This window comes from Phoenix dactylifera, chromosome 7, assembly GCF_051530095.1.
Source record: "Phoenix dactylifera cultivar Ajwa chromosome 7, Ajwa_hap1_PhDact_Kaust_v1.1, whole genome shotgun sequence".
NCBI lineage: Eukaryota > Viridiplantae > Streptophyta > Magnoliopsida > Arecales > Arecaceae > Phoenix > Phoenix dactylifera.
Window position 1 is genome coordinate 21,829,929 of NC_143196.1, and position 72,089 is coordinate 21,902,017.

The following is a 72,089-nucleotide window of genomic DNA, read 5'->3' on the forward strand; positions in this document are numbered from 1 at the left end:
ACCATGATGGCTAATATGATGAAACAACAACAAGATTTTATCAAGCAACAATAACAGACCAATACAGCCCAAGCCCAGACTAACCAATTCCATGCGCAAGCAATTGCAAAACTTGAGGTTAGTCTGAGCCAAATAGCTAACTCTCTAGGGGATAGGAAGAAAGGTGAACTACCTAGTCAACCAGTGCCTAACCCTAGTAGACAATAAAATCAAGGTCAGATAGGTCAGCATCAAATCAATTCTAATGGAAATCCGACCTATGAAGTCCAGACAATTACCACTTTAAGGTCTGGCAAGCAAGTGGACAATAAAGTCCAACTTTCTGAACACGAAAAGGAAAATAAAACTGAATCCGATAAGAACCCTATTCAGAAGAGGGGTCAAGAACAGGACAAACCGGAAAAAAGGGAAGAACCCATAAAAATATACAAACCCAAGGTTTCCTTTCCCAGTAGACTTCGGGACTCCAAGAAACAATCTAACTTTGATGAAATCATGGAAGTCTTTAAAACTGTTCAAATAAATATACCTTTTCTCGATGCCATAAGACAAATTCCCTCCTATACAAAATTCTTGAAAGACCTCACCACGGTCAAAAGAAAAACCAGTATTCCTAGGCAAGCTGTTATGGCTGCACAAGCCTCATCTCTCATTCAAATTGCCCCAAAATTCAAAGACCTTGGTTGCCCAACTATTGAAATAAAAATAGGAGAGACGATCATCCAGAGAGCTCTATTAGATTTAGGAGCCAGTGTAAACCTACTTCCCTACTATGTGTACCAAAAATTAGGATTGGGAGAATTAAAGCCTACAAATATTATCCTTTCCTTAGCAGATAGGACAGTGAAGTACCCCAAGGAGATTGTAGAGGATGTAATAGTGAAAGTAAATGAGTTTTACTATCCTGTGGACTTCGTTATCCTTGAGACTGAACCTGCAATACATCCAGACAGTCACACACCTATAATTTTAGATAGACCTTTCTTAGCCACAGCAAATGCTGTGATCAACTGTCGAAATGGGATGCTGAAGTTATCTTTTGGCAACATGAAAGTCGAGCTTAATGTCTTCAACATAAGTAAACAACCACCAGACGACAAAGAAATCAATGAAGTTGACATGATTGAAAGTCTGGTTCAGGAGACTTTCTTACAAACTTATAATAAGGACCCTTTAGAAGCTTACCTTGCCCATTCCGAGGAAGGGATCAAGCATGCGCCTCTTAGTTCTGTTCCCCTTATGAGCATAGATCGTCATCAGCCGACTGTTCTTCATCGGACTTTTCGAAAACCATTCTTAGATAATGGTTGAAAAAAAAAAGGAGATTTACATTTTGTCTGGCTGAAGACATAAAACTTAGCGCTCTTGGGAGGCAACCCAACATATAAATATCTCCTATAAAAAAAAAAACTACTAACATACAGGTTTGGGAGATTTTGCCCCAATTTTCAATTTACCTACCCATATCAGGTAACTTCTCCTCTGTCCTCTTACTGCTTTAATTTTTCTTTAACATTGAGGACAATGTTAGATTTAGGTTTGGGGGTATTTTTAAGCATTTGAAATTTTATAAAAATAAATAAAAAAAAAATTTAAATTTTTGGAAATTTAAAAAAAATTACAACACACAAGGTATATAAAATCTAAGAGCCCAATGACTAGTTGGAAGTAGTGCAAAGTGAGTTCTTTTTATTAAGTTCCTTTTAGTGAGTTGTAAGCTAATTAGTGCTTTGAATTTCACAACACATCTGGCCTGCATTTTCTAAGGTATAGGCTCGACATTGTGTTGAGAATATGGTAGCAACCTCGAATCCTAATAAACCATCTTTTTCTGATCCCAAAAAAAAAAAAAAAACTATTTGGTGGATTTAGTCAGGTACATCGAAAAGGGCTACCTATTGTCAAAGGTCAGCAGGCTTGTGATGAGGAACCCGAACATAGGTCCGTAGGGGAGTCTTGATGCCCGACACCTCATGCCAACTGGTGTGAGAATTGTCGACTAATTGCTCGCTACATGGAGGAATCATCACAGGAGTAAAAGTGCACAATATATACACTATCATTTCTCTTTAATGAAAAAAAAACAAAAAACAAAAAAAACAAAAAAAAATAATGAAAAAAAAATGTATATTGACCTTAAGAAAGACAATAGTGTGAAAGCCGTCGTTGTAAAAATTCGAGTAAACTGGAATATTACAGATAAAACCCATGAGGTATTAAAGTAAACATCCACAGCTCTCGAAATCCTGCAGAAAAGATGATTTTGAATCAGCAAATAGGTCTTGTCCGACCAATTCTTGGAAACTACTAATATTAGCGATATTTTGGAGATCCAAAATCTTAGCTTGTGCATGGTCCAAACTTCACTGAGCACTCAAGTATAAATAAGTCTTACAACTCCCTAACGGAAAACTTAATGACTTCAACTTAAATTGCATACTAACCTAGAATTTGGGCTACTTAGTAATTAAAACCTTGTGTGCTTTTGAAATTCTTATCAGTTATGTACTTGAAATTAGACTTTCATTTCATAAAACAAATTTTATTTTGGGATTGAAGTTTGTGGGTAACTTCACTGCAAACCCTCACGAGACAACACTCGTCCACTAGGGTAACCTAGGGGTTTAAAGGCTTGTTGCACGTGCTAAGTGCAATCGTAATGAGTATTTATCTTACTATTTTTAAATAATAAATTACACTTTTGCACTCTCATTTTATCATTTTCGCACTAAATTGCTAGAGACTAGCAATAAGCTAGTTGGGGGGTGTGATGAGAGCACAAAAGTGCGACCTACATGTCACCTAAATTAGTATTATTGCTAACCGATAATGATAAATTCACTGGATTAATATTATATATGGGTTTGGCACATATTTTAATAAATTAGAGATAAAATGCACATTAAGTACAAATTTGACTAAAGAAGGATCCCTTCCCAGATCCGACCCGGTTGAAGATCGGGTTCGGGTACGAGTCGGGTTCGGGTCCGAGTCGGGTTCGGGTACGAGTCGGGTTCGGGTCCGAGTCGGGTTCGGGTCCGAATCGAGTCCAATTTCTTTGTGTTTTTGGGAGAGAATTTTGGACAAATCTAATTTGACCATATCATAACTATGAGGTGCTGGCTGACCCATGACTTGAAAGACTTGCAATTGACCTCCAGTCAGAACAGATGACCTGTGACGAATTTCCCAAATTTCATATCACACTATTTTTTATCTATATGACTAATTGGACGGAACTTGGTGTCTCCCAGCTCCCCTCTCAGAAGGGAAGAGAAGGACCCGGACCTTCTTCCAAATCCAATTCCATTGCAGAAACTGGCACATGACCCATATTCAGTCAAGTGAGATCCCGCGTCTCCTGCCTTTCCGTGACCCCGGCGGTCCCTCATCCGTGCCAGCCACCGTGCCAGCAAATCACGCCGTCTGCAGCTCCTCCCTCCTTCCGTGTCCAAGATCCCGCGATGCATCAAGACGTGCGCCCATTCCGGATTCCCAGCTGATCCTTCCTTCCGCATCAGGCCGCCATCTTCAAGCATGCCACGATCAACATCCTTCCTCTTCAGCACCCCGTCGATCACGCTCCCAGCAGTCCCAGCAGCGCCCGAAGAAGGAAGTCCGCGTTTCTCATCCCGTAATCCAGCGATTCCTTGGCCAACCAGATGGGAATTTCGCATCTCCTCCCTTCCCGAATCAACCTCTCAGCCTTCCCATGATCCCGCTTCCGAGTTTCAGCACATGTCCAAGCCCCCAGCAGCCCTTCCGTGATTTCCTCCCATCGATCAAGGTCCCATTTCTTCCGCCCATTGATTCCTCTTCCGGCTTCCCGACGATCCCGCACCAAATCCCCCTCTTCCGGATTCGAGAGCCCCTGCATCCGTTACCCCTCCATCAAGGGATTCGTCGCTATAGATCAGGGGGTGGGCGACCTATTTAAGGAGAGGAAGAGGCCGACGGAGAAGTAGAGGAGGGCGAGGGCTCTCGGGGTGGTGGCCGGCGGATCCAAGGCTGGTGGCCGGCGGGTCCAAAGCTGGTGGCCGGCGGGTCCAAAGGAGAGGAGCTCGGTTGGGGATCAGTTCCAAAGAACAGAGGAGGGAGGAGAAGTCGAGCGAGAGGAAGAAGAAAGGATCGGCAGTAGTGCTCTATTTTCAGATATAAAAACAGAGCATTACATTTCTTTTGTTTTTTTTTTATTGTTTTAGTTGTTTTTCTTTTAAAGGTTATATTTTTAATTGGTGTTTAATTGTTCTGTTTTGGGTATCATGTTGTTCTTATTTATTTATTTTTATTTTGATTGAAGAGCAATGTTTTTAGTAAGAGTTTTATTTTGAGAGCATGTTGTCTTGGAGTTTTTAGTTTTAGTTTAATAGAGAGATCTATTTATGCTAAAGTTTTTAATTTCTATTATTTTTAATTTCCGTTCTCCAAATTCTGTAATCTTTCTTCTTTGTTATGCAATACAATTAAATCTTCCTTCATGCAATTTGTGTTCGCTTCAATCTTCTTATTTTATCCATTTTAATTTATGCCAAAACTCTTCTTTGATTAATTAAATAAATGCTTTTTGAATTTAAATACCTGTCTTTTAGTTAATTTCAATAAAAAAAACATTCTCCGGTAGACTAGAGAATCCATCAACATCCTCAAAATAATGTTTTTCTTCCATCATTCAAAAGTCGATTTTGAATCCGAGTGAATGTTCTAATTTTTATGCAACTCCAATCGCCTCCCTGTGGATCGACCTCTTACAACCGCTATTCTTCGAGTAGAACAGGTAAGAGTAGAAATTTAATTTAACTTTTGTCCATCGGTTCTAACAACGATCTGTCTAGCATATTTTTAGGTGGACAGGAATCGGACGAACACCAGTCACCTGAATTGGCACTTGTAGCTAAAGATACCCATATGGAGTCCAATCTTGAACATTCCTCTATAGTAGTTTCCCTTCTAGAGGAGTTTAATGATGTAGTCCCTGATGATCTTCCGGATGCACTTTTTCCGATGTGTGATATCCAACACGCAATTGATCTAGTTCTCGGAGTATTTCTGCCCAACCTTCCACATCATAGGCTCAACCCAAATGCATATGCTAGGATCTAGGATTTAATATTATCGACAGTTGAGTTTGCATATCATAGTTCGGTTAACAAGTCTATAGGTATGAGTCCATTCGAAGTAGTGCATGATTACAAACCTAGGCAACCCATAGACTTATTTTTCATGTCTCATCAGTATAGAGTCGTTGAGTCTGCACAATCAATTGCATCACATCCATATTCATTGCATCAAGAAATCAGCAATTGTAGTCTCTTAAATAACTTAAAATATAAATTCCTTGCTGATTTACACAGACGTTATAAAGAGTTAAGTGAAAAAGATTATGTCATGATAAGAATTAGGCTTGAATGATTTTCTTCTGATACGTTTAAGATGTTGCAAACTTGTAGTGCAGAACCATTCAAAATTTTAAAGAAAATCAGTTCGAATGTATATGTTGTGGATCTTCCTGATGACTATGGGATTAGTGCGACATTTAATATTGAAGATTTAGTCCCATACAAAAAGATAATATTCATGTCTTCTAACCCCTTTATTGATATACCTGCCCATGTTGGACACCCTGACCTATTATCTGTTGTTGAGCCACCACCTCCCAAATTTCATGCATGCAGAGAACAAATAGAATATATATTGGATGAGCAGGTTATTTCAACCGGGAACGGTGGTTACCAACGTTATCTTGTTCGGTGGAAAGGTCGACCAAAGTCTGATGTGACGTGGATTTTCAGAGCACAGTTGCAGCGCCTTGATTCCGATCTTTTGGAGCAGTCCGACAGCCGGTCAGACCTATACTCGACGGGATCGAGTTTTTCTCATCCAGAAGGAGTTGATGGGGACATCAGATCCCTTCATCCAGATGATCTTGAGCCCCCGAATTGAGTCAGACCCGTTTATTTGCATATTTATTTTATTTATTTTATTTCTTGGCTTGTTTGCATTTTAGGGCTTATTTGTGTTATTTGTGGGCTTATTAAGAGTTATTTTTGTATAAGGGGGTTTTATGTTAATTGTGTTTATTTGGCCCTATATATAGGGGACTATTTTCATGATTAGGATTTTAATGAATGAATGATTAAGAATTTCTTTTTTCACCCACATCTTATTCTTCTTCCTCCTCCTCCTCCTCCTCCCCTTCTCTTCTTCCTGCGTCCCTAGAACCTCTTCTTCCTTCTTCCTCTCTTGTTCTTCCTTCTTCTCCTCCTTTCCCGCAATAGTCCGGCATCACTTTGAAAGCCTCCCTCTCCTCCACACCCCCCCCCCTCCCCCCCCCCCTCTCTGCAGGCCCGGAAACTCTCCACCTCCCTTCCATCAAGGGGGAAGACCCGTAGGCAACTCCTGTTCCTGTTTTATATGGGGCCTTTGCTTCCTTTTGGTCAAGCTTAGAAAGCCTCCCTCTCCTCCGCACCCCTCCTCCCCTCTGCAGGCCAGGAAACAAGAACACGATGGAGAGTAGAGAGTACATACCTGAATCTTTAAGGCTTCTCGGATCTCCACCAGAAGTCGCCGTTGAATGCCTTTGGACTCCTTGACACTCGCTGGAAAGGAGGGCAGAGAGATGGGAGAGATCGGAGCAAAGATAGGAAGAGGTAATGACTCAAGATAAAAAATGGTTGAGGGGTATTTTGGTCTATAATTTTCAACTTAGGATCACCCCAATAGGGTGATCTTGGATTTCCGACCTCAAAGATGGGTATCCCATCACCGGGTTGGGGGTAATTTGAGGAGTAGAGGTGATTTAGGATCACGGCCACGTAGGATCACTGTGGTGCAACCAAACGCGGTGATCTCATCACCTCCACCCCCATCACCCTTGATCCTGGGCTGATCACCCCATACCAAACGCCCCCTTCAAGACTTTGTCATCAAAAATAAATATAAAACAAACATAACAAAAAAATGAATGGAAAGAAGAAAGTTCTATCCGCTTGGGTCATGCATGCAATCGCATTTGCTTGAGGGCTTTTACCAAGTTTTACTGCAGAAGAAAGCTGAGGTAAATCAAATTTAAGAAACCTTTCAGCTTCAAAAACATCAACCAGAAGAGAAGATGACCACTAGGGGGAAAGAGACTTCAAATCAGCAAAACTGAACTGCTATAATAATAAAAAAGAGTATATTTTCTCTTTCCTAATTGAGCTTCCCTGGACTATTACAAGGCAGCAACTCCTAAAATCACCTTGGCCCAGGAACTATGCCTAATTAAACAGTATAAGCGCTTGACCATGCTGTTAAATCATGCCACCTACATTGCCAAGGATGCTCGGAAATTCCCTGGTCACAACTTGAGGAATCAAACCTATGGCCTCCACTTTTGGAGACAAGAAATGAATCAATTTACCATTCATGAGCTTGGCTTCCAGATGCTACTGAATTTGAACTCTTTGATGCACTATGGGTACATCATTGAACTTGCAAAGCTCTATAAGGTCAGTCTTGCATTTGCATGGACCAGAAAATTCTTAGGTATATCGAGGCTATTAAGACTAACTGGGTTCCAGTTCTCGTCAAACAATACCTGATTTACTTGCGTAAATTTTGGGTCAAGTGTTTGTAATTGGAATCATGAGCTGGGTCCAAATCTAGATAAGGTTGGGACCACAATAGCTTGGATCTACGTTGGTATCCATTAAAACGTGCATCCTACTCCTAATAATGTAAAATATCTCCTTCATCCTGCCCCAGAAGGTGAAATGAGTTCCTACCTGAAGGTCTTTGAAACTGAAGACAAATTAAATATGACACATTGCTTCATGTGGATGAAGAAGTTCCAAAACAATTAGATGTAGATGCTCTATCAAATTAATAAATTCAAGCCTATTTCTTTCTCTACAACTTCTAGAAGTCTTCTCTCGTAATTCATGTACTCAAGCTTTTACACATAATGAAACGGAGCAAGAAGGTAACTCCTTTTTCTATTTTCCTTGTAATCTCATGACTTACATTTCTCCTCCGTTGCAGTAGAATTCTTACAGTGCGCTATGGCTGCCTGGATTGCACTCTGGAGCTCTTCCATCGTGCTCTCATCCGAAGAATTGAAGGGCATCGAGGTAGCTGAGAGGAGGCCGCTGTTCGTGGGAGATGTTCTCATGGAGTCTGGTGCAGAGAATTCACCTCTTCTTCTTCTCCATCCAACCTTCTCCTTTGGGTTTGGACGGCCTGAGAAGGAATAAGGTTTATGATGAAGGTCACGCTTGCTACTCTCCCTCTTGAAGAATGAAAAAGGTTTCACCATTCTCGCATACTTCTTCAGGAAACGGCTCATGTCGAATCCTTTCTTCTTCATCTTCTTGTTCTCTTCTTTTTCTCCTATATCACTCGCCTTCCTCCACTTTCCAAGACCGAAAAAGGAAGAGAAGGACTCGAATTTCGTTCTTTCCCTGGTCTCGCTGGTGTCGGGATTGTTGTGGTTATAGAGGTTGTGGTATTTTAGGCTTCCATCGCTGCGGAGGTTCTCAAGAGGAAGGCTAAGGTTTTCTATGCAGATGTCAGAAGCCCGGGGTGAGATGGGGGGGTGGGAGGGGAAATGGAAGGGAAGGAGGTGGTCATGGAAGAAGACGTCATCTGCCGGGGCCATGTCGACTGCGATGGATGGTGTGGCCTCGTTGCATTTGATGAGTTTTGGTGATGGCATGAAAGAAGGGTGGAGAGATATTGTGAAGGAGAATTCATGGGAAGGGGAAGAGGTGCAGGATGGAGGTAAAGGCAGTGGGATGATCCCGTTGTCATCATTTGATTCCAGATTGGCTTCTTTCTCTTCTCTTTGAGGCTTCTGCCCGTCCATGGCCCCAATATGTGCTACGTGAAGGAGGCTATGAAGGAACTTATAAGGTGTGCGGACCTGCAAACATATGTTTAGTCCCGCATTGATGATGCATTAGATAAATCTTGAATATTTATATAGAATCAAAAAATTTAAATAACACCTTCTAGCTAGATTTTTTGGATAAGATCCTAAATTACTATAAATGGTATTTGAGCAAATCCGGTCATGGCTGATGTGAACTAGCAGATACTGCAGAACTGGCCCATTTGGACTGATCACGAGCTTATCGTGATATTTATGATTGGATTTATGATATTCGTGAATAGATTTAGATTTTTTTTGTGGCGAGAATCTGAGAGCTTAAACGGAGAGAGTATATAAGGTTAGTCTTAGGTATTTATACAGAGTCAAGAAATCTAAATAATATCTTATGGCTAGTCTTTTGGATAAAATTTGAGTTGTTACGTATAAGGGCAGGTGGACTTATTTTTTCATCCAATTGTGAAGCATTTATAAGTCTAATGAGTTATTTGGGCAATGATAAGGAGACAAAGAAGCTTGTAGTCATGCAGATGCAAAGAGAGAACGGGGGGTGGGGAGATAAAAAAGCAAGGGGTTGAGTCAAGTCAAGAAAGTATTCTTAGAACTACCGGTCCAAGTAGCGGTCGAAATGTGGACCATAGTTTACCGCCCCTGGGTTGCTGATAGTCCAATGCTACTTTCTTTCTTCGCCTCTATTTTCTGGACAGTTGGAATGATATTCTCAGTGCGAAGAATGTCGAAACAGGCATGGTGATACTCTGACCGTGCTGGGCTTTGACTATTCAGTAGTTTTTTTTTAAGAGGATAGTATTCAATGATTATTGTTTTCATATTTGTGGGGTAGAGACACAAGTAGATAGTTTTCCTTAAGGTCCTGTTTAAATGCTAATAAAGTATTAATAATCTATTTGTTTATTAATTTTCTGTTTAAATACAAAGCAAATAGTAATAGATCACCACAATCTATGTACATGGCAGATCTTGATAGAATGCAAAAGAATAGCAACAAGGCTCTTTGTAACCAACCTCATTTGCGTATGGACTATGATTGAGAGTTGAGAAGGCAATAAAAAAGTCTGGCTCATATGCCAATTGCAGGAAATTGCTATAACTAAAATGATAGTGGATTTGAACTAGCATAGCATCATGCAATAGACTTAGCACATCTAAAATAGTCATCTAATTTGAACATGAGAATCTTTTCATTTGGTGTTCATTTAGCCCTCTAGTGCAATCAATAATCCTAGTCAATTCAGATGCATAACATGGATTAAAACAGCTTGTAATTGAAAAAAATAATGGGTCCCCCTTGAGTCATACATTATGCTGTGTTCAATTGACTATTCACATAAAAACATTATTAGATATGAACATGAAGATCTTTTAATCAATAGTCCTAGTCAATTCAGATGTATAACATTGATTAAGGTCCTGTTTGGGGGAGCTTTTGGAGGGCCAAAAAGCACTTTCTGGCCCTCCGAAAGTACTTTTAGGTAAAAAAATGTGTTTGATAAAATTTCCAAGAAGCTGTTTCAGCTTTTGTGGGAAGCTGAAAACAGCTTTTTGGCAGAAGCCCAATTTTGGAGCTTTCCGAAAACGCTGTTTTCAGCTTTGTCGGAAAGCTGTATTTTTGACCAAAATACCCCCATTTAAAAGTTTATTTTTCCTTCCAAAAATCTCAATCGCACCGCCTCTTTCTCTCTCACCATCCCCCCTCTCTCTCTCTCCCCCTCCATCTCCTTCTCCTCAATGCCGCCGGCCCTCCTCTTTTTTTTTTTTTTTTTGGGAGGCAGCCACCACGCTGGCCACCCGTGGCCGCGCCCCCCAGCCCCCACCCCCCCGCCGCTGCGACCCACCACACAGCAAAAAAAAACTAAAAAAGGAAGGGGAGGAAGGGGCCGCCATGGCCGCTGCGTCCCCGGCCGGCCCGCCGTCTCGGCCCCCTCCCGAGGCCCCCCCTCCCCCGCGGTCGCCGCGGCATGCCGTCCCGGCCCCCTCCGAGCCCCTCCTCTCCCGCGGTCGCCGCGGCACGCCGTCCCAGCCTCCTCTCGAGTCCCCCTCCCCCCGCGGTCGTCGGGGCCCGCCGTCTCGGCCCCCTCCCGAGCCCCCCCTCCCCCCGCGGCCGTCGGGGCCCGCTGTCCCGGCCCCCTCCCGAGCCCCCCTCCTCCCGCAGCCGCTGCGGCCCGCCATCCCAGCCCCCCTTCCGGCGCTGCCGGCTTCGCGGGAGAAGAAGAAAGGAGAAGAAGGAAAGAGAGGAAGGAGAAGAAGAGAAGAAAAAAGAAAAGAAAAAAAAAGAAGAAAAGGAAAGAAAAAAAAAGAGAAGAAAAAAAAGAAAAGGAAAGAAAAAGAAAAAAAAGAAAAATAAATAAATAAATAAATATGTATATAAATGAACGAATAAATAAATAAATAAATAATAAATAAATATATTTCAATGAATAAAATAATAAATAAATAAATAAATAAAAATATTAGTAATTATTTAACCAATTTTTTCACCTAGTTAGAAAATTTGTTAGAGAAATAAATGGTCATCAAAAGAGTAAAAAATTAATTTATACTAATAATTATAATATTTTATACATTTACTATTGTATTATACTATAAATATAATATAATATAATATTATGTTATGTTAAATAATTTAATATTATATTAAATTATTATCCTATAGTATACAATGTTATAGTACTATATTATAATAATATTATGTTACATTACATTAATATTATACTATATCATATATTTATGTATTAATATATATTATATTTTATTATGCACTATTGTATAATACTAGTAATGTCCTTTATGGTCATTTTGTCGTACAAAAGTACTTTCTCAGTTTGTTTACCAAACAAATATTAAAGTGCCACAGCACTTTAGAAATTTAGTTACCAAACAGCAAACAGCTTTTTATAAAAGCTCTACTTCCAACAGCTCTACTTCTAACAGCTCTACTTCCAACAGCTCTACTGCCAACAGCTCCCCAAACAGGGCCTAAAACAATCGGCAATTGAACAAATGATGGGTCCCTCTCGAGTCACACTGCACCTGGTTCGATCAACTATTGTTGATTAGTAGGACCCACCAGATTGAAAGGGAGTTGAAAACATATTTGAAGGAAATCCACTTATCTAACGTTTGCATCCGGTTAAATTGTGTGAAAGAAATTCTTGATGTTTTCTATATTCGAAAGGCTGATTAGAATTCCCCCCAACATTATCAAATCCCCGCCCATCTTCAAATAAAATGGATGGTCAATATCATGATTGGCAACCTATATTGATTACAAGCTCATAATGCAATGGAATTGTAGTTACCTCAATTTAATTGATCAAGCTCAATGAAGAAAATTATGATGGTAAACTTTTCTGAGCTGACATAGCTCTTTTTTACAATCTATAAAACATGAACTTTGTTCTAATTCTCAACAGTTTTTGACGGTCACCCATGTATATGTATGGCATGGCACCTACCACGTAGAGTGGAGATCATTCATTTGATTAGCTTGACATTTTATTGCAGAAAGATATGAACAGTGGTACATGTCATGTAGTATGATTGAGCATAATTTGGTGGCTAGTTGGGGTTCAGGGGAAGGAAAAGAAAGCAAAATAATATGGAGGACAGAGAAGCCAAGTTAGAATAGTCTAGAGACTCCGAGGCCCCTCGTGACTTTGCTAACATGGTAGGATGGCACTTTCGATCCCAACCCCACCACACTTTTGGCGTTGGTAGCGGCATATGAATAACAATCACAAGGTTGGAGATGGTCCTCCCTCCGTTGAAACCACTTGTTGCTGGCAACAAGATCTAGGCTTTGGATGCTGGGAGAGAGAGAGAGAGGATTTCAGCAAACCAAATTGGCCCCTCGCTCTTATGGGGACAAACAAAATATACATCTTTTATAGGTACGATGCATTGTCATGGCTACCACGGTGGATATAGTATTATCCATTCGAAAGGAATGGAGCATCCCCTGATCCAATCCAAGATTTAGATTCTCGGTGCGTGGATTGCACCATAAACTGTTGCATCGAGCTCAATGGTCATCATCAGAAGATGGATGGCTATCAATAGTAATGCGCCCTGTATGGCACGTAAAGCGACCTTGTATAATAGTTGTCTATATCCTGGTGGTGGCCATGGAGCTCAATATAGCTCTTTATAGTGCAATCCCCGCACTGCAGAAGGTCCATGATCCCCCTGATCCCCTCTTCCCCCTCCTTGTTTAGTTCCATGTAGCATGACCTAAAAACGACTCCAGATATTCTGCTTCAAAAGCTTTCACTACCAATTGTAGACATTTCTAACATTTTGCATTTGCAGTCGATTTTATACAGTAAAGAGACTTCATGCCAAAAACTCAACCTAGCCTAATCCTGTTTGGCTAGATTTTGTAATTTTATCAAGTTGACTCAATGTTGGGTGTAATGGATTGGGCAGAGGCCAAAGCTTTACCCAACTCAAGTAAAGAGTATAGTTTTATTGCATGATTTATGTGAAACGATATGAAATAGAGCGATAAACAAAGAAACTTTTCATTGCACTAGTACTCCACCAGCCACCGATCTCCCCTCATCAATCTAGGCCATGAAATTGGGCTCTCCTCTCCCATCCACCTGGTGCACTATCTGGGGAAAGGGGTTCTTTCACTTCATCTCTCTCTACCTCTCAGCATCATTGCTTCGTTCCATACCCCAGTCATGTCCGATCACTAAGATTTGATAGATCAGTGAAAAGTCAGAGCTCACTTGAGCTTGGCTTGATTGGTAGACCGAGACTTACAATCACTCTTTCTCATGCGATCTCTCGCTCACCAGTCTTCCACCTCTCTGTGCCTCTTAAAATGCCTCCCTATCTTAGGATGCTCCATCTGGTGGCTACTGCCATGAACAACTACCCCACACCACTTGTCGGTAGGTCAGAGTTGAGCTCCCCCACTCCTCTGATCTCTCTCTTCATGTCCCATGATCCACGGATCCCAATGTTTCCTCTCTAGCTCTCTCTCTCTTTCCCCCTCCCTCTCTTTCTCTCTTTTTCTCTCTAATCTAGTTTGTCAGTCTCATAGAACAAGAGGTGCAAGGGACACCTGATCTTGGAGGCGCATTTGGCTTAGGGTCCAAAACCCATACCCGAGGTAATCACAAACCCCTCCTCTATTCTTAGATTAGGGAATAGAAATCTTAGCAATTGGATTGGATTTAGCTTGTGCACCCATATCTTGGCTACCAGTCATTAGATTTGGGGTCAAAACCCCTAATTTGGTAGATTTTTGAGCTATGGGACCTTGAGTGGTTCCCGCAACTAGGAGACCTTTCATTTGCCCTAGATTTAAAGTGAAACTATAGTTAATTTAGATCATTTTGGGAAACCTAATCGATGATATATTTTATTCAGGTCATACGTAGTATTGTTGGAGGAATTTTTGTGCTTTATAACTTGATCCATATGTATCTCTATACTTTTGAAGTTTTCTTATGCATTTATGTTTTATTTATAAAATTTATTTTATATTTGATACCTTGATCTGCATATAGATATTTTGTACCTATATTTAGTACATAATTATTAAAAAAATTATTTACCATGAATGAAAAGAAATAAGTGTAAAAGTCATAGATCAAGCATAGAAAACAGCATTGCATATGCTAGGTGGATTTTCATTATAAAAATATGCTTCAGAAATTTGTTAATTAATATCTCATGCAATACATTACTTGAACATGATCATAAGCATGATGATTTGATTGCACATTGGAAATATTCGAAAAGAGAAGTCCACTTTGTTTTGAAATGCATTGAAAGAATTATTTTCACTATATGAATGGGAAAATTGGTTTGGAATATAAATAATATTTACCCTCTAGTCTGACTATGATTCAGGGCTTACCGGTCAAGATTGATTTTTGGCATGTTGATGTGACTCAAAACTAGTCTCCTTTCGAGCCTAGCCTTTGGTGTTGATAGCAGGCATATCTCGATCACTGTGATATTATGTTTTGAGGAAGTTGTTTCTTTAGAGCAAAGCTTATCAAGGCTGATGGTTGGCATGTTGGTATGAGTCAAGAGCTAGCATTCTTTCAGGCCTTGCCAATCGAGACTGATTGTTGGCACATACTGATCGAGGGTATTTTCTTATTTAGGAGCTAATCTCTTTTGAGCCTTATTAGGAGGCAAATAAATCATGGTCATAGTCACTAAGGCTAAGAAAGGACAAATGGTAAACTACTTTTAAAAGGAAAATTTCTTCACTAGCCACAAAAATGTCTTATTTATTTGTACATTGGTATCTCTGGATAGTAATTTTATCTTCATTATTTATAGGCTAAAAATAATACCCTCCTATATTTTGGATGGAATTGCAAATACTCTTCTGCTTTTTAAATTGCTGCAATATCAACCCTGTATTTTGCACATTGTTATATATAAAGTAGTTCACCTTCCTCCCAATTTGGTTCAAGGCTCACTAGAGGTGCCTTCTTGTCAGCTGACATCAAGGTGGTTATGTGATGTAGATTTTTTTTTAAGAAGATGGAATTTGACATGGATAATCTTCCCTTCTTCCCCAAAACCTAGGTTTTCAAAAACCCTAATTCTTGCAAAAGAGAAAGAAATCTAAGATGAGGGAGCCATGTCTCATTGAAAGTGGTCCAAGGGGCATACCGATCCTACAAAAAAATTTACAGGACCATATTACATGAACAAATAGAGATATGCAAGGTGATAACAATGTCCCACATGAACCAATAACATGATAATTATATGAGAGATTCCTGCAGATTATATGTTATGATGACTTCTAGTAATCCGAAAAAACATGAAAAATGTTGAAGGCAAAACAAGGAATGCCATGTAAGTCATTTAACAAGCAAAAAAAATTCTGTGCTAGAAACTGAAACTTTGGACAAAAAACATTCTTAGCAAATCATTGGGTGATACTTTAGTAAACAATTGAAGTACAATGCCCTCAAAAAGCAAGCTAAAAAATATCCTTCAAATCTAGTAACAAGTAAATCAGGAACTTCATGTATAAGGTGAACCAATTAGCAAGTCAGGCATGGACCCTCAAGTGTTTTCTTGGAAAAAATCATAACTTCACCATCCCTATCAGCAGTACAGTGTAGACTGTCATCAATTTTACCTCTATAAAATGATTCACTTACATGGCAATGAACCTAGAAAAGAATTGAGATATTCAGGCCCTTCTTTAGACAGGAAGGGCAATGGTGAAAGTATCACTGCCAAGATCTATCCAAAGGAAAGATCAACACATTGCTTGCCCGATAAAGCAGCTTTACATCAAGTGCTAATTTTGACCCCTCACCTCAAAACTGGACATCTATAAAAATATCCGTACGAAATGCTTCCTGCTACTCCAGAATTTGCATGTTAGTCCAGAACTTGATGCTCATACCATTTAACAGGAGAAAAAAGAAGTGGAGACCTTCAAATGTCATTGTTTCATCAGTTCAGCCACCAATGCTTGAGCCATGATCAAGTGCACTATCACTAAAACTACCAACAGCAACCACTACTCACTTCCAGTACTCCTTCGAGATGCGTAATCTAGATATATTTAAAAAAAATAAAGAAATAAGACATTAATATTCTGCAGTATAAACAAGTTCTAAATGATTTTGTATGTGTTATACCTCTTGAAGGCCCTTTTCCTTCCATTGCTTCCTTTTTTTCTTGGCAGCCTTGGCAAAGGAATGGACCATCCCAAGGATGCAATTTTCCAGGCTGCGATAAACCAGCATGTACAGAAATGCCCTCACCAGGTTTCATCTCTACCTGGCAAACCGCACATATGAAAAGCTTGAACAAGTTGCATATTGGATATTCTGCTTCTAACCTGCAGCCCACAAGAAGTTCATTGATTATTAATTATCACAGAAATGCTTATATCCCACATTAAATGTTTGTCCCAAACTCAAATGATATTTGTTGCAAATTGTTTTTCTCCAAGTTCATAAAACTAGTTTTATCTTATGGTTATATACAAGAGATTGCTGTACGTTTTTGTTTTTAAATGTTCACTCACATGCATTAGTTTCAAAAGCGAAGCACTTGAAGCACCACAAGTATCCTCAAGGTCTCTCACTTGGGAAAGTGCTAACAAGATAGCTTTTTGAAGATAACAGTATGCCGTCCACCTTTACTATTGATGGCATATTAATGCATCAACTCATATTATATATAGGAATGGAATGGGCCAGATTCCAAGCCAAGCATGGATCCAATCCAAATTTTTAAACACAAGGCGTAGGCTTAATCCAGCACAAAAATGTCTATGCGGTATAGCCCCAAACACAAACAAAGATTTGGACCAGGCTGAAACATTTCAAAAACATGCTAGAGAGAGAAGAGAGAGAGAGAGAGAGAAATATCGGTGCTGACTTGCCAAGGCTGTCAGCATCAACGACCAAGGGCATGGGAAGTTTTAGGTTGCTAGAGGGAGCGTCAACAAGGTCATTGGGGTTGTGTGGGACCATCAATTGGTGCAGTTGAGGTCAGGACCATCAGGTACTCCCATGGAAGAGAAGAGAGGGAGGCTAGTGGAGGGAGAAAAGAAAGAGGGATCAGGAGGAGAACAGGAAGATAGAAGGAAAGGAAATAAAAGGAGGAGAGAAGCAAGAAATGGGGAGGATGGGAATGGAAGAGGAGGAGAGGAATTAGGTTTTGATTTGGGCCATCCATCAAACAAATAAATGGAGAAGTTTTGTTTTTAATAAAATATCCTTATAAAGAAGCGCCCTTTTCTGGAGAAGTTCAGGTATTCCTAGTCTTATCATGCAAAGGAAAATTCCTTCAGCTGAAAATTTGAGAAGAAATAATTGGCCTACATCATTGGCATATGATTTGTGCAATGTAGAAGAAGAATCTCTTCCTCCTTTGTTTGCCAATTGTGGCTAGTCTTGTCAGGTTTAGGTTTATTTCTTATCTAAAAGGGGGTTCACTGACTCCACTGTTTCTCAACATCAAATTTTGTTTCTCTAAGATCAGGAAAGCTGCGATGTTGGCCGGTATTATGCTTGCAGCCACTATCTGTTTATCTATTTGCATATAAAGAAACAAAAGATTGTTTGAAAACCAGTCTGATGATGTTGTTGAGGTGGTGGATAAAGTTACCTTTCCTCTTGAAGATTGGCTGAGCAAGAGCAAAGTTCAGTGTTGCTGAAATTAAATATTTCTGTCTATTAGTTAGTTAGGGATCTAGAGGATTGTTAGACCTTTTTGGGTTGCTGCTGTTCATAATCCATCTAATTACTTGATAGTTGAGATAAAGTTGATCTCCAGTCTTTCGTTTTTTCTCTTTTTATAGTATTTCTTAATGTCGTTTAACTCATTTGTATTTGCTCTACTTTCATATACTTCGAAAAGTGATTAGACACAGCCTGATCTTTTCACAAAAAGCTAAGACAAAATAAAATAAAATAAAATGTGCTTATACTTTAACATGTTATAACTATTCAATAAGGCTCCAGAACAAGCTCAAGGTGAACCAAGGCTGCCAGGACCTCTGCGGACTTAATTTTAGGCCCGGGCCAACCTGATCAAGCTTGAAAGCTTGAAAGTAGTTGGTCCCGGGCATATTTACAGCCCTAATTAATACTCCAAATATTGTTTTCTCATTCTAAAGTGATAGATTAGATTAAATATATGGGACTGAGTTACAATTTGACTCTTAATTTACAACTGGTTTACTGGAGACTAATGCAGTTTTCCATCCTGACACTTGGAATGGTACCCCATCTTGGCATCCTACAAGACATCCCACTGGGGTTTGAAACCATGCTTACCACCTTCCCTCTTTGGCTACACACTTTTTAAGTTACAAGGAAATTCAAGGGGTTACTTCTTGGTTGCGTGAGCTTATACTACAATGAATAAAGTAAATTTCTTGCATGCCAAATGGCTTTCCAGGATTCCTGGAAAGCTCCTCTTTTGCCTAAAGTTACCTAGGTCAGGAATTCAGCATCACTCTAAGAAACTTGACAGGTTGACAGCTAGTCACGAAAATCTACTGAAAATTCATAAAAACTTCATGATTTACAATGTGCATTTCAACCAAGAAATGCTTTGTTGTGATGATGCTTTATGATGATGGTGATGAAGTATACTAGAAAAAAAGAATGCAAAAGCATCAATGCCCCGTACTGCCCGGTACAAGGCGTATCATACCGTACCAAGAGAAACTGATACGAAACTTCAAGTCGGTACAAGCCCCATACCATCTCATAGCGAGATGTATCGAGGTACATACAAGCCAGTACCGAGGCATACCGACCTGTATTGAGATAAAAATTGAAAAAAATTGTTAGAAAGCTATTTCAATACAGAGGTGTACCATACCAAACCGAATTGATAAGGTACCGATACGGTACTTAGTACCAAGATTGCGGGCCTTGATCAATAGTAACCATTGATTCAATGACGAAACAAATTTACTTATCAAGTTCTAAATCAAAATACTGACCTTTTGGCAAGCATTGCTGATCCCTCTTCATATATTTCTTCTACCACATCTGGCTCAGAATAGTCTCCATCTGAATGAGATGTTGACTCACAAGACTTTCTGTGAAACATATGTTTGAATACCCCTATCCCTTGCCTCTTTGGCAGTGGAACAGTAGGAGTTACCTTTTCTAGAGGTAATATATCAACTACAATGCAGGTAGTATCATCTCGTAGTCCTTTGACTTGTACAGCTTCCTACAAATGAAGATATATAAAATAACTAGCAGAAACCATTAGATGCAGCTAAGCCAAAATGTAGGCAAACCATTAGGATGCGGTACCTTAACAATCTGACTCGCTGCAACATCTGCTGACAGGCCACGTGAGCAATTAAGAGTCATTTCAAAAGTCAAAGCATCCCATACGCCATCACTTGAGATGATAAGTCGACCACCAGCATTTGATAGCTGTAGTCATCAGAATCCATTATCTTGGTTATGTTTCAGAACGGCAATAATACATCATACTAAAGAACACAAAGGTTGATATTACAACAATAGGTATTAACATGCATATAGTGTAACTACATCTGAAAATAAGTGGGAAAAAGACAGATCCAAGAAAGAAGTGAAATATATCATGAGACAACAATAATTAGCACCAGTCTCTACTGACATACTTAAACCACAGTTAAGTGAACAATTTTAAGTACTGTTGTCTGTTGGAGTCAGCATGGAATTTATTATGTGCCAACAATGCAGACATTTTCCATACATAGATCTGGAAAAGATATTTCATTTTGTCAAATGATACTTATAAAAAGTCCATGAACATATACCAATGAAACTTCTTTTCTCAGTGATACTGATTGAGACGCTTTGTAGGTTGTATGTGTGGATGCTTGGAGGCTCAGCTGTTATCTCCATTGAAAATCTCATTTATGGACATGAGGTACACTTGGAATGTTGAAATGATAAGGAGCAGGAAGCCATACAATCATATAATTGGAGTAATGTTTCTAATTGCATCCGTGTATGTTTACCATTATCCATATGAAATTGTTGTGCCCCAACAATTTGAGGACATCAACAGCATCTGTGATCTCTAACATTTCCCCCCAGTATGTATGTAACAAATTTTACACAAACATAGTTTTCAAAAAAGTTCGGGGCCAAATAAATAATAACCAAACCTGTGAATATGTCAGCATGGTAGAGTATCAGTTAATGAGACGGCAATAAGAAATGATGTTCTGGCATATAAACAATGACCTGGAAACTATCATGATCTATGTCATGTTGGCAAGTCCAGACACACGGCATATTGCACGATATAGTATGTAAAATTGGCAACATGAAACATGGGGTTAAATCACAGTGCAGTAAGGCAATACAAGTGAATATTACAGCTGCAAAATATAAATTACCAACTTCTGGTATAAAATGATTTAATACTTAGAGAAGAAAGGGTTCCCGAAAGAATATACCCCGAAGGAAATCAAGGAAAAATACTTTCTTTTAGATTTAGTGTGTAACCTAATTTTTGAGAGACCAATTAAAACAAAACAATTTTTTGTTTATGGGAAACCAAGTATTCAAAAAATCCTCATCTTCGATATGCTGGGAAAAATACTCAAGATCTATTATGCCAGCTCCAGAAAAAACTTCATAGGAGCACATGAGAGAAAATTTTACTCAAAAGACTATTTGCTTAAAAAAATCCCTCAGATTATAGAAAAAAGAAACAACAAAAGAATAATTGAGGAATAAATACAGAAGAAGGAGACAGTGAATTAAGAGTTGAGGAGAGAAGATGGGTGGGTTTGGTTTAAGAGGGGTTTAAAAGAAAGACTGTATAGACTTAATGCCAGTTTGCTCAGTTCCTGCCCACATTATATTATTTGGGTGACCAGGTATAAATGTGCAAACCTGCATAAAAAAGTTTGGAACTGACCAAATAATGTAACAAACAGAAAAACATGCATGGTACCATGTTATTTATGAAAACAATGAATTTACATTAGAGAAATGAGTCTCCAGAACTCCTCCCAATCTGAAGCATTGGAAGAACAACCAATTATGTATCCTACGAAAGGCCTATATGAACTCAACAATGATTTGATCTTTCAAGTTATGGATAGAGTGACCGCTTCCTAATATTCAACCTTGACCCAAATACAATGTTTTCAGCATTGATGTGCTTGGTTCCTTCATGAAGGAAGAGATCATAAAGGCATATTATCACACTATAATGTATGAAAATGCAGCTTATTACATCTTAGTAAGAAGAAACTGTAAGAACATGAGTTCGCAGTATGTGCTATGGCTACGTAATTCAAGTTCAACTGAAATTCTGCTAACTAATTAATCCAGTGAAAAAAAATGAACTAAAGAACATAGACATTTTGGGGGAAAACCTCGAAGTGATGTTACCATTCTAACCCAACAAAAGAATGTTCCCATCCAAAGCATATCTACTATTTTTTCAATGTCTTCCCAGGAGCATGCAAGAGTTACTTAGCAATGATGACAACCACAGAAATTATCTGGCATGTTACTTTAAAGGAAAAAATTCAATGACACAAGTATAGTTTGTGTATAATACAATGAGAAGGAATATAATCATAAATTTGACCACTACAGGATGGTGAACTCAGTGTATGACTAAGTAATAAAGCACAGGGTCTGAAATGAGAAGTTCAAAATGAGAAGCCAAAGGAAGCTTAGAAAGTAAAATAAATAGACTACTACATTTAAGATGGTATGGATGTGTTTCCTATACATTAGATGTAACCTATTGAGGAGTCATAAATTCAAATTCTGATGCTGTAAAGAGCACTAGTTGACCAAAAAACCAATTTGGCCAGAAGTACTAAGGAAAGTCCTGAAAGAATTGAAGGACTTAAGCCATAAATAAGAATTAATGAGCAAGAACAAATAGCTTTCCTTAGCCATAAATAAGAACTTTTCATCCAAGATAGATCAACAAAACTATCTTATCTCTGACTAAAAATCACACATATCCCTATATTTTTGTAGCATGAATATGTAATTCTTGCATTATGTAAACTCACCACACACTGTGTACATGTTCAATAGTAGCAAAATGAATACATAGGAAGACCTATATGAGGCTAAGGAATGGACCAGGCTCAAGTGATCTCACCCCTTGCCCAGATCCAACTCAAACCCATGCAATTATGTCCAGTAGTCCAAAAGAGGAGACTACCGCAAGGTGATAGTGGAGCTGCAGATGGCTATGTAACCCAGATCCTTCAATTTAGCCTTAAAACCCCACACCCAACACTTAAACATGGTTATTGGTAAGCTTTTAAATATGATTCTGAACTGCATACTGTTTTTCCATCGAAACGGTATGGTATTGATACAGTACCAGTACTAATAGTGCATATCAAAATTGAAGACATCTGAATGAATGAAAAACCATCAGAATAGATAGGTACAATCAGTAAGGTATTGTTGATATGAACGAAGATGTCTTATCTGCTGGTATGGATGATTCCAACATCCTAGTACCTCTACTAGTGCTGGTTTCACATTTGAATGATATGCTACTGATGGTACCATCTTGTTCCAATGGTTTTTGAATCCATGGTTATTGGTATAGGCTGACGGAGAGACAAAAGTGATGGCAGCCATCAAGAGGACGGAGATGTTTTGATATGATTTTGGGTTAGATTTAGCTAACCATGTTTCATTTAGTTTCAACAATTTCAACTCCAGTTTCTCAAGGAAATACAATAGACATTGTTTTAAAATATATTACACTTTTGATGTCCTTTTGGTGGTTTCAAGCTAAAGTTTTAAAACATCATTCAGAAGATTACAATATAAAAAAGCTACTCTAACATTTCAATGTGTAATATATATTAGTGTTTGATGGCAACCGAGAATTTCTTAACATTTGAAGTCAAATATGAGAAAGCTATCTAATCTTTGCAATTACTCACTTGCCCAGTTTTTCTTTCCTTTTCTCCTTTTCCTTTTGTGGGAGGGGAAGGGAGGCAAGATGCCCCCATGTGACTCTTTCACATTTGAATAGACTCCTTAACCGAGATTGGTTTGGAAGATGCTAAGAAAATGCATCCTATGTCCTAAAATTTGCAATTTCAGGTTTAATCTTAACAAAATGCTTCTCCTAGGCTTGATTTCTCACCAATGAGTAAGTTTCCCCTTTCTTTTCCCAAAGCGATAAAAAGCTGACCCAAAAATAAAACTAGCAAGTCTGAAGTACTCAAGGAGACGAAGAACGTGATCTAGACATGATACTTAATGACCAAAACATTCATTAAATATAGCATCTACATACAGTGTCAATCATTTCGGCCAAAAATAGCCAAAATCACTAACAAATATCCAGATTGTAACTGTAACGGATTGCTCTAGGCTAAAAGTAGCATATATGAACAGGTTACTAGAATTTATACAATTTCAAATCTTTGGCTGAAACATATTTGTTTAGACCAAAACTACAAACAACAGTTTATTCTCTTTAGAAAAAATTAAAATGGATGTATAGGATAATCTTTGCATTGCATATGAATGCAAACAAACAAAACTAAAGATCCAATAATATGACATTATATAGCAATGTTAGAGTATTCATTCACTTCATCCACTTAAGTTGTCTTCACAATTATATCACCCCTTCAATGAAATAAATCTAAATAAGAAAAGTAATTACTCTAAAGCAAGATTTGAAAACTCAGGTTTGAGTTTGGTTTCGGTCATGATTGTTTACAGCTTTACATGTTTTCGCTCTAATTCAGGCATGTTTTGATCAAAAATTATAACACATTCGAAAAGCATTACTTAAAACTAAGAATTATTAAAAATGAAGCAGAACAAGGTTTTAAAATCCAATACCCAAGGGCTTGCCGGTTTTTTGAAAAAACGGGATAGTACCAGGTACCAGCACATGGTTGGGGATTGCATCCCTGTACCAACATACTGTGTACCTGTGCCAGTTTTCTGCTGGAATAGTACATTATCACTCATACCAATCCAATACAACAATTTTTAAAACCTTGGTTTAGAAAAATAAAATGTCAACAATAATAAATTAGATTCAAAATATACTACGTTGTCTAGCACTGGAGATGTGTCATGCTGGTAAATTTCTCAAAAAATCATTTTTAGAGTGTTTTATAACATTAGCAATCTAGCGTATAATATTAAATGAATATGATATGCATTTATGTCCATCATGGCAAACATGCAAAAGAATAGGTCATCATAGTTTTATTTTTTATGCAAAGTCAAATTGCACTCTTATCGATGGAATTGATTTGCAGACCTTTACTTGCTTCACATGAGGAATAGGAACAATAAATTCACCCACATCCATATCTCCAATTGATCTTGATAAACACAAGCCACCTGGCCAACACCTGAGGGGACCAATCTGAAAAAACCAATGTTTCCTATTAAGTCAGATAGCACAACAATAACTAATACTATATAGATAAAAACATAAAAGAATAATTAGAAAGTCTAAACAGAACTGCCCATGAGTACAAAAATGTCCCTTCATGTATCTAAAAGCATGTATAGAACATTAAGTTATGTTAAAAGTATAGTATCCTCGGACATGCATAGTAGCTTTTGAGGTGACTATGACGAAGTTGTATAGCTAATTACCTTACCAACAAAGTTTGTCAAAAATTTCAACATTTTAAGAGAATCGCATCATTCACTGTCTTCTGCCTTTTAATCATACTGATAATATGAGTCAGTGTATTATGCAAAATTAGTCCTTTGAACCAATAGTTTCATGTAACTCATCCTTAGGGAGAAACACATTCATCTTTTAAAGTCAATTTTTAAATACTGGAAAACTACATTCTCTTAAGCCATCAAACAATTAAATGTCTCAATCTAATTAATTGAGGTTAGCAGACTGCTGCTTTTCTAATAAGATTTTCCCAAAAGTTGGCGACCCATCCATATACACACTGTACCATAATAAATAAACTAACACACTTAAAAGTAAATGTGGGGAAAGGAAAGAATAAGCTATTGGTACAATTGCAGAAGGGGTAAACTATATTGATCTGAGCACAAATTTGTTTAATACATGAACATTGACCCTTCATTCGCTTACATGAAACCCTAGGAAAAGCAAACTATGGTCAGAAGGGACTCGAATAAACAAAAATAAATATGAACATAGACCACCAAAAAAAAGATAATCATTAAAGGCTCCCATAAAAAAACTGTCCTACAAAATGACAAGAGCTGTAAACCAGTGGGATGTCTGCTAGGATTCAAAACTTTCAACTTATTCATGGAGCAATCAGACTTTACCTTAACCCCTAAGCAATAATAAAATGCAGCAAACCTTGATTATATCTTAGTAAGTGAAGAAGCATGTTGCCAGCAAGGAGTTACAGGCAGCTAAACTTAAATTAGCCTCATAAGTAGTAAAATATTATTTAAGGTACTGAAGAAGGTATGATTGTTATGTCTACATGTGACTTCAAACAAAAGGTAGTCAGCAGCTTAAGCACAAAATTATTTGCACGTACATATAAGGAAGGTATATAACTATACATGTCACAGAAAAAGAAGATAGACGTGTAAAATAATTTGGTTTGGGCAAAGGCAAAAATGGCCTGCACTTCCACAAAACTGAACACCTGATGGATAGATAACTTAAACGGATTCAACAGCCAGCATATCTGGTGGTAACTATTTTCACAACCTAATAAAGTCAATCAAGACTTGCAAAGAAAAGAAAAATGAGGTATGTATATATATAATCTCGAGATTGCTCCTATAATTTCATTTAATATGACCTTTTAAAAGATTAAAACAATGTAGAAACAAATTTCCCAAACATTATTGACAGTTATATTCAATTTCATTAGGATAAAAATTGTATGCATGCCAACCAGGTGTCTACAACCAGAATAGGCTCTCAGCTACCTTCACATATAAAGAATATTGTCAAGAAAGCAATCAGCCCAGTTAAACTGAAATTTGGAATATATAATAATGGATAAGATGAGAACAGTAGCTGCTGGAGAAGTATAAAGATACTATCCTGATTACAAAAAATCAACTGCCTAAAATATGTAAGTTGTCTTTACTGCTTTAACCAATACAGTGCACAAGGAAACAACCTCTACACCACCAACAATATTTAGCCTCCCAACCTCACCTCCACTTGCTGTTACACGTTCCACCCTGCAGAATAGTAAACCATAAAAAAATGATTTTCAGAAAGCAACAGAATCCTCTGAATTTATTATTGGAAAAGGAGAAAGAAACTTACTCCTTTTCATTCACTTCTAGCCTGTGATCTGCAGACAGATAATAAATTGAACCTTCAGCAGATTCAAGTATGCAAAGTGAATCACCAACTGATGCCACAGTTACAACCCGCCCATCTATAATTACAAATGTCACAGTTGTTCCTGAGGTATGTTCTGAAACGGAAATCAAGTAAACAGTTCAGGCATAGCAGATAAATTGTGTGATGATAATGGGGGAAGAAACAAAAAAAGCTTACCAAGCATCAGAAAGTACAAAAGGTAAATCTAGCGATTGTAACGCAGAAGTCAACATAAAGCAGACAGAAAGATGAACTAACTTTCAAACTTCATTAGATGTCATATATTCTTATGCTACTCAAAAAGTATAAGGGCAGTTGCAGTATATAACATCAAGGTATTATGTTGAGGACAAGTTGGAACCTTGGAGGGGCACCTTGTGATTGGCATTTACCACTCTTCACCTCAATTATATACAGCAATGGTCCAAATCAATAATTTAATATTACAAATAAATAAAAAATTTGACTATTTCAGAAACAGATGAATGTTTGAACAATTTTACCAGCCAATGGAAGGTGAAACATAAACCATAAGATAAAATTTCTGTTGCAGAAATGTCAAGATCAATTATGTTGAATCTATATGTAACATGAGATGTTCAAGTTTAAGAATGTTCATCTTTATTATGTTGAATCCACATATAATCCAAAACATGGTATATAGCTCTATGAACTCTAGTTTATATAGCTGATCATTAAATTAAATTTTGTGAACACTACATCCTTGCACTGCTGATATACAAGTACCACATTAATTAAGCACAACAAAAACTTATTCAAAGTAACTGCCCCTTGATAGGTCATCTACTTACAAAAATTGGATTACTTTGAATCAATATAACAATGGTCAAAGTCAGAACTTGATCCAAGATAATGGTGTTTTAGAAATTTTGCAACCCAACATCGCTTAAGATCCAGCAAGATCAAGACAAAAAGTAAAGTCCACTTAATACTTTGGGCATACCTTTAGTTTGAAAATCTTTATCTGTTTTAACAAACCCTGCAACCAAAGCTCTCGGTAGAGCTGCCAGCCACTCGTCCCTACTAAGATCTGATGGAATGGCACATAAAATATTATTTAAGAGATTTTCCTTAGCATATATAGCAGCTGCAGACCCATTGTGCCCATCAAATAGCTGCAAAAACAAATGCAATGGTTCAGTGTAAAAAATAAGATATAAGCAAAATTCATGTTACTAACATAGTTCAAAATCAGAATCATGTTCAAAGAAGGCAAGCATTATTAGAGAGAAAAAGCTTGCAATAATTCCAATGTTATTGGCATATTATAATACAAATGTTTCATAAGATATACAATATCAGTTGGTTAATAGATCGTAAAAGGTATAATTCTACATTTGAGAGATTTCCAAAAGAACATAAGTAAAAACTTTTTCTAAGTAGCATATATTAAGGAGCAGAAGAAAACTGCACAGAGAATCATCTTTGACTGTTTCAAAATTGAATAATATGGAGAAAAGAAGAGTTTAATTTTATATGATTCTGCTACATAAATTTGCAAAAGCTAATGATTTAGAATTTCATAACTATGTATATTGACAGCATACAGCAAAGAAAACACTAAAAAGAAATAACAAAGAGAGTGTGTTGGCATCTAAAATGGTAAGTGACTTCAGGAAATACAGGATCCTTCCATCACTTGAGAAGCCATGCAAGTGTCACTCACTGCTCATGCAACTTCATAAGACCTCAATATATATTCACAGAAGACAAGCCTGAGGAAAGCAAACAGAAACAGTGCAATGAAATTCAATACATATGCAAATGTTTACAGACAAACTCTATAAAATGGAAATACTATCAAGAATTCTCTCATTTAAACTTGTTCTTGCTTAATTGTATCATTATTACTAAGAAATACATTCAGGTTCTGTGTGTGTGCGCGAAAGAGTGGGAGAGAGAGCAAGAAAATCTGAAGAATTTATTTTTTTCACTTCTCTTATTCAAGCAGGAATGGATCAAAGAATCATATCATGCTTGCATGTTTACTCCTGTAAACAAAGTGTACCACATGATGAATGAAATTGTTTGCTAATCATTTTCAAAAAAGGATTGCAATGCAGCAGCCAGTGAAAGTCAAAGTGTCTATAAAGGATTACTACGATGCAAAGCTTGTTTTTTTTGTAGAATGAATTACCTATAAGCTATATATAAAATTAAGACCAGAACTAAACACTCAGAAGCCTTACGAGCATAATGAGAGTTTAATACAATAGACAATAGCAAATCAACGAACAGGTAAGAGGCTAACCACATCAATAGAGGAATCGACCAGAAAATATCTTGTTTAATTATAGCAAATACCAAATGACATACAAACAGAAACAAAGAGAACATCTTTGTTTTTCTGGTAAACACAAAGAGATTATCTTTATTTTCTAGGTTCAGAACGGGAATTTTTGATAGCATGACTGCACGAGAATTTAAGCTTCAGAGTGTTCCAGTACTTTTGATTTCTCATTTATGTTTTTGGATGATGTATTGCACTTTAAAGCTGAATTGAGCATATGATTTGTTACTATGTGTGCTTATTGACTTTATTATTAGTCATCTGAATTCAAAGAGTCTTGTGAGGTTACACTACAGTGCAGTTTGTGAACAGGTGCACCATTAGCTTATTTTAGCACATTAGATGATAAAACACCTCTGTTAGTTGCCTTTCTTTCCACAGGGTCTAGTCTCTCTTTAGCACAGAGTATGAGCAAATCTGGTTGGGGAAAGAGCAAAAATAGTATCACTAATACGTTTGATACAGCGGAGTAAAGCTTTAACAGAAAATCACCTACATTAACTATAAGATTCAGCATTAGAGATGGCCTTTAATCCAGCCAAAACGGGAAGAACCAAAGCCAATCAAAATATCTGACTCCACCAACAATTATTTTCCTACAAACAAGAGGACCCAAAAGCATTTCTAACTGTGCAACCCCAAGTAGATGACTCAGGATTTTCTGCATCTGCCAGCACCACCGCTGCAGACTACCAAAAGCTCATCAGAACCCTCACGACCAAAAGAGACCTATTGTGAAAAAATCTCAATCCCTTTAAACAAGCTCCCATTCAACCAAATATTCATAGAACCTAATAAAATTACACGACATTTACATTTCCCTTTCCAACAATAAAATCACATCTACAAATTCCAGCACGATCTTCCATTGTCAACACCACAAACCAACTACTCAAGGAAAATAATCAATAATTTTGAAAAAACCGAACGCAATCGAAAATATCAAAAGAACAGGATAATCTAAAAACATTAAGAAAAAATTAAAAGAATGACTTAAAGACAACGAGGGATGCAAAAGGAGAGAGAGGGGTCGATACAGCGAAGACCGAGAAGGTGGTGACGCCGTCACCGGGAATGCGCTGGCAGTCGGACTTGATCAGGGTGAAATCCTCTCCCTTCTTTCTCTGGCTCGCTTGCCCATGCAAGATTTCCGGCTTCTCGATCTTCTCGCTCGTTAATTCCCTCTTTAGCAGCACCGCCAGCGGCACCATCTGATTCCCCGCTGCCTTCGCCGCCATGACTCCGCCCTCCCCTCCTCCGATGCGCCCACCGGCTAAAAACTCCACTCCTTCAGACCAATTACTGCGCATCAAACCCAAAGAACTCGCATTTATCGAATTATTTGCAAAAATTGGAAGTAATTTTGGGTGTTTATCCGAAATTTTGGATTAAGATGGAGGAACAAAAGGGGAAAGATTCACACGGCTTTCCCGATCAGTTACATTCCGGACGCGGAAATCCAGCAGGAAGGCAGCTCACCACTCGGAATCGGTGGAATGCCAAAGGAAAGAGAAGAGAATTAATGGAAAAAAAATCAAAAACGGCAACTTTGGAGAGAATTAATAGAAAAGGGGGGATGTTTTTTTGCCGTTGGGAGGGGGGGGTGCGGGGAGGGGAGGAGGAGGGTGGGCGGAAGAGAAGGTCGGCCTTTGGCATGGAGCGTGATGGTTCTTCCTTCCCGATTCCTTGGTGTTGGCGGTAGGATGTCCCGCGCAAGGGGTTTAGCATGAAACGGTTTGGCGCGTACCGGTGTAGCGGGAAGCGGGAGGGGGTCACGGATGGCCGGAAGAGGACCGGTCGGTTGGTCCGGGTAAGCCGGACCGGTCCGTTAACTGAACCGGCCTTTTTTTTTTTTTTTTTTTTTTTTGGCGTTCAAAGAGAGCATGGCCCAAATAAGAAAAAGTAGTGTCTTGTATACTATATAGCTATTACATCTACAAACAAAATTTGACTGAAAACCGATGGAAGAGAGAGTTGATCCTGATAACAAACTTCATAGCTATCAAGTGCTTAGGCTGCAATCGAATTAGCAGCTTGATTAGCTTCTCTATACACATGGGATGCTTGAAGACTGATTGTAGTAGGCTTCCAATAAAAGATATCCTTCAACAATGGATTTGCATTAACTCTGCAAGTGGGATAAGAGTTCATCCAGGATATAGCTGTAGATGAATCACCTTCTACCCATGCTTGTGATGCTTTGTAACTGTGAATAGCTTTAGCAAGACTAGTCCATGCCAGTACTAGTTCTGCATGCGGGACTGAAATTTTTGGTAGTTGTTTACCTTATGCCATAATCAGCAAGGATAATGATCTGAATAATATATCCTGCGCGCAGCGGCTTTGTCATCTCTACCTAGCCATCAAAGTTGATTTTTAGAACACCAGGGAGGGGGGATCCAATGAACATAAGTAGAATTAGAATAAGATAGTGAAGAAGCAATACCCCAATGCCACAGTTGTGTTACAAAATCAACTTGAGAATAACTCGAGTTTGGAACTGATAAATAACATTTTAATTGTCTTACCAATTGTTGTGGAGATGCAATAGTGACTTGAAACAATCTATAATTTATAGCCTTCCATAACACCCATACTGCATATGCTAGGATGATATGAATTTTGTTTTCTACCATAGTATCAGACATAATGCCATCCCAAACCAACAAAGAACAAGGGCATAGTCCATTGAGGGAGGCTGCCAAAAGATTCCAGTATTATTGAGACAACAAAAAATTGACTGATTTATAGTCTCAACCTCACCAGGGCATAGGTCACAATATAATTGATCATCCCTTGTAGAAGTTGACGTATCTGTCTCTTGATTGATGATGGAGTGCTAGGACTAAACTTAAGAATAGTTGGAGAATTTTATTTTTCTTTCAAAAATTGCAATGTGTCGCCCGAAAGACCAAGAAATGACCATAAACCACATTTTTAAGGGAATCAAAGGTTAAATTGGTATCTTGTTCCTAAATTAGCATTCATTCTTATGCATATTGCTCCAAATATATGTTTTATTTTTCAATTTTCGAGATATTCTTGGAGCATAGAATTGTAGTTTTTTTTTCTCTTTTTTTAAGGTTTGGATAAACCTATCTGATATTTGAAAAGTGCATCGAAGGACACTAAAGAAAATCCAAAGGAATGCAAAGCTTAGATTGCCTTAGATAGGTTGTAGCTATGATAAAAAGTTTGGCTTTTCTTCTGTAATGATCTTTATTGTATTTCGGCAAATTTTAAAGCTAATCTTAGTTGGCATATTCTATTGCAAGGTACCATAATTTTGTTGACTACTGTATTTGCAATTGTTTCCGAGTTTTGGAAAATATAAGACATAGAAGTGGGTTATCCAAGGACAAAGTGACAGTTGCATCTTAATTAAATTTGCCTTTTGGTACCGTTGAATTTAACTTAGTATTTTCAAACTCCTAATTTAGACCTAGAGCTTGTCACGATAGACCAAACAAAATACATTTTCTTTTGGATTGAGTTGAACATAAATCTTGCCACTTTTTATTTTTTTAAGTCATTTTTGTTGAAAAAATTAAATGCGCATGCATACATTCTCGAGCCGCATGCGCAATAACCAGCGGGTGGCGCCCGCTGCGGTTTTTCTCTGCGAAATCACCGCGGGCACGTCCCTAGAAGGCGCGGACGCGTCCGCAAAAAGACAGCCTCTCTAAACACCCCATAAATACCTCTTGATTTCATCTATTTCAGGACACGAAAAATTAGAAAAAAATATCAGAAAAATTCTGGAGAAAAGTTCTTCCTCTTAGCCACTTCTGATTTTTATTTTTGCAATTCTATTCAGTTTATTTTTTTCTTTTTATTTCGTTCTTCGCTGGATCTGCAAGTCCGATCGGATTCGATTTGGCTTCTTCTGAGACGTACCAAAGAAGAAGTTTAGGATCATCGTATCTCTAAGGAGGATTGCCAGAAGACCCGTACGTGGGGGCAAACATTTCTTTGGGATAGCGTCTACGCGCTTCGACCTGCCTTCAATCAGGCTATTTTCTCTAACTTTTATTTTAAATTTAATATTAGTAGATCTATAGTATTTGCAATTTTATAATTTAAATATATTAAATAAATAGGTTTATTTTGTGTTAAAATAGAATAATTTTGATACTGAATAATATATATACATATTATTCCTTTTAAGATTTTTCATTAATTGCAATCATTAGAATTATTTGTTTATTTAGGTGATATATTGCTAACAATCCAAAGAAGTGTTTATTTTTTTATTAGTAATATATAATTTAGTAAATCATTCTAAAAGGGTAATAATTTATTTAACCTCCAAGAGGTTTACCATACCTCCATTTGGACTCCTCAAGAAGTAATTTTCAGATCTCATTCAAATAAAAAATTTGAAAATTAGTTAATACTTAATAATTAATTCATTGAATTGACTTATTAGATCTCAATCAATTATTCTTATAAGGTAATAAATCATATAATTCATTGAATTGATATTTTATATCTCAATTACAATAATTGATTTGCTACTACAAAATTAATAATCAATTATTCTAATAAGGTAATAAATCTTATAATTTATTGAATTAACATTTTAGATCTCAATTACAATTATTGATTTGCTACCACAAAATTAGTAATCAATTATTCTAATAAGTTAATAAATTTTATAATTCAGTGAATTGACATTTTAGATCTTAATTACAATAATTGATTTCTTGGCACAAAATTAGTAGTCAATTGTTCTAATAAGGCAATAAATCAATTCTCATATATAATTCATTGAATTGACATTTTAGATCTCAATTACAATAATTAATTTGCTGGCACAAAATTAATAGTCAATTATTCTAATAAGACAATAAATCAATTCTAATATATAATTTATTGAATTGACATATTAGATTTCAATTACAATAATTGTCTAGCTAGCACTAAATTAATAATTAATTAAAATTAATTCAAAAAATTCAAACAGAAAATTCAGAAATTGATTAATCCATACTAACAAATTTAAGTTTGCACTTAGGCTTTTGTAAAAATTGAATTTGTGTGATTTCTCGTGATTATATCCACTAACTAATAGTATCAAAGAAAAGCTTGTCAAAAAGGCATACGTGCCTAAGAAAGGTTGGTACTTAAGTGAGCCTAGTGCTCCACCACTGATCTGGAGCTCATCTGGCTATTATTTTTGGATATATCAACTAGACATTCAAAATAAAATACAAATTTTAGTGCAATCTTTTGACAAATTTTTTTTGCCTTCAATCAGGTTTCTGCCCCTTCTCTAGAACCTTGAACCTATGGCCTCTAATACTAGTGACCACCTTAGTACCAAACCTGAAAAATTTGATGGCCATAACTTTAGGAGGTGGCAGAACCAAATGCGGTTCTGACTCACCACATTAGGGTTGATCTCAACCATAGGTGAGAGCACTACTGAAGTTGATAACGGGTCCAACCCATTGCGACCTGCTACTCGCCAAAACACAAACCCAAATTGGGGTTCATCCTCCTCCCACACTAAATCTTCTGCCTCCACCAACACACCCTCTAGCACACCGGATGAGATAGGCTATCATTGCATCTATAAAATTCTACATGCCCTTTCTGAGAGGTTGTATGACATTTATTACACAGCCAAGAGTGCCAAAGAACTCTGGGACAGCCTAGATAGCAAATATGGTCTTGATGATGCTGGGGTAAAGAGGTTCAAGGCCTCCGACGTTAATAACTTTAGGATGGTGGACTCAAAGCCTATGAATAACCAAATCCATAATTTTGAAATTTTGATCCACCAGCTTAGGGCTAATGGAACCAATTTGGATGAATCATTCCAGGTAACCTATCTGATAGACAAACTACTCAATTTCTAATCTGATTTTGATAAGACTCTAAACCATACCCAAGGAGGTTTCACCCTAACCTAAGTTTTGAATTCCATTAGGATTGAAGAGCAGCACAGCTTTAGAGTAAAACCTCTACTGTGAACAAGAATAAAGCTTATAATGTAGAAGCCCCACCTAGGAAAAATCAGAACCGATCCTTCAAAAATAAGCATTACAAAAAAAAAACTCTACTATCCTAGAAACTCTAACCACCACAATGAAAAACCAATCCAATCCCAGAAGCAGAAGAAGAAGAACGAGGAAGGTGGTGTTTATTTCTGTTATGTGTGTGGTCGGACCAACCATTTGGCTCCTGTTGCCCAAGGTGACAAGCCAAGAGGGGGGGTGAATTGGTTTTTCTTGATTTTCGATTCCTTAATTATGTTAATTGATGAGTGAGTAATTTAGTTAATATAGATTAAGTGCAAATAGTAAAGTTAGAACAATACACAATATAAACAACAAAAAGTATAGTGGTTCGGTGCTCTCCTATGCACCTACGTCCACTCCCCAAGCGACCCCTTGGGAATTCACAATAATTCCGCGGATTACAGTTGGATTATTTTCCGGGCTTACAATCCAAAAACCTTTACACTTGGTTTTCCGGGATCACCAAAAACCTATGTTGGTTTTACAGGCTCACCAACAAACCTTCACCGTTGCTTTTACGGGTTCACCAACAAACCTACACCGTTGGTTTTACGGGCTCACCAACAAACCTTACAAGATTGTTAAGAAGAAGAAGAAGATTGAAACTCCTAGATGAGCAGATATAACAATTATAAGCTACAAAGAAGAGTTGAATATAGTTATCGCTTTGATAAGGCTCTTCTCTTCTTTGTCAAGGAATGCTTCACTCTTCAAAGGTTGGTGGAGCTCTTAATGCCTCTTTTTGATCTGCTCAACCACTTCCTTTTGACTCTTGAATGAAGCACCTCGATGAAGAAAAACTTATGGTTTTTTCTTTCTTGAGTAAGATTTGATATTTTGCACAAGGATGCTTCCTCTGATGAATAGTATCACTTTAAATACTTTCCCTCATCTATTGGTTACCCCCCATTGGTTAGATTTCAAAAACTAGCCGTTACTAGCTGTTGGAAGGTCAAAAAGTACTTCTGCAGAACTAGCCATTATGCTTCTGCCCATGCTGGGGTCGACTCAAACTTTTCTGGAGTCGACTCAAACCACTGTTCATCATACTTGGGATCGACTCAATTTCCACTTGGGTCGACCCAACTTTCACTGGGGTCAACTCCAACTACAGCGGGGTCGGCCCTCTCAGGAATCACAGAACCTTGTATTTCAGCTGTTTTTCACTGGGGTCGACTCAACTCTTTTTGGGGTCGACCCTCTCAGGGAATGCAGAGACAGTTTTGAACGTCATAACCTTGGGGTCGACTCCATTGGGGTCGACTCAAGCATTTCTGGGGTCGACTCCATCTGGGGTCCGCTCAAGGAAAGTTGGGATCAGCCCTCTCAGTAAATTCCAGAAACTTGTTTTCTTGAGACTTGAAGCTGGGGTCGACTCAAGCTTCTTTGGGGTCGGCTCCGCTCCTGGGGTCGACTCCACTACTGTTCATCCGTGCCATTTTTGCATAGGCGTGCGTGACGATTCCATGATGTGCCAGGGTCGACTCCACCTGTGTTGGGGTCGACTCATTCCACACTTTGCTGCATCTTAAGGTTTGACTCATCCATACAATCAATGAAATATATTTCAATCAATTTTGAATGTATGCCATGGTAGTGCTACATACTCTTAATAATAAAAATTACTATTTTGCCCTTAAGAATATATTTTACTTGAAACTTTGCTGAATTAGAATTTGGAATTCTCTATTCCTTTTCTATTACAAATTTTATCTCATTATGAATCATTGAAAGATATCTTGATATCATTCTTCTAATGTATCGAGAGTGTCGAACTCAGTAATGATGTATCACGTTAACTTGTAGTACTTAATTAGATATTTCCTCAATGGTTGTGTTAATCATCAAAATAACACTATTGTTGGGAAACCCGCCTATGCCGCTGATATTTCAAAACAAAAATCAGATTGCAGCGGAATCGGCATAAGCGGGATCGACGTTCATCGCATGAACGCTGTTTCTAGACCGTTCGTAGTTAGATAAGGATTAATACTTTCAAAACCATTAGGGAGATCAAATCTTCACCTTGTGCGGGTAGATGATCACCGCAAACTGATGATCGTGGTTTTGGATGAAGGTTCGCTTGAAGCCGTTCAAGTGCCCGGCCTCTACGGGTATCCACACAAAGCAGAGGACCGATCAAAGCTTTCTTGTCTTCCCGGGGTGCTAGCTCCCTTGCAAAGACTTCTTTTGATGGCTGATCTCCTCTCTTTCAATCAACCCTTGATTGTGCTTGAGAGGAGAAAGAAGAAGGATGAAGAAGAGGAAGAAGAAGAATCCCCACGCAGCCCTCTTTTCTTCCTTGCGTTGGATGAAGGAAGGGAAGGGGAGGAGGACGCCAACTCTTGGACTTTTCTTCTCCCTTTGCTTGCGGCTGAACCAAGAGGAGATAGAGGGAGGTGGCCACGGCTTGAAGAGGAGAAAAGCTTCTTCTAGGGCGCCGGCCCTAGTCCTCTTTTAATAAGGATGAAGGGCTCCTACAAGTTAGGAGCCCTTGACTACTTTCCAAGAGGGGGCGCCGGCCCCCTCTCTTCATGCCGCACCTAATCAAGGATGAGAGGGGCTCATGCCCCTCTTACTTGGTTAACCCAATCCTCTTCCAAAGAAGATTAGGTGCCCTTCTCATGGTTTAGTCCTAATCTAATTAGGATTAACCAAATCATGAATCAAACGGGTTCAATGTATGCTAGTCCTAATCCAATTAGAACTTGAATGAACCATGACTCAATTGAACTCTTCAATCCTAATCCAATTAGGAGTCATGTTAATTCATTAGATTAATAATTAATTAGGACTTAAGGAATCCTAATCCAAATTAGGACATATTTAATTTTGGTCCTAATCCAATTAGGACTCTATTTGAATCCGAAGTCCTAATCCGATTAGGACTCTAGGAATCCTACTCCAAGTAGGAATCCGATTTTGATTCAAAACTCCTAATCTCATTAGGATTGCAGGAATCCTATTCTAAGTAGGAATTCCAGTCCTACTCCAACTAGGATTTCCAGTCCTAATCCAATTAGGACTCTAGGAATCCTACTCGAAGTAGGACTCTTGTTTTAAGTCCAATTAATTAATTCCCTTTGTTCCTTCTTCAACCGAATATCAATCGAATTGATTACTTGTGATTCCTAATCACGATTCAACCATCGGATCGGTCAATACTTCTAGTGTGTGTGACCCCATAGGTTCTATTCTGACTGGTAGTGAGATATATTATGATCTCTATCATAATATCATTGAAAACTCCTTTCAATGGATTGGAACGATTCCAACTCTACTCATTAGGGTTTATCGATCATCGAGATAATCCCTGTGAGTCCCACCATCCACCAGTGACACCTAGCAGCATGTAATGGCTACCCAGTAGAATAGAATGATGAACCTCTAGGTGCAGTTATCATGTGATACAGTCCTACTATCGTGGATCCCTACAGGACGGAGGTCATGGACAACTCTCGTCAAACCCCATCGTCTGTCATATGTGAAGATTCATTCGACTTAAGTTCGAGAGTGGAAAACTCTTTCTCCACTATGCTTACTGCCCCGGCCGAGGTCTTACGAACTCAGTCTTATAAATCACATAGGATCTCTCCTTATCTATCAAGGTCGATAGATTCCTTATAGGTGCATACCCTACTCCTACAGTGAACTTACTGCAGCCAATCTATACTGCATGGACCCATATGGCTAGAGACCATTGATGTGTGCAGTCAAACTACAATAACCTCACTGTGAGTAGCCGAAGCACCGCAGGTCAAAGGACCAGTCATACTACTACGACATCAAGCAAGTCACTGACGAGTGGATAGACATCCAAGTGACTTTTTGTCTTGGTCACGCTCAGTACCCTTGTTCTCTAACAAGCACCTGCACTATCACTTCAGTGTCCCTACACTGTGGACTCAAGTCTCGTCCATCCAGAAGGAAAGTGATCTGTGCACTGATCGGATCGATCACCGTCCTCGTGATGATCTATTGATCAGGAGCATTTAGAAATTAATCATCAATGATACATGGCTCAAATTCTCAACTCTTGAGAATATGTATCATCATCTTATTAATTTCTTGGACGATTCATAGACACATAAATAATATGAATGAAAAGATGCCTTATATTTATTCAATAATAAATAGTCAAGTACAAAATTATGTCCCTAGAAATAACAATGTGTCAGCCAGATTGGATCATTAATTCTTAATGACTTCAAAGTTCTTTTATGATAATAAGAGCATTGGGGCACAAATACCAAAATATGAATTCATGCAATTTTTGATACATCTTAGAGCTCTTTTAAAGACTTTCTTTTATTTCTTTAGAGAATAAGCACAATTTGATACATAAAATAATGAATTGGCACAAAATTGAAGTTCTAAAGAGCAAGCCAATTAGGACTCATTAGTGAAGTTCAAAAAAAAGATTTTCTAAGAGATACTCAAGAAAATTTAACACATTATTCTCCCCCTTTTTCATTAAATTAGAGGCTCTTAAAATTTGCAATTTGGTTCAAGAGTGATGCATGAGATATACTAACCAAATAACACGCCTCAAGGTGTATCATAAAGATTTTCAGATTTAAATTTCAGATGATATATATTGGAGAGTATTAGGATCACTTTTCATTTAGTATTCTTTCCCTCTCCTTTAGTTATAGATTTATGCGATTAAGTTCCATAAGATCTTTCCTTCTGAAATTTTCTTTCTCCCCCTTAATTGATCATTCCATTTTAAGAGTTTAGAATTTGTAGATAATGTTCAATAAAATTGTCAATCTCAAAAATATGTTTTCTATAAGTTTCAGCTTATTTTCATAAGACTCAAGGTTTGAGATAAGACAACCTTTATAGAACTCATCTTAAGGTATAAACTTATAATTAAAGCATGTATTGCAATATAAGGAGGTTCATCAAAATCAATCCATAAAATTCTAAGTATGCATCAAAATAAAGTGTCTTTGGGATAGGATACTGAATATCTAAAGCTCCCCCTCAAAAGATGCATTCTTCTTTAATCATTTTAATTGTTGAATTTCAGATTTTAGTGATAAACGTGAATAACACTGAAATTCTGTAATATCAAGAATGTAGAGTGATCTAGAATTATTCAGAATTTATAGTAATCACTCTTTCTAATCCTTTAAGAACAAGTTATGCTTTCTCCTAATCTTAGAGAAAATGTATAAAAGTATTAATCAGAAAATGATTCAATTGAAGCTCAATTTCTTTCAAAAGCATTTACATTTTCTTTCTTTTAGAGTCATTTGAGTGAACTGAAATATTTCTAGTTTTAAGATCATTCACTCTATTGATGGAAGTCTTTAATAATGTAGGGGAGAAAAACATATAGATGATCATTGAGGTATATATATTTATAGAACTCAATTTCTTAATCATAGTTTTTCAGCAATGTATACATGAAACACAATAAATCCTTTTAATATCAAAATAAAATCATATATTTAGAAATTTTTGTTTGCAATCAAGATCATCGAAAGACACATCATTTGAACCAATATTAGTATACTTTGACGATAAGAAATGATATGTTTCGGATGCGTATCGGAGCAATCACCAAAGGCATCAACATTAATTCTGTTTTTCTTACATTAACATTTTATTTAGTAATCATATGGAGTTTAAACTTTTCTACAAAATCGGATTCTGAATTACATAGGATTTTCAATAGAAGCTTTCTAAGTCATAATATGAAATATGTATCTTTCACAATGTAGCTCATCTTAAATTGTTACAATTGAAAAATACATATTTCAATAACATTAAAGCACTTTCAGAATCTTTGTGTTTAATTTTGAGTTTCGATACAAAATAAAGGATATTTTAACAAGTATTAGGACATTATGTATCAAAGTTAGGCAAGTAGAAAGATAGATCAATATCAATTTATTTTTTCTAAATAGAGATGTTCTTCTCTTCTCCTTTCTACAATTTTATTTAGCTTTCAGATTTTAACAATGATTGTGAATGACAAATCTGAAATTTCTTTTCAATAAAACTAAACAAAAGATGTTATGTAGCAATTCAAACATTCAATCAAATTGTCCAAGTATGAAACATTACAAAATATTGAGAATCCATAAATCAAGACATCATACCATATGCAAAATATACCATGTGTTAAGTCATGCATTAAAATACTAAGTACAAGAATGTCAAGGATCAAAATCAATTCTTTTCAAATAACCTCTCCCTATTTAAATATAATCTTGCAATGATTTCATCCTTAAAGTGTATTTTCAAGTGATTAAAAATTTGACTTGATTCTTCTTATATACTTTCATTTACTTTGTCTTTCATTTTTAACTTTCTTATGCTCTATACTCTATTTGCTCCCTATCCGGTGGAGTTGGGAAGGGGCACGAGGTACTACCACTAGCCTCCCTCTTGTGCCGTCCCTAATATGCCCTACACCGAATAGTTGGGTCAAATAGTGCCGGGTACTACCACAAGCCTCCCCATTGGCACCATCCCTATGATAAGCAATATAGAAATGTTAAAATATTTACTTCAAACTCTTCCTGTTTAGGTATAATTAATTACGAATTTTATCCCTTCCAAAAGAATGCTCACACAAGTCTCACAAATATGCCGAATATATTATGCTTGTTTTGCTTTTCCTTAAGATTGGAGTAATTGCCTTTACTTAGATTTTACTTCTCTTGAATAATATCCATTTTCTTTTCTTTATCTCTCTCTCTTTTTGTTATTCTCAAGTAATTTGCATGAAAGAGCAGAATAAGGAAATAATCTTATGTATCATATAGATGTATATCATGCAAACAACATTTTCATTGTGCTCAAGGATTCATAACTTCTCACAAGTTATTTTAAATCAAAATTTTAAGCATTTACTTGTGTATTTCATGGTTATGATATAGGCAATGAAATATTTTAGTTTGAGCAAACCATGAAACAATTGTCTAAAAGCATAAGTCAATTAATGCATATATAGACATGATGTCTAGAAATTAATATTTAAAGATTTTAATCATGCCACAATAAGATTTAAGTTATTGACTTTGCTTAGCTAATTTATGAGAGAGGTATCTAAAATTACCGATTCATTCTGCATTCTTCAGGTCAAATACCTACTAGATTTCTTATGTATGAACTTTTGGCTGAAGAAGGTCTTCTCTCTTGTTTGCATGTGAATGTTTATTATATCTTACATGGAGATATCCTTCAAGTTGAAATCTCTCATTCTTTGCTCAAGGATCCTGCATTATTAACAAAATTCTTTTCTTTCTTGAAGGAAAGTCATTAGTTTCTTCAAGATACAAAACATTCATATAGCATATTTCTTAACTGGGTGACTCAATCATAAGATATGACAATAATTGAATGTTGAGTCACTTTACTCAAGAGATTGCCTAAATATAAGCAAACACATGTCACTTGAACTTAAGAGATAGTTTCATTAACCAAGAAGGTTCAAAGACAAGCGTGTGAAGCAATAGGAAGATTTATCAAGGTTAAATCAATTTTTTATTTTCAGAATCAATTTAGCTTAGATTCTATTTGCTTAAGATAATTATCAATAAGACATGTTAGCTAAGTTTTAATCAATTTATCTTAAACAGTTGTTTCTATCTACATTCATATTATGAATCATTAGAGTTAGATTGAAGTCTTGCACAAGGGCACATAATGAGCATACAATCTGGTCTACTAGTTGTATAATAAAATAATTATTCTATCATGCTTCAATACAGCTTTAAAATAATAGATCTACTTTGCTCATCCTTTTCAAATTCTACAAGATGGGGTCATAGACATACCTTCTTCATACCAATCTTCTATAAGAGTTTTCTTGTGAACTAACTTTGGTCAATGAAGATTCCCTTTCTTGTTTGTCTTAATTTGGAGTTTGAGAAAGAAAATGTTAATTCATTCATTATACATATTTCAAACTCACTTTGCATGAGCTTAGTAAAATCTCCATATAAATTTTCATCAGTAGAACAAAAATGATGCCATCAATGTGTGCTTTGAGCAAGCAAGATATCACAGATTCATCTCTTTAATGTATAGATTTATCATTATTACTTTTTATCAAAAAGTTGCTCAAGCTTTTATATATCATGCTTTTGATGCTTGTTACAAATCACATATTGCTTTATCATATATGTAATGAGTGTTTTTAAATAAGGTGGTTATTTTACATAGATCTTTTCTAATGAAATAACCACATAGGAGTGAATTCTACACATTCATTTGACAGAATATAAAGCTCATGAGGCAAGCAAATGATAATGGTGATCTTTACTTTTAATCATGCAAGAATCAAGATCTATTTCATCTTTTCTTGATTTAGTCTTTTAGTAGTCATCAATTTTTCTTCATTAAGTGCATTTCTGAAAAACTCAATTTGGTTATAGTTATTAACAAGTTTTCAAATTGTTATATGTAAAAGATTAACCATATACATATATAATTTAATTTTAGTATCTTCATAATAAATCATTAGTCTCATAAGGAATAAAATGAATTGATATTTCTACAATTCGAATCTTTTCATTGAATGTTCTATATGCATTGCTTGATGAATGATATCCAAAGATAGAAATATCTTTATCAGATTTGGCATTATTTTCAAAAGACCATATCAAGCATAACATATACTACTGAAAAATATGAAAGATATGCAATAGATCATTTTCTATTTTTCAGAAGATCAAATGGAGTTTTCATCAAAAATAAATCTAATAGAAACTATATGTATGACAAGCAATGATGATAGCTTTTTAAAAAAAAAATCATTTAAGTAGATGACTATCATACAACATTGCCTTCATCATTTCTTCAAGGATTCCATTAACACTATTTTACTTAAGGTGTCCTTGGTGCTGAAATAATTGAATTTAATATTATTTTCTGTATAAACTTTATCAGAATTTTGATTTTCAACATTGTGCCATGACTCTTTATCTTTACGGTTTGGAAACTTTTTTATTTGAAACACTTTTACAAGATCTAGCAAATACAGAGAATACTTCAATTTTATTTGCCAAGAACAAATCCAATGTAAGCTTTTGAAAAACTTAGTGATGGAAACAACATCCTTAGATTTAGAAATTGATTCTTGTTTGTTTCCTTAGTTAACATGCATAGCAAACTTTGACCTTTCAGAAGATAATCTAAGTAAGCCAATGGCAAGATCTTTTGAGATTAAGTACATACTAGCATGAGTTGATTTTATAGGCCAAAGATGGTTTTAATCTTGGTATTCATAGTGCATATATTCAAAAGCATACCAAGTACACATTATTATGTCTATGATAAAAAAAAAAAAATGCCATGGATAAAAACTCTCAATCGAGCATATAGAGAATTCATAGAGTTATTCTTAATAAATTGATTAATCATTTAGCAACTTATCCAACAATAGGTAAAGTATAACATAGAAGGATGGAGTGATTTGGATATATTTTCTTTTCATACCAAAAATATCACTTATATCACAAAAATGATTAATACTTGCAAGTTATGTTTTAATCAACTAATAAAGTAATTTCAATATGAGAGGATGCAATAATAACTTATATCATTATTTCTTTCACTTAACTCATTCTTCTTAATTACATTTTAAATTCAATTTCTTAGCACATGTCTAGAGCACCCATTGTTTAGATAACATCTTTCATTAAAACCTTGGATAGCTAGACATACTTGCTGAAAAATAATTATATTTTCAACTTAGGAACCCAAGCTCTTTTGGGTCCTTGTAGGTTAGCTATAATTGTTCCTTTTGTAACCCATATTTTCTTAATGGCTATTTTGTCCATGAATTTACAGATTTTAGGATTACAAGGGATGTATTTCTGTATCCTCTTGTTGAATTTAACAAACTTAGATCGAATATGAGTAGTAGATAAACTTTCAGTTTTCTGTTTTTGCCTTTTAGGTTCATCAAATTTGTAATGTATAGATTTAGGAACAACAGACGAGATTTTACTTAGCTTTTGTTTATTAGTATTATAAGAATCTGTTTTAGAATAATTAAAAACTGTTTTAACAAACATATTCTTAAAAGATTTTTGGGTGTACCAAGGTTGATATCCTACTCCAACTTTATCAAATTCAGCTCTTTGATTATTTATCATTAGGTTCAATTTTTCAGAGCTGAAGGTAAATCTTTCAACAATAGGTTTTAATTTGTCAACTTCTTTAGTTAATCTTCTGTTATCTTCTAAAAGTAATTCATTGTTTTTCTTAAGTTTATCATGACTTTCAGTGAGAAGTTGATCTCTTTGATTTAGTTCTTGATTCTCTTTAATTAAGATTTCAGTTTTACTAGTTAGTTTCAGTTTTTCATCTATTAGAATTTGATTTTCATTCTTCAAGTTCTTGTTCTTACAAATAAGTTCTTTATATTCTAAATACAAATCAGAAAAAGCGTCATGGAGTTCATCAAATGTAAAATTGCTTTCAGTTTCAGCATGAACCTCTTGTGCCACGAAGCATGGATTTGCAATATGATACTGCTCTTCTTCTACACATGATGTTTCAGATTTGTTAGTGCATTCATATTTGTCTTCAAGCATATTCCATATTTCTTTAGCAGTCATGCAAGAAGATATGCAATTAAACTCATTCCTATCTAATGCACAATATAATAGGTTCATGGCTTTTGAGTTTTGTTGTACCATTTTCTCATTATGACTAGTGTTTGTGTGTGTTCCATTGACTATAATTCTCCATAAATTATAATCAAGTGATTGTATGAAAATGCGCATGCGTGCTTTCCAATGTGTATAGTTTATGCCATTAAATAGTGGAGGTGTATCAATTAATTGTCCTTCTCCTAGAAAACTATCTATTTGAGTTGTCATGATCTTTGGCTCTTGATCGTGAGATCAATAATTAATCTTAGAGCACCTGCTCTGATACCACTTGTTGTCCAGTGGATACAACCCAAGAGGGGGGGTGAATTGGGTCTTTTAAAACTTTTAGGCTACTTCTAACACTTTTCAATTAATTATGCTAAGTTGTATAGATGCACAGTGGAATTTAAACTTAGCAACAGTTTGATTTATTGAGTGAGACTTGATTAAATAAATTGAATATGCTTGCAACTAAAGGATGCGCGGATAAGAGTTAAGCAAGCAATTTATCTAAGTAAGTAAGTGAGCAAGTTAGACAATCACAAACACAACAAACATATAGTGGTTCAGTGCACCCCAGCACCTACATCCACTCCCCAAGACCTCTTGAGAATTTCACTATAATCCTCCAGATTACAGTCCGGTAGTTTTGCGAGTGCACTACCCAACTCGTTGTTTTACACCGGGCTAACAACGAACCCTACAATCCGGTAGTTTTTCGAGTGAACTACCCAACTCGTTGTTTTACCCCGGGCTAACAACGAACCCTACAATCCCCCAATTTTAACTTAGGCTTGGGACGCCTATCCCTTGTTCCAAGTCCCTTGACTGAAACAAGCTCAATATTCAAACGTTTTACAAAAGATTTGAAAGCTCTTAAGAAGCAAATATAACAATGAGAAACAATAAAATCGGAAGAACCCTTTTTGCCGTTGGAAGCGTGGATGATGGTGGTTCTTCTGATGTGGATCACGTTGGCTTGAGTGCGAGCTTTGATTGCCAAGTGGGAGTGAGTAGATGAGCTCGAAATCAGATGGGAAAGCTTGAATGCACTTGATTTCTCCTCTTGAAAGCTCTAACTCCCTTGAACCTCTTTTTCTTTCTTCTCTCTTGAATGATCTTGTGTTGGGTTGGTGAGAAGTTGTTGAGAAGCACTTAAGAGGTCCCTTTTATAGCCCAAAAAGCAAATATAGCCGTTAGACACAAAGATATGACCGTTTGAAATTCAAATCTACCTGAAAAAGTTGTCAGTCGCGTCCCAGGCGCTCCGGGGACGTCTCCGCGCTTTACGGGGACGTCTCCGCTTGTTTGCGCTTTTTGCATGGGGACGACTCCGCTTCTTCGGGGACGACTCCGCGCTCCGGGGACGTCTCCGCGCTTTACGGGGACGTCTCCGCCGTTATATTTCCGAAAAATAAGTCTTCTGGAATTCTCTGAGAGAGTCGTCTCCGCTATCTAGGGGACGACTCCGCTGGTCTGCTTTTTACTTGCGGGGACGACTCCGCAGGTACCGGGGACGTCTCCAGACGTGCCAGTTCTTCCTGTTTGTGCCAGAGACGTCTCGGAGACGTCTCGGCTGTCCCTGAACTTTTTCTTTTATCTCAAAAATTCTTCAATAAGTTCTTAAAAATCATGGGAACTTGCCTAGACATTTCTTAACAATATTCTTAATTAACCAACTGAAATCCTCAAATAACTTGTTAAGATAAAGGGAATTATGCTCTAGTGTTTTGTATTCATCAAAATCCATTAGAGGGTCAACAGAGTTCATTAGACATGGATGCCATCATATAGCATTTGACTCTAATGTCATCATCCAGCCATTTTTGATGCATCTGTCGCTGAACATCAGTAGGACGTGCTGGTAGTGTGGGAATATCTGAATCGAGTATGTAGCCTATTTTCTCACAACTCAAAACAATTTTGAGATTTCTAAGCCAGTCCTTGTAATTGGTTCCGGTCAATCGGTTGGTCTCAAGAATACGGGTCAAAGGGTTTGAGGCTGACATTATGATATGCAGAGAGTAAAGATTCTAGTTAGACTTTTGTACTTGATCCTAATCTGTTCTAAGGTCTTTTTAGAACAAATGTAACTCCCACTATTTTCTCGAATTCCTCACACTCCCCTGGTAGGAAAACGGAAATCCTACACGACTAGGGTTTCTAGTGGGTACTGCGGTCCCACCGATCTACATGGCACCTCACCTAACAGTTATTGGTGACACATAGATGGATGAGTGTACAACTCTTGTACAATGCTACTCAAGCATGTTGCAGTGCAACTCGGTCTCTAAGCCATGAAGACCTCACCTAACAGTTATTGGTCCCATTTCTTAGTTAAGTCAGACCCACTGTATAACCGTAGGAATAAAGTCGTCATTGGGTCCTCACCTAACAGTTATTGGTGCCCAACCCCACCTTTAGCCTACAACATCTCATGTCTATAGAGAGGTCCAGCCCCCCGATGCAACTTGCCCACTGTGTCCAGCCGAGACAAATCAACATCAGAAAGACCTTAGCAGCTCTACTACAGTGGAAGACCTATTGACTTAATATTGGTTAATCAGGTCTTAGTGTTTGCAACTTGAGCTCTTCATAAGAGGTAATCGAACAATTGGCCAGGTAAGCAGGTGGGAGGCTCCCCTTACTCAGAGAGTAAGGTCCTAATTAAGTAACCACCTTTCATGCTTTCCTAGACACCAATTAGATCAATTAATCTAATATGACTTGCTCATGTCGGTTCACTCTCGACTTGATTGAGGAGGTTTTGATTTAGGTCTCAATTAGGTTTGCTACATCATATGTAAACCTATCTATCCGACTCACATTCACATCACATGCAAACGGCGCATTGCAGGCATTTATAATCGCAGCAATAATTAAAGCTAAACTTTAAATAGGTGATGATCATGGATCCTAGTTAGGTCGTATTACAAGCACATGCACGTCAATCGATCAACTGATCTTCAACTCTTGAATTGGTTCCAAGCCTCCTTGACTCGATCCATGACCAACTCTTGATCCAATCGCCATCAGCTGCTTGGAGCCCTGTTCATCTCATGCATCATCTTTGACTTGATCGTTGATGTACATCACATCACAGAAATACAACCAGATGTAAAAATAAAAATAAAATACATCTCCTTTTAGGAGGCACACAGGCCTCTCAAAACATCAAATAAGATGCATGCAAGCATCTATAAAATTATATGACATTGCAGATCACATCGCAGGTCTTTACATTTGATACCAAAAGGGTTTGAATCCTATGATCATCACCATATGCAACAATTATAATTTTCAGATCTGATAATTAATTGAATGTCTCATGACATAGGTTTCTGATCATGCTAATCATAATTCTAAACTTTGTAATCACATTAACAATGCTATTAGAATCATCCTTTTATCATATAAAAATCAGCATGTAAAAATCAGCACCCTAGAAAAATTCTGCATGCAGAAAATTTTCAGCATGCATGATCATTCAATTTTCAGATCTAATAAGCCTAGTTATAATTAATTCTTACCTTAAACTACGAAGCCTAGGCTCTGATACCACTGTTGGGAAACCCGCCTATGCCGCTGATATTTCAAAACAAAAATCAGATTGCAGCAGAATCGGCATAAGCGGGATCGACGTTCATCGCATGAACGCTGTTTCTAGACCGTTCGTAGTTAGATAAGGATTAATACTTTCAAAACCATTAGGGAGATTAAATCTTCACCTTGTGCGGGTAGATGATCACCGCAAACTGATGATCGTGGTTTTGGATGAAGGTTCGCTTGAAGCCGTTCAAGTGCCCGGCCTCTACGGGTATCCACACGAAGCAGAGGACCGATCAAAGCTTTCTTGTCTTCCCGGGGTGCTAGCTCCCTTGCAAAGACTTCTTTTGATGGCTGATCTCCTCTCTTTCAATCAACCCTTGATTGTGCTTGAGAGGAGAAAGAAGAAGGATGAAGAAGAGGAAGAAGAAGAATCCCCACGCAGCCCTCTTTTCTTCCTTGCGTTGGATGAAGGAAGGGAAGGGGAGGAGGACGCCAACTCTTGGACTTTTCTTCTCCCTTTGCTTGCGGCTGAACCAAGAGGAGATAGAGGGAGGTGGCCACGGCTTGAAGAGGAGAAAAGCTTCTTCTAGGGCGCCGGCCCTAGTCCTCTTTTAATAAGGATGAAGGGCTCCTACAAGTTAGGAGCCCTTGACTACTTTCCAAGAGGGGGCGCCGGCCCCCTCTCTTCATGCCGCACCTAATCAAGGATGAGAGGGGCTCATGCCCCTCTTACTTGGTTAACCCAATCCTCTTCCAAAGAGGATTAGGTGCCCTTCTCATGGTTTAGTCCTAATCTAATTAGGATTAACCAAATCATGAATCAATCGGGTTCAATCTATGCTAGTCCTAATCCAATTAGAACTTGAATGAACCATGACTCAATTGAACTCTTCAATCCTAATCCAATTAGGAGTCATGTTGATTCATTAGATTAATAATTAATTAGGACTTAAGGAATCCTAATCCAAATTAGGACATATTTAATTTTGGTCCTAATCCAATTAGGACTCTATTTGAATCCGAAGTCCTAATCCGATTAGGACTCTAGGAATCCTACTCCAAGTAGGAATCCGATTTTGATTCAAAACTCCTAATCTCATTAGGATTGCAGGAATCCTATTCTAAGTAGGAATTCCAGTCCTACTCCAACTAGGATTTCCAGTCCTAATCCAATTAGGACTCTAGGAATCCTACTCGAAGTAGGACTCTTGTTTTAAGTCCAATTAATTAATTCCCTTTGTTCCTTCTTCAACCGAATATCAATCGAATTGATTACTTGTGATTCCTAATCACGATTCAACCATCGGATCGGTCAATACTTCTAGTGTGTGTGACCCCATAGGTTCTATTCTGACTGGTAGTGAGATATATTATGATCTCTATCATAATATCATTGAAAACTCCTTTCAATGGATTGGAACGATTCCAACTCTACTCATTAGGGTTTATCGATCATCGAGATAATCCCTGTGAGTCCCACCATCCACCAGTGACACCTAGCAGCATGTAATGGCTACCCAGTAGAATAGAATGATGAACCTCTAGGTGCAGTTATCATGTGATACAGTCCTACTATCGTGGATCCTTACAGGACGGAGGTCATGGACAACTCTCGTCAAACCCCATCGTCTGTCATATGTGAAGATTCATTCGACTTAAGTTCGAGAGTGGAAAACTCTTTCTCCACTGTGCTTACTGCCCCGGCCGAGGTCTTACGAACTCAGTCTTATAAATCACATAGGATCTCTCCTTATCTATCAAGGTCGATAGATTCCTTATAGGTGCATACCCTACTCCTACAGTGAACTTACTGCAGCCAATCTACACTGCATGGACCCATATGGCTAGAGACCATGGATGTGTGCAGTCAAACTACAATAACCTCACTGTGAGTAGCCGAAGCACCGCAGGTCAAAGGACCAGTCACACTACTGCGACATCAAGCAAGTCACTGACGAGTGGATAGACATCCAAGTGACTTCTTGTCTTGGTCACGCTCAGTACCCTTGTTCTCTAACAAGCACCTGCACTATCACTTCAGTGTCCCTACACTGTGGACTCAAGTCTCGTCCATCCAGAAGGAAAGTGATCTGTGCACTGATCGGATCGATCACCGTCCTCGTGATGATCTATTGATCAGGAGCATTTAGAAATTAATCATCAATGATACATGGCTCAAATTCTCAACTCTTGAGAATATGTATCATCATCTTATTAATTTTTTGGACGATTCATAGACACATAAATAATATGAATGAAAAGATGCCTTATATTTATTCAATAATAAATAGTCAAGTACAAAATTATGTCCCTAGAAATAACAATGTGTCAGCCAGATTGGCTTCTAGGGCATACATCTAACAACTATCATCCTCAACTCTCCAGTGCTTCTATAAGAAGACCGCACCTCTTCAATCCAAGAAGAAAGGTCCACACATAATTAATGTTCAAGTCAACATGGTGACTTCCGGCGCTGGCTCCTCTGAGACTGCTTTTAGGTCTATTTCCTTCACTCCTGATGTTAGCATAACTTTACAAGCACTTGATTGGTGGATTGATACCAGAGCTGGTATTCACATTTGTTCGAATCACTCCTGATTTTTTTTCTTACCAGGTCTCAAGTGGAGGAGCTGTGATCATGGCAAATAGCTCGGAGGTGCGTATGCTAGGAGTGGAACATGTAGACTTAAAGCTTACTTTTGGAAAAGTTCTATCCCTGCACAGTGTCCAATATATTCCGATCGTTAGGAGAAATCTAATTAGTGGTTCCTTGCTTATCCAGCAATGCTATCGTCTTGTTTTTGAGTCCAATAAAGTTGTAATTTTTCATGTTGTAATGTTTATTGAAAAAGAATTTCTAAGTGAAGGATTATTTAAGTTGAATGTAATAGTTTCTTCAATAAATGAAAATCCTTTGATCATGAATATATAATATCCTTCTATTTGGCATGGTAGATTAGGTTATGTAAATTATAATACAATTAAGCAACTAATGAACCTAAATTTAATACCAAAAAGTATTCTTAACAACTATGAGAAATATGAAATTTGTGTAAAAGCCAAACTCCCTAGGAAGCCTTTTAAATCTGTTAATAGGAAATCAGATCTATTAGAGTTGATCCATAGTGATGTTTGTGGCTCTAGTAGAACTTCTAGGGGAGGTAACAGATACTTTGTGACCTTCATAGATGATCTGTCCAAGTTCTGTTATATCTACATAATTAAAATCAAGGATGAGGTACTCAGTAAATTTAAGATTTTTAATATCGAAGCTGAGAATCAACAGAAAAAAAAATAAAATCCTTAGATCAGATCGAGGAGGTGAATATACATCTAATGATATAACTCAATTTTGTGAAAATCATGAAATCATTCATGAAGTGACTGCTTCCTATTCTTCCCAATCAAATGGAGTAGCAGAAAGAAAGAATAGGACTTTAATAGAAATGGTTAACTCAATACTTATAAGCTCAGGAGTACCAGAGAATTTGTGGAGGGAAGCTCTAGTTTCAGCTTGTTATATCATCAATAGGATTTTCTCTAAAAATAATGATCAAAACCCATATAAAGTTTGGAAACATAGAAAACCTAATCTTAGCTATTTAAAAGTGTGGGGGTGCTTGGCAAAAGTGAAAATACCTGATTTTAAGATAAAGAAAATAGGGCCTAAAACAATGGATGTCATATTCATAGGATATACAGCCAATAGATTTCTGGTGATTAATTCAGAAGAAAGTGATATCAGTAACAATACTATCATAGAAGCCAGAGATGCAACATATTTTGAAGACACCTTTTCACTTAGGACTAGAGTAAATAGTGGTATAGCTAGTAGCTCTAGTAGAATAAGGACAAGTGAAATAGAAGTAGAAGCAGAACCTAGAAGAAGTAAGAGATCCAAGGTAGAGAAAATATTTGGAGATGACTTGTATATAGGGCTGGAAGTGGGCTCGGGCCGGCCCGAAGCCCATCGGGTCGGGCCGCCCGCGGGTCGGGCTATGGGCTAGGCTCAATGCATTTCGGGCCGGGCTCGGGCTGAATGATTAAGCCCATTTCTATTTCGGGCCGGGCTCGGGTATTTCATTGGCCCAGCTCGGGCCCGTCCAAGCCCGAGCCCACTTCCAGCCCATATCGTGGCTAAACCCAGTTGTGTCTGCAGTCTGCCGAATCGCGGCTAAACCCAGTTGCCAACTTGCCCGAGGGATTTGCAGAGGCACAGAGGCGAAGCCATGCTGTCTGCCTCCATGCCACCTTGCCGTCACTCCCAGCGCTGATCTTGCAACCGGCCACCACCAGTTCAAGACACCACAAGTCCGGCTTCTTCTGCCACAGCACGAACCCTCCCATCTCCCCTCCACCACCACCCTTGCTCGCCTTCTTGTTGGCATGGCTGGCGTTATTGCCATTGCCTGCTCGGAATTCCGTCGCCGTCATCCTTACCTTCCCCATGGTGTACATACTACTCACCGAGTTTAATGCTTGCTCGCCGCCTGACGTCGCGATGTATTGTTGTATTATGTATTCTGCCATTGATGCTTCCTGCCATTTATTCGGGGGGGAAAACAAGAAAAAGAGAGAGAAGAAGAATAAGAAATAAAGTTTTTTTTCTTTTTTTTTTTATGTGAATGGGAGTCAGGGATTGCCCCTCTTTACCATTTGAGTTGCTGGAAGTAGATAAAAATTAGAACAGCGGCTTTATGCCTTTAAGTAAAGGAAGAAGACCTACCATCGGATCCTCCTTGAGGTGGTGACTGAGGGCGAATTTATGGGTTTAGATGGGGAACAAGACGAGAGGCGCGCCGGCGCCGATGACACCGAGCATGAGCTGGAGCTCGGCTCCTCTGCCGAGAGGTGAGGGCGCAGTCCGGCCTACATGGGAATGATCATATCGCATCCACGCCTTCATGTTGGTGCACAGAGATTTGTGGCTTCGGGAGCTTGCTCCGGACGCGAACATCTCTGGCCGGGCTCGTGATCAGGCTGGCCCAATCGGGCTCGGGCCGGGCTCGAGCCGGGCTCGGGCCGGGCTCGGGCTGAGTTTTTGTAAAACTGTTCGGGCCTCGGCCCGGCCCGAAGCCCGAAAAATAATTTCGGGCCGGGCTCGGGTAGGGGTATGGCCCGGCCCGGCCCGGCCCACTTCCAGCCCTACTTGTATACCTTTCTTATAGAGGACTCTCCAACTACTTTTGAGGATGCAATGAAATCCTTGAATTCACTTTTTGGAGAGAGGCTGTGGACAATGAGATGCAGTCAATTATCCAAAATCATACTTGGAAACTGACTGATCTTCCTTCTGATTGTAAAACTATAGGGTGCAAATGGATCTTTAAAAAGAAACTTAGGCCTGATGGGTCTGTAGATAAATTTAAGACTAGATTAGTTGCCAAAGATTTTACTCAGAGACATGGGGTAGATTTTTTTTATGTTTATGCACATGTAGCTAGGATTACTACTATTAGGGTCCTAATAGCATTAGCCTCCATCCATAGATTAGTGATTAAGTGTCAATTCATCAGATAGTGACACTTAAATGAAGAAATTTATATGGACCAGCCAGAGAGATTTATAATCCCAAGCCAAGAAAATAAAGTTTGTAGATTAATCAAATCTCTCTATGGTCTTAAACAAGCACCCAAACAATGGCGCTTAAAATTTAATGAAATCATACTGGCATTTGGATTTGAAATCAATAGTACAGACGAATGTGTATACCATAAGAGAGTTAGAAATAAACTTGTGATCTTGTGCCTCTATGTAGATGATATACTGATCTTTGGGACAGATCTTTAGATAGTTGATGAAGTAAACAATTCTTAAGTCATAAATTTGATATGAAAGACTTGGAATAAGTTGACTTAATTTTAAATACCAAAATAATTAGAAATGCAAATAGTATTAAGTTATTCCAAAGTCATTATGTTGACAAGATTCTCAATAAATTTAATTATACCGATTGTCAGCATGTCTCTACTCCTTTTGATCCCTCTACACACCTTAAGAAGAACTTAGGAACTCCTATCCTTCACGACCTATACGCTTAAATTATAGGCTCATTAGGATTCTTAGTAAACTACACCAGGCCAGATATAGCATATGCTGTGAATAGACTTAGCAGATATACTGTTAATCCAAATAGAGATCACTGGACAGTATTAGAGAGAATTTTTAGGTATCTTAAGGATACCAAGTCCTATAGTTTGCATTTTAGTGGGTTTTCTGCTGTTCTAGAAGGTTATAGTGATGCCAACTAAATCAGCGATACCTTAAATGTTAAATCCACCACAGGATATATTTTTCTTCTAGAAGGTGCTGCTGTATCTTGAAAATTTACCAAACAAACCTTGATATCTAGGAGTACCATGGAGTATAAGCTGATAGCTTTAGACACCACTAGCACTGAGGCTGAGTGGCTCAGAGATCTATAAATAGACCTTCCTGTAGATGAGTCACCTTTACCACCTGTCTTTTTACATTGTGACTGTAAATCTGCAATAGATAAGTGCAACCAAGAAAATGCCAATGTAAAGATGAACAGACATTTAAAAATATGTTATAAATCATTAAGATATAAATTGAAAAATAATGTTATTGCTTTGAATTTTGTAAAATCAGAAAATAATTTGGCTGATCAGCTTACAAAAGGTTTTGTCTAGAATAGTAGTTCTAGAGCCGTCGAAGGGGATGGGGCTTAGCCCATAAAGATAGATCACCACGGTGGGAATCCAACCTTAAAAGATTCAATGGATAGAAACAAACCAGAGTGTGACTAAGAGGAGCATTGTTTTATGTTTTCCTCATCCCTATGGCGCTAGTGCTCATAAAAGCAAGAGGCAGGAGCTTCCTTGCAAGTTTTCTTATTAGGACTCACCTATATGTGCAATCGTGAGGCCGCAATTATGAGAAATGGGTGATTTTCTAAAAGGCACATGAAAGATACCTGCGCATGGCTATATTAGTGCAACCCGCTTAGAACCCAGATCGGACTATATTATGTGTGCTGTTGATTTAATCTAAGCCACGGACCGAGGTTCAAGGTTAAGACCACCTTGGCTCCACAAATGTAATCAATTGTCACTAAGTGAAGATTCAAACCGAAAGGTACCTACACCTATTACATAATATAAGATATCCAGCATTTTATTTTGATTTTAAAATTATTTAAAAAAATTAATTTTTATGGAGGATTGTTGGAAAAATTAAATGCGCATGCGGCGATTCTCGGGCCGCGTGCGCAATAGCTAGCGAGCGCCTGTGGCGGTTTTCCTCCGCGAAATCACCGCGGACGCGTCCGCAAAAAGACCAAAAAGCTCCTCTAAATACCCCTTGGTTTTATCTCTTTCGAAACACGAAAAATTAGAGAAAAATATCAAAAAATTTCTGGAGAAAAGTACTTCCTTTAGCCACTTCTGATTTTTGTTTTTGCAATTCTATTCAGTTTATTTTATTCTTTTTATTTTGTTCTTCGTTGGATCTGTAAGTTCGATCGAGTTCGATTTAGCTTCTTCCGAGACGTACCGAAGAAAAAGTTTAGGATCGTCGTATCTCTGAGGAGGATTGCCGGGAGACCCGTACGTGGAGGTAAACACTTCTTTGGGACAGCATCTACGTGCTTCGACCTGCCTTCAATCAGGCTATTTTCTCTAACTTTTATTTTAAATTTAATATTATTTGAGTTGTAGTATTTGCAATTTTATAATTTAAATATATTAAATGAATAGGTTTATTTTGTGCTAGAATAGATTTTTTTGTGTTAAAATAGAATTATTTTGATGCCGAATAATATATATACATATTATTCCCTTTAAGATTTTCTATTAATTGCAATCATTAGAATTATTTGCTTATTTAGGTGATATATTGCTAACCATTTTTGGATTGACCATGGTGTAGGTAATTGGATGGCAAATAGAAAATGAACCTCGGTTGGCTGTTATTGGATATAGCCTTAATAATAAGAAAAAAAAATAAGTAACTGAGGATGATAATGTTATTTCGATTATTAACACAATCATTGAGGGAATATCAAATTGATAATACGGTTTAATATGATACATCAATAATGAATATGACACCCTCAATACATTAAAAATATATTAAGAGAATGAGATAAAATTTGTAGTAGAAAAGGGATAGAGAACTCTTAATTCTAATTCAACCAAGTTTCAAGTAAAATATACTCTTAATAGCAAAACAGTGATTTTCACTATTAAGGGTATGTAGCTCTATCGTGGCATACACTCAAAATTTACTTGAAATATGTCTCCTTGTTTACATGAATTAGTCTAACCTTAAGATGCAGAAAAGTGTGGATTGAGTCGACCCCAAGCTAAGTGGAGTCGACCCTGGCACACCATGGAACCATCTGGCACACCCCTGAAAAAATGGCACAGATAAACAGTAAGTGGAGTCGACCCCATTTACCCTTGAGCCGACCCTAGGTGAGGAGCCGACCCCAAATAATCTTGAGTTGACCCCAGCTTGAAGCTTCAAGAAAACAACTCTTTGGAATTCACTGAGAGGGCCGACCCCAAGATTTCTTGAGCCGACCCCAGCTGGAGCCGACCCCAGAAACACTTGAGTCGACCCCAATGGAGCCGACCCCAACTAAATATGAGTCGACCCCAAGGTTATGTTGTTCAAAACTGTCTCTGAAATCCCTGAGAGGGTCGACCCCAATGGAACTTGAGTCGACCCCACTGTAGCTTAGGTCGACCCCAAGAAAGGTTGAGTCGACTCCAGTGAAAACAGCTAAAAATGTAAGTTTTTGTGGTTCCTGAGAAGGCCGACCCCGCTGTAGCAGGGGTCGACCCCAGTGAAGGTTGGGTCGACCCCAAGTCCAATGAACAGTAAGTTGAGTCGACCCCAACAAAGTTTGGGTCGACCCCAGCACGAGCAAGGGCATAACGGCTAGTTCTGCGAAGTACTTTTTAACCTTCCAACGGCTAGTAACGGCTAGTTTTTGAAATCTAACCAATGGAGAATGACCAATAGATGTGGAAAAGTATTTAAAGTGATACTATTCATCAGAGGAATCATCTTTTGTAAACAAATCAAAGTTCATTCAAGAAAAAGCAAGCCCTAGCCATCTTCAATCAAGTGCTTCATTCAAAGAGCCAAAAAAAAGTGGTTGAACAGATTCTAAGAGGCATTAAAAGCTCCACCAACCCTTGAAGAGTGAAGTAATCTTGACAAAGAAGAGAAGAGCCTTATCAAAGCGATAACTATATTCTAAACTCTTCTTTGTAGCTCATAATTGTTATATTTGCTCATCTAAAAGTTTCAACTCTCTTCTTCTTAATCAATTTGTAAGGTTTGTTGGTGAGCCCGTAAAACCAACGGTGTAGGTTTATTGGTGAACCCGTAAAACCAACGATGAAGGTTTGTTGGTGAGCCTGCAAAACCAACATAGGTTTTTGGTAATCCCGGAAAACCAAAGTATAAAGATTTTTGGATTGTGAGTCCGAAAAACAATCCAACTGTAATCCGCGGGATTATAGTAAATTCCCAAGGGGTCGCTTGGGGAGTGGACGTAAGTGCTTAGGAGAGCATCGAACCACTATACTTCTTGTGTGTTTGCATTGTGTCTTGTTCTAACTTCACTACATGCACTCAATCAATATTAACTAAATCATTCACTCATCAATTAACTCAATTAAGTAATTAAAAATTTAGAAAAACCAATTCACCCCTCCCTTCTCTTGGCTTGTCACCTTAGGCAACAGTAAGTTTGGTACTTACTATTTAGGTCTTGATTAAATTCAATAAGACCCTTGCATGTTAGATAGCAGATACAATATTTAAGCAGAAAACTAGTCTAATCTTATACAAACTTAATCTAGCTCAACATTTCAAAGGGAAATGAGTTACATAGGTCTTTTGCCATCCAAGTTCACTAAAATTTCAAAATGAGTGGAACCTAATGCAACTATCGATGGTCTATCTAGATATATCATGAAAGGAAACATAAATTATTAACATGACTTTTTCTATTTGGTATCATCATCTATCTTGTCTTACACCAAATAATTATACATGTATTAATTTATGTACAACTATGATATGCCGGTTGTTTCGCGATAAGAAAAATATCACAATTCAAGCTATATTTCAAGTTCTGACTCACAAGTTTAAAATCATTTAGTTTCAAGCTAAGATATTCCAATTTCTCTTAAGTCGTAAGTGAGAAATCAAAGTGGATATATCCTTGCTGAAAATGTTCAAGGAGCCAAATTTGGCCAAGATTTTAGTTACAACTAGAAAATGGATACTAGCCAGCTTTCAATAGCCTTCCCTAAGTTTTGCCCACCAAAACAATTGAGAGTATGGCATTTTAATGTAAGGGAAAACAAAGAATGGCATAAGATTGAAAGGGTGAGATAAGTGATACTAGTCCTTAATTACAAAAGGAAAATTGAAATGCACAGAGGCATCACATTGATCCCCAGAAATTTGACTCGACTCAAAAGTTAGCCGAGTCAGGTTGATTCAAAGACTACCATGTATATATATATGTATATTCGAATATTAATTTTTAAGAATATAAATATAGATTTTTATATACATAAGCACATAGAACCATAAATCTATAATTTATTATTATCATACAATCTATATTAATTTCATAATAAAAATAAAAAATTAAGACATATCAATGACTATTTGACATGTTATCAACTACATCTCGGCATCGAGTGCTAGAGTGATAGCTAGCAGAACCCTCAATAGATGATGCTTGATGGGAATTAGAAATGCTTGAATTATGAGAATGGGTGAGAATGCTGGAAAAAATCGGATTTTGGGATGGGTAAGGAATATAAGCTCCAATCCTTCAAATTCCATTTGCATTCTTATATTTTTATGCTAAGTATACTAGCATGCATACTCCAATAACTTGCTTTGGATGAATCTGAAAAAAAGATGAAACTAAAATGGACTATAGTTAGTTTCTAAGACTTGATTTAGTGAGACAGTTTGGACCAAGTTTTGAATAATTCAAAAAGTCAGCCGAGTCAATACTGATAAATCTGAGTTTTCCACAAGTAGAGCCTTGCCAACTCAAATACTTTCAGAGTCAAGTTGATTTGGCCGAGTTTGAAGTCGATTTGATGAATTTTTGAACTATGGATGAAGTTACCATGTGAAGGTGCCAACCATACTATATTTTGATTTTGCACCCTGAAAGCTACTGATCAAGCGTATGGACTATGGATGCATAGGCCAAAAAGTAAATATTTATTTTATATCTAAAAAATGAGAAAAGTATCTTTAGATTTTTGTCTAGATTACCCGATTGAATATTAATCAGCTAAAATAGAAATTCAGCCAATCAAGAATTACTTTTTTAGAGTAATAAATTTCTTATAATATTAATTCTCATTTCTATATATTTATCTTTCCTAACTTGATCACTTTTTTATATTTTCCAATCAAAATCCAATCAAATCATTCATGATCAACTAATGTCTAATGTTTTTTATTTTTTACTGTTTTAAAGATTGAATTAAAAATAATATCTTCATATGAATCTGTTCAAATCTCTCCTACAACAATTCATTACATATAAGATGATTTTTAACATTATTTTCTAATTTATATAATTATAATTTAAAATTTTATATTCACGATTTTCTCAAACATGTATTGCATTAGTTACCACTAAACCAATAAAAAGGAAGTGCAAAAGCCCAAACAATAGGATATTGGCAGGTATGAATTCTGCTGGTTAATTTCAAGATCCGAAGCATCAAAACAATTGCAATTGTCGCGAATGAAACTCCAATTTCTTCCGGTTCTTATCATATTTTTCACTTTGAATCTCTTCACCTTATCTTACTCATCTAAAGCTTCAACAGGATAGTTTCTACAAGCATTCAGCATGCTACCAAAAGGAGCTTCCGTTTGTATTTTCTGGTTTTATTGGTTGCAGTCGTTTGAACCCATAAATAAAAAAAAATAATAATAATAAAAAAAAAAGCTTCAGATAGATGGAGTTGAAGAACGTTCACATGTCAAGGAAGCAATCACGCGTTTTCTCATGATGGTGGTCGTTGTTATACCATGACTCAAATGATTATTATACAGAAGTCCTTATCAGACAAGTCATGGAAATCTTGTCAACATGTGAGCATTGTTTGAGCCCAAACCTTTGGTATTTTTGTTGGGTCAGCGGGTTGGGTTATGGATTTGCCACACTACATGCACGTTAAAAATAGGAAATGAGATTCTAAAAATTGAAAAACAATTCATGTGATGTTAAAGAACAATAACAATGATTTAAGAGTTTAAACACATCATAAGAATTCATATGACAACCATTTTATTATCTATTATTTAGTTATAATGACTGTTTTCAGACAAATATTGATTACTTTTTGATCTCTTCACTATTTACATAACAAAAAATCATTTTTATTACTTTGAGTTCTAATGAGTCATTAACTAAAAAAAAACATTATAATTCATTCATGGCGATATCTTAAAAATAATATTGTAAAATAAAAGTAATGCAGTATCACTATAGTTTTGTTGGTCGTTGTTTCTTGCTATTAAAACTAATGAAATAATAGCAATTATAACATTCTATATCTACATTCCATTGTGTAGACATAGAAGAGACCAACAAAGTTTAGATTAGATTCTGTGTAATTTGTTGTTATTATAAAGATACATGATGAACGAGAGATTGCATTGATATTCAGGAGAATTGGAACTCAATAAATATACTCAGCATATGTTTGGTACTAAAAGATAGGAGTATGTAAAACATTTATTTCTTCGTTACTTCGAAAAACTAATAAACTTAGGATTTTGTTGATGTATTTGGTAAAATTTCAGCGAAAAGTTATAGTCTATTTTTTTATTTGCAAAAAATTCCATACTACCAAGCATAAGATGGTGAATAGTGAAATGTACGGTGGACTGACACTGTCAACCACATAAATGAGGCTGGCAACGGGACCCACATTAGGCGCTGGGCCCGCGCACGTACATATCCAGCTGCCGGATCGTTGACTTACAGGTGGAGAGCCACGGGCGCAGGCGCGTAAATCTCGCCTCCAATTTTCCCATCCTTCCCAAAATCTCGTCGCACGTCGCTCTCCGTCCATCGCCGGTTGCTAAACGCCAACTGTGCCCACCTGTTGATGGCTCACCCAATTGAGTACTGCCTCGCCGAAGAGCCGTACATTACAAAAAAAAAAAACATGAATTCATTAACCTGTGACTTGATAAGATATTAGGAACCCTCGCCATCTACGCTTTCTTCAACAAAATTCTTCCTCTGTCCCAACTTTGTATACCTTTAGCGCATCTTAACATAATTTTTCAGGTTATTTTTTAATCTAGAAACTAGATTGTCGGAGGAGCCAATGATTGGTATTCCCATAAGTGACGCGTCTTTGCTGGCAGTCATATACGGCATCGGCTGATGGATTGTCGAAAAGTATAATAATAATCTGGCACAAGGACGTGGGAACGACCAACTTCATGCAATTTGATTGTCAAGGGTGGTTCTATATACACCCCCCCTATTGCTAAGGGCACCCCCCCAAAAACCAAAAAAAAAAATATCCAAACTAACCTTTAGTGTAATTACCATATTGCCCTTGAAATTTTCTCAGTACACCCCCCCTTCCTCCTCCTCCGTTTCGTTTTGAAAAGAAAAAAAAAACACCCCTCAAACCCCCCTTAAACCCCTCGATCCATTTACATCGTTTACGCGATCTTTGAAGGAGATTTAAGCCCCATTCGAAGCATGGACAAGCAACTAATGATTTGGGACGAAGAATCGGCCGCAAAGGTACGTGTTCCACCTTGTTTCGAAATTATTTTTTTTTCACAGTTCGTGCTCCGTTCGGCACTGGATCGCCGAACAAAAGGCTTCTGTTCGGCTGAACAGTGCCGAACAGAAGCCTTCTGTTCGGCAACCCTCAACCGAACAGAAGCCTTCTGTTCGGCTGCACAGTGCCGAACAGAAGGCTTCTGTCCGGCACTGTGCAGCCGAACAGAAGGGTTCTGTCCGGCTCTGTGCAGCCGAACATAAGCCTTCTGTCCGGCACTGTGCAGCCGAACAGAAGGCTTCTGTCCGGCACTGTGCAGCCGAACAGAAGGGTTCTATCCGGCTCTGTGCAGCCGAACAGAAGCCTTCTATTCGGCACTGTGCAGCCGAACAGAAGGCTTCTGGTGCCAAATCGCGTGCCGTGCTGAATTTTGTGCCGAACAGATCCTCTGATTCATTAATTCTTGGTGATAAATTATTTTATATGTAGGGCTATGCTACAACCGAATCGAGTATAATTGGATCAGAATTTGTACTGGATTACACAAGCGAATTTACAACTTACGAGGTATTATAATGTATTGTGCAATTTTGTATTAGTTTAGCGAGCTATTTTTACAACTGTGTACTTACATAAATTGTTTAATGTATAGATCTTCAAGAGTAGAAAATTTGGGAATAAAAATAATCCTTAGTCTAGCAACAGAAAAAAAAAAAAAAAAATTTGGATTCGGCCCCATGGGGACCAAGATACATTGGGTCGGCCCCATGGGGCCGAACCAATGTATTTTGGTCGGCCCCATGCGGGTCGGCCCCATGGGGCCGAACCGAAGGCACTGGTTCAAAGAACCAGTGCCGAACGATTTGGGGAGGCGGGGGGGGAGCTACCTCGAGGTGGTCGTGGAGGCGCCGGCGAGGTGCTCGTTGCTCGGGAGATGGCCGGGGAGGTGGTTCCGGGAGAAGCCGGCGAGGTGGTCGGAGATCGGGAGAATGCCGGCGACGAGAGGGAGAAGGGGGAACGGGGGGGTTTTGGGCGTTGGCGAGGTGCTTTGGGCGGAACAGTTCAAAGGGAGACGGAGGGGGTTTGGCCGCCGGCGAGGTGCTTGAGGCGAGGTTTTTTGGGCGGAAGGGAGAAGCCGGCGGGTGTTTTGGAGGGGAAGAGCGGGATGGGGGGGGTTTGGGGGGTGTAGAGAGCAATTTAGGTGAGGGGGTGGGGAGGGTGGGGGGTAATTTAGGAATTTTTAATTTTTTAGGGGTGTCCTTAGCAAATGGGGGGGTGTAGAGAGTATTTAATTTTTTTTTAATTTTTGGGGGGTGTCCTGAGCAATAGGGGGGGTGTATATAGAACCACCCGATTGTCAAGCTGTACATGGTATGGTTAGATAAAATTTGGGCCCATCTTGAGTTCTAGGGGTTGTATATACCTGTAAAATTTTAGGACTGGGCTCGGTCCACTTGATCGGCCCAGCCATAAGGTTTTGGCCTCACGTGCGACGCACGTGAGGGCACGCGATAAAAGGGAAACCCGTCGCACGTGAGGGCACGCGATAAAAGGGAAACCCATTCCGAACACTCCGGAACCCCTATTTTTTTAGGGCTTCTTCTTCTTCTTGAGACCACCCACCGAAGAGGAGCTGCCAAACTCCGTTCTGGTTTGCAGGTTCTCTTCTTTGTGCGTCACCACCAGTCGCCCGAGAGAGAGGGAGAGAGAGCCGAAAAGCCACGACACGGGTGACCCTTTTCTTCCATTGCCGCCGGAGAGGAAGACAACCTCCGGTCTTCATCGAGGCTGAGGTAAGAGTTCCTCGCCTTCTTCTCCTCCTCTTTTGATGCTTAGCCATGGTTTATCAAGGTTTTGGAACCGGCCAATCGTCGAAAACTTGGGCCCAAAAATGGGTCGGCCGAGTGCTCCACCGTTGGCTTTGTGCGCCGCCGCCAGCCACCAGGGGGGAGGTCGCCCTTGCTCCGTTGCCCCCTGCCGCCATCGGGGCCGGCCACCGCGGCCGCCATCGGGCTCGACCGAGAAGAAAAGAAGAAAAAATGGGAAGGGGGTGGTTTACGGTCCCTATTTTAGGAGAAGAAGAGGAAGAGAGGGATCTCCTCCTTCCTCTTTCCTCTCATTTTGGTGAATGAAACCGAACTCGGAGTGCCAGGCACTTCTACAGGGTCGGCCACGGGAGGATGTTAAAAATTTAAGTTATATATATATATATATATATATATATATATATATATATATATATATATATATATATATATATATATATATATATATATATATATATATATATATATATATATATATATATATATTATGATGAATTTTAAAAGAAGAATATGATTTTTGGATATTAGGTTCTGCGAGGGATTTGCATAATTAATTGGATTTGTTGTGGATTGCATTTGCAAGGTAAGTGATATAACATCTTTACTAGATTTATCGGCAAACTATATATGTTTTACGAATCGAATTATTCATGATTACGAATTTGATGAATGGGTTATATGTATATTTTTAAAATATTGTATAACTCTAATTGAACGTATTTGCTTCTGATTTGGATTGTGCTTGATTGCTCTGACATTATACCTTTTTGTTTGGAACACTGAATATAATGTAAGAAAGGACAATAACATAAAATAGATTCAGACTCGCAGTCGGGCTATGTTGAGGGCCTTGCCAATGAGGGCTAATACATTGGTACCGCAAGAAGATTAATCAGTGATATGAGCCTGCCATAGGGAACATATGGTCATAGTTTCTGGCTGTTGAGTTGAGTCTAAAAAATTGAAAGAAATGAAGATATGAATGATATTTGGTTTTGACATTGCATGTTTTCATAATTGAAATATGAAATAGGGAACTAATTGAACTTCGACCTGGCTATGTTGAGGACCGAGGATGGGGCAAATATATTAGCAATTGACTATCCCTAAGGACTCACCGCAAGAAAATTAGTCGGTGTTGATGAACCTACGACAGGAAACATGTGGTCATAGTCCAGGATCGATAAGATGAATTAAATATGTGAGAGAATATCGAAACCATAAAAAGAATCTTAAGTATTTAAGAAATATTTGACTTGTACCTTGGAACTGCATGTTAGATGTATGCCCTAGAAGCCAATTTGGCTGACACATTGTTGATTCTAGGGACATAATTTTGTACTTGACTATTTATTATTGAATAAATAAAAGGCATCCTTTCATTCATATTGTTTATGTGTCTATGAATCGTCCAAGAAATTAATAAGATGATGATACATATTCTCAAGAGTTGAGAATTTGAGCCATGTATCATTGGTGATTAATTTCTAAATGCTCCTGATCAATGGATCATCACGAGGACGGTGATCGATCCGATCAGTGCACAGATCACTCTCCTTCTGGATGGACGAGACTTGAGTCCACAGTGTAGGGACACTGAAGTGATAGTGCAGGTGCTTGTTAGAGAACAAGGGTACTGAGCGTGACCAAGACAAGAAGTCACTTGGATGTCTATCCATTCGTCAGTGACTTGCTTGATGTTGCAGTAGTGTGACTGGTCCTTTGACCTGCGGTGCTTCGGCTACTCACAGTGAGGTTATTGTAATTTGACTGCACACATACATGGTCTCTAGCCATATGGGTCCATGCAGTGTAGATTGGCTGCAGTAAGTTCACTGTAGGAGTAGGGTATGCACCCATAAGGAATCTATCGACCTTGATAGAAGAGGAGTGATCCTATGTGATTTGTTAGACTGAGTTCTAAGACCTTGGCCAGGGCAGTAATATAAAGTGGAAAAAGAGTTTTCCATTAGCGAACTCAAGTCGAATAAATCTTGACATATGACAGACGATGGGGTTTGACGAGTTGTCCATGACCTCCGTCCTGTAGGGATCTACGATAGTAGGACTGTATCACATGTTAACTGCACCTAGAGGTTCATCATTCCATTCTGCTGGGTAGCCACTACATGCTGCTAGGTGTCACTGGTGGATGGTGGGACTCATAGGGATTATCTTGATGATCGATAAACCCTAATGAGTTGAGTTGGAATCGTTCCAACCCATTGAAAGGAGTTTTCAATGATATAGTGATAGAGATCACAATATATCTCACTACCAGTCAGAATAGAACCTATGGGGTCACACACACTAGAAGTATTGACCGATCCGATGGTTGAAATCGTGATTGGGAATCACAAGAAATCAATTTGATTGATAAGAAGTTGAAGAAGAAACAAAGGGAATTAATTAATTAGACTTAAACACAAATCCTACTTCGGGAGGGATTCCTAGAGTCCTAATTGGATTAGGGCTGGGAATCCTAGTTGGAATAGGACTGGAATTCCTACTTGGAATAGGATTCCTACAATCCTAATGAGATTAGGAATTTTGAATTAAAATTGGATTCCTACTTGGAGTAGGATTCCTAGAAATCCTAATTGGATTAGGACTTCGGATTCAAATAGAGTCCTAATTGGATTAGGACTAAAATTAAATACATCCTAATTAGATTAAGATTCCTTAAGTCTAAATTAATTATTAATCTAATGAATCAACATGACTCCTAATTGGATTAGGATTGAAGAGTTCAATTGAGTCATGGTTCATTCAAATCCTAATTGGATTAGGACTAGCATAGATTGAACCCAATTTGGCTAATCCTAATTGGATTGGGATTAAACCATAAGAGAGGCACCCAATCCTCTTTGGAAGAGGATTAGGGCATCACAAGAAGGAGGGTTCACGCCCCTCCTCCTCTCCTTGTGTGCGGCATGAAGAGAAGGGCCGGCGCCCCCCTTCCCTCTTAGGCAATATGTCTAGGGCTCCTAGATTGTAGGAGCCCTAGATGGCTTTATAAGGAGGCATGAGGCCGGCGCCCTAGCCAAGAGCTCTCTTCCTCCTCTTGCTGCCGCCACCAGCCCCCTCCTCTCTTGGTTCAGCCGCAAGCAAAGGGAGAGCAAAGTCCAAGCGTTGGCGTCATCCTCTTCCTCCAATCATTCTTCCAACGCAGGGAAAAGAAAGAAGGCTGCAGAAGCTGTGTTCTTCTTCCTTGAGTTCCTTCTTCTTCTTCCTCCTCTCAAGCACTTTCAAGAGTTGAAAGAAAGAGAAGAGATCAGCCATCAAAGGAGTCTTTGCAAGGGAGCTAGCACCCCGGGAAGACAAGAAAGCTTTGATCGGTTCTCTACTTCGTGTGGATACCCGTAGAGGCCGGACGTTTGAACGGCTTCAAACGAACCCTCTTCCAAAACCACGAATTCAGATTCGCGGTGATCATCTACCCGCGCAAGGTGAAGATTTGATCTTCCTATTAGTTCTAAAAGTTTTAATTCTTACCTAATTACGAAAGGTCTCGAAACAAGCGTTCATGCGATGAACGTCGAACCCGTGCATGCCGATTCCGCTGCCATCTGAAAATTTTTGAAATATCAGCGGCATGGGCGGGTTCCCAACACTGCATATATATTTATTTTCTATATATTATTGCTTGATTTATCTAGCTAGAGTGTTTATTACTTACTGGGCTGTTTAGCTCATTATACAATTTCTTGTTGTTTTACAGATTTCAAGAACTAGTCTATTGGGTTTCCAAAATGGAAGAGCGACTAAAAGAATTGTAGCACAAGTTATCTTAGATTAGGGTTATTTAAGTTGAACTGTAATCTTGAACATTTATTATGATTGCTGAACATTGCAAGGTTTTGTTATTTTAAGAACTAAGTTTGCATGTTGCTAAATTATTATTCCGCTGCATTTTTAGAACTGTGAAACTTTATGACTTGAGTTAGTCAATGAAATAAGATTGCATTTATTTAGTTGAATTATTTTATATATGAGATCTTTGGTTAAGATGCCTTGCATGCTTGTGATGAGAGTTTTCTACGGGTGTGTGGCGGTTGGCGCGACCCCCGGCTCACGATCTCGGGTCGAGGGCGTGACAATACCAGTACAAATGGTATATACCGCAAGGTTGTGTGGAATTTAGCGATTGTTAGGCTTGCCTACATTGCATTATATATGCTGCCGATAAGAAGCTGGAAAATAAATTGTTATCAAATCTGGAACTATGATGATGAGAAAAGGATAGTAAGACACCTGTAACCACTATTGGATAAAAGATTTTTTTTGTTGGTATTCATGATATATCTCTTTTGATAAGGTGGATGCTCGATAATATATTTGATGATATATGTCTATGTTGTTTTGAATTAGTCTTTTAGATATTGTTATGATATTAATTTGTTTCATCCAATATTGTTTATTTGCTATTTTAAATTATATTATGTTGGCGTGGGTGTGCAAAGATTCTTAAGCGGTTTTAAAGCCCACACCCTTCCTTCAATTTTCTTCTCAAAGTCACATGATGCTTGTACTTGACTATGGTTAGGATCACGGGCGAAAGGATTGAATAGATAGAGTATCACCAATATTAGTTGGATAAATAAGTTTTGTATATAGTTTTGTTATTTGCTAATATGGAATATTTTATTATGCATTGAGATCATTATTATTTAGTTATGTTGAGGTTGTGATGAGCATTCAAGCCTTGCATGCATGATCTTTAGGCATCGTTCTGGGACTCATGTGGCTATGTTACGTGATTGACATAGACGGTAAATTTAGGATGTGACATTGGTGAAAAGGATACTTGATATGCCAAAGTGAACAAGTGTGGTACAAGGGAGCTGCTTAATCCAATTCAGAAATACCTCAAAGCATGGATGATTGTGGTACAGGATAAATAAAAGATGGATAGCGTGAAAAATCATAGGAAAGGCCGAATAAAGACTAATGATAGACCGAGACCAATTGAGCACGATTGTCGATTTATTAGAGGACACAAGATTAGCCACTTTAAAGAACATGGGTAGTGAAAAGATAACTGGCGTTAGTTACCAAAACTGTTAAGAGAGTGAAGGCCAGATATGGACTATTGCTACGAGTGGGTGGTTACGTTCGGATTATCTTCTAAAATAAATAAGTGAATGTACTTTGGATAACTTGGAAAACTCTAGTAATCTAGATCTTTTAGTAGGATTTTTCTCCCTATAATCATCTGCCCTAACTTCGAAGTTTTGCATAAGTAAGACAATATGGGAGCAGAATCCATAAAATATAACATTATTTTCCACTTCTGAAGAAAGATTATCGTGGAGCTAAATAATTCTAAAATTATCATTTTAGAATGTGGAAGATAAGAATATAATAAAAAGTACCATTATAGATGGACTCTCTTTTCGTTCAAAGAATATAAATTATTTTATTTCCTGCATGAATAAAAATTAATGATTTAAAATCTTGCTTACTTTGTTACAATCAAACAATCAATTTTTGATAACATTTGCATCCTTAATACTTTCAAATTAAGAGAATTGGTTCAAGAAAATAGACCTAACTCATCTTATTAATAGAACAAAGAATAGAGTCTCCAGATTTTTCTGCTGATATCATTTATTTATTCTCTACATAAGGAATATAAGCAAATTCCAAATTTAGCACTTGTCCTCCTTTGATCTCGTCATCTCTGCAGCAAAGAGTAGTGGACTAGCTAAGGCTAGCTATCATATGGGATTGCTGAGAAATGATATTTGCCATGGAGGGGCTTTCTGAAAATATTATCTCATAGCCATCTCTAAAGTTATCCATCCCTTGAGCCAGCATTTGCCAGAACAATCCACCTGCGCATGGTCCCCCAGCTCTGGCTGAGTTGTAGATCATGTTGTACACTGCCCAATAGAAGGAATCCTGCTCGGTCTTTCTCCCAAATTCCGTGATCATGAGTGGTTTTCCAAGTATCGCGCCAGCATCATCAATGTGGGATTGGATCCAACTTCGGAGGAATGCCATTTGAGCATCATCAGAGCCTGAAATCCTGTGGCAAAAAATGCCAACTAACATAAGTGTCTTGTGAATAGAAGCAGATTATCAGTATGAATAATATGCTACTATAATTCACAATTTGCCAATTATACCATGCACTCTCCTTGCAGAACATATAGTACATGTCCATCTTTTTTCTAACTTTTATCTTCAAGAAGTTAATGATCAGAGACTCAGCTTACCATTGATCAGGGTAGACATGAATGGTGGCAAAGTCAATTTCAGATATCTTGTTGTTGGAGATGTAATCAGTGCCGACCTCATAGCCAGGGTTGAACTGCTTTCTTTCTGGCATTGACTCCCCATAAAATCCTTCTAATCCAACTTCAAGCATGTGGTTGCTATCTATTGATTTAACATAAGCAGCCATCTCTGCAATCCAATTCTGTATTATAACAAACAAAATTGTCAATAGGATCCATTGACCAACTTTAGCTCAGTTTGTTGGCATCTCTCCATGAAGTGGAGATCTAGCATTCAAATTGCCCTAGTGCTAACGCCTCCATATTTCTTTAAGAAAGTTCGAGGACCATACAGAAAAAATACCAAGACTTCTGGCAGCTGGGTTTGGAGATAATATAATAATTCAGCAGAAAAGAAGTGTGTAAGTATTGTTATGGACCTGTACTGTCTTGCCAGAGAGGTCGCCATCACATCGGGGTTCGTTTATAAGCTCCCATGCAAAGATGGTGGGATCATCTTTGTATGCGACTCCTGTTATAGTGTTGGTCCTCGTGAGGACCGTCTGGAACAAAACAAGACAAGTATATTCATGTCTGAAGTTATACTACTTGAACAAGCTAGCTTCTACTTAAGTACGTGGCAAAAGAGAGAGAAAATACTGTAAGCTAGCTTACAGCAAGAAAGGAGTCCATGCTCACTTAAAGGCCAAAATTAGAAAGGATCAATTTTGTATTCACCTTGACGTGATTCTTGTAGTAACCCTTGACAACTTCATGCCAGTAGAAGTCGTTATCCCAGTAGACATCTGCTCCCCTTTCCTTCGCCCACTGAACATACTGCTTCCTTCCCCCAAAGTCGGCATAGTTATTCACCAGACTCAGTATGAGAAACACTCCATGCTTCTTGGCCTCAGAGATGACAAAGTCCAAGCCCTACAAACCGAAAGAAATAAAATAACTTATTTCAAGAAAAATATAGGGTCGAATAAACTAAATAAGAAAAACCCATAAAAGTGCTCTGAAATCATCAAATGCAAGCATTTTTTCGTAAAATCTGAATCTGCTGTAGA

General features: G+C 37.8%; 3 protein-coding genes across 5 annotated transcripts in view; all 3 read right to left on the reverse strand.

The window, feature by feature from the left end:
- Positions 1-7,956: 7,956 nt before the first annotated feature.
- LOC120105752 (BRI1 kinase inhibitor 1-like) lies at positions 7,957-8,854 on the reverse strand. Its single transcript, XM_039118484.3, has one exon. It carries the CDS (start codon positions 8,840-8,842, stop codon positions 7,991-7,993), a length of 852 nt encoding a protein of 283 aa, XP_038974412.3. The 5' UTR covers positions 8,843-8,854; the 3' UTR covers positions 7,957-7,990.
- A 6,914-nt stretch (positions 8,855-15,768) lies between these two features.
- LOC120110238 (putative protein phosphatase 2C 12) lies at positions 15,769-30,697 on the reverse strand. Of its 3 annotated transcripts, none has more exons than XM_039124643.3 (10): positions 30,421-30,697; positions 30,035-30,299; positions 27,651-27,822; positions 26,627-26,780; positions 26,475-26,538; positions 24,647-24,754; positions 19,672-19,797; positions 19,350-19,585; positions 16,522-16,724; positions 15,769-16,435 (listed from the first exon to the last, which is right to left on the reverse strand). In XM_039124643.3, the coding sequence occupies exons 2-10, from the start codon at positions 30,233-30,235 to the stop codon at positions 16,401-16,403; spliced, it is 1,299 nt and encodes a 432-aa protein (XP_038980571.3). In that variant the 5' UTR covers positions 30,236-30,299; positions 30,421-30,697; the 3' UTR covers positions 15,769-16,400. The 3 variants fall into 3 exon arrangements, with proteins under 3 accessions (XP_038980571.3, XP_038980572.3, XP_038980570.3); XM_039124644.3 differs by having other exon boundaries at positions 30,477-30,688; XM_039124642.3 differs by having other exon boundaries at positions 30,035-30,697.
- A 39,804-nt stretch (positions 30,698-70,501) lies between these two features.
- The window catches only part of LOC103718675 (mannan endo-1,4-beta-mannosidase 1-like), a 2,544-nt gene continuing 956 nt past the window's right edge, over positions 70,502-72,089 (reverse strand). The window contains exons 2-5 of the mRNA XM_008807595.5: positions 71,758-71,952; positions 71,460-71,582; positions 71,020-71,222; positions 70,502-70,829 (exon numbers count right to left, since the gene is read on the reverse strand). Of these exons, the coding sequence (XP_008805817.5) occupies positions 70,502-70,829; positions 71,020-71,222; positions 71,460-71,582; positions 71,758-71,952 (849 nt within the window). The remainder of the gene's footprint in view (positions 70,830-71,019; positions 71,223-71,459; positions 71,583-71,757; positions 71,953-72,089) is intronic.

What these genes read in the sequence shown, in the direction of transcription:
- LOC120105752 (XM_039118484.3), bottom strand. Translation starts at nt 8,842, where the DNA reads ATGGACGGGCAGAAGCCTCAAAGAGAAGAGAAAGAAGCCAATCTGGAA.
- LOC120110238 (XM_039124642.3), bottom strand. Translation starts at nt 30,307, where the DNA reads ATGCGCAGTAATTGGTCTGAAGGAGTGGAGTTTTTAGCCGGTGGGCGC. An exon ending in CTCATGTGAAGCAAGTAAAG is followed by an intron (nt 19,798 to 24,646) that starts GTCTGCAAATCA and finishes TGATGACTACAG; the next exon opens with CTATCAAATGCTGGTGGTCG. An exon ending in TCAGCAATGCTTGCCAAAAG is followed by an intron (nt 16,725 to 19,349) that starts GTCAGTATTTTG and finishes TGTGGGCTGCAG; the next exon opens with GTTAGAAGCAGAATATCCAA.